This window comes from Uranotaenia lowii, chromosome 1 (assembly GCF_029784155.1).
Source record: "Uranotaenia lowii strain MFRU-FL chromosome 1, ASM2978415v1, whole genome shotgun sequence".
Taxonomy (NCBI): domain Eukaryota; kingdom Metazoa; phylum Arthropoda; class Insecta; order Diptera; family Culicidae; genus Uranotaenia; species Uranotaenia lowii.
Genome location: NC_073691.1, coordinates 42252457 through 42317696, shown reverse-complemented (window position 1 = coordinate 42317696; position 65240 = coordinate 42252457). Strand labels below are relative to the sequence as shown.

Sequence of the window (65240 nt, the reverse complement as noted above, 5' to 3'; positions counted from 1 at the left end):
AGCAAATTTAAAATTAGTTTTGTGTCTATTAGTTTAGGACAGGATTGTAATAACCCTATTTGCGACAAAGGTACTCGGTGAAGGTACTGATTTGTGATAAAAAATAGATTTTCATAGTTTTACAGATAGAGTAATCTAGACACTACATTCAGTAATAATTCTAGTATTATAGGTACTCAGCAATGTATTCCAAGGACTGCCCAATGTAAAATTATCACCAAATTGGTGATACGAATGATATGATTTGTTAATTAAGCAAAAAACTAATGTAAATAATCGAAACCCATATTAGAATTAAATATATTATTTTAAACGATTTTAAACATGAATAATTTTCTTCTTTATTATTTATCGTAAAATGATCCTTTGAAGATACGCGTTATCATCCGTAATGATTCAAGTCGACGATAAGATAACGATTACATCTATCGTTTTACTTCATTTAGGATCTATAGAAAAAAGCAAAAAAATGAATCGTTCATTTACTTAACAACCCGTTCCCTGTATCGTTTTTTGTGTCTAAACGATTCCATTTGATGAAAAAACGATTTGTTCAATCGTTCATTAATAATCCGGAAACTATAAAGGTAATCTTTTGGGTGTCTTGGGTAGAAGATAATGGGAATAGTTACTGTATGATACGGCTTCATGCGGGAAGAGCCATGCAAATTTGATTAATAAATTATGTAATCCCGAATAGGATTGCACCGTGAAAAAACCATAAATTCCTTATTCACAGACTATAAATTGCACAATGATGATTATCGTCTTCGATACCGTGAATTCACATTGGAATTCATAGTTTTCGACCATACATTTCAGCGTTTTGACGAAAATAACCATGAAAAAGGGATTTTGTTATTAACATTTTTTTATGTTTCTTTAATTTTTGTACAGTTTTTTACATTTTTGTCCCTTATGTCAATATTTGTAATTTTTTTGTTATTTTCTTTAAATTGCAAATTGCAATTTTTGTATAAACTCAATACTAAAAGTTTTTTAAATTTTGTATAGTCAATTTTATTCATTGTTATTTGGACATCCAAAATTCAATTTGAAATCATAAAAATAAAAGAAAATTACAAAAATTACAAAAATCAAAAAAACTACAAAAATTACAGAAATAATTACAAAAATGACAAAAATTACCAAAATTAAAAAAAATTACATATTGCAATAATAAAAAAAAAATTTACAAAAATTACAAAATTAAAAAAATTACAAAATTAAAAAAATTACAAAAATTACAAAATTACAAAAATAACAAAATTACAAAAATAACAAAATTACAAAAATTACAAAAATTACAAAAATTACAAAAATTACAAAAAATAACAAAAATTACAAAAATTACAAGCATTACAAAATTAAAAAAAAAAACAAAATAACAAAAAATTACAAAAAATAAAAAAAAAATTACAACAAAAAAACAAAAAGAAATTACAAAAAATATCTACAAAAATAACAAAAATGACAAAATAAAAAAAATAACACAAATTTAAAAAATAATTACGAAAATGTTTACAAAAATGACAAAATATAACTAAACTGTCAAAAACTACTAAAATGACAAAATGACAAAGAAATTTAAAAAAATTGATAAAAATAATAAAAAGTTTAAAAGTTAAATTAAATAATTTCAAAAATGACAAAACTACAAAAATGACATAAATTGCAAAAATCACAAAAAAATGACAAATTTAAAAAAAAAATAATTTTGTTATACTGATTTTATCTGCCTTTTTTTAAATTTAAATCTAATTATAAAAATAAAAATTATAAAAATTACAAAATTACAAAAATTAAAAAAAATTACAAAAATTACAAAAATTACAAAAATTACAAAAATTACAAAAAATACAAAAATTACAAAAATTACAAAAAATACAAAAATTACAAAAAATTACAAAAATTACAAAAATTACAAAAATTACAAAAATTACAAAAATTAAAAAAAATTACAAAAATTCAAAAATTACTAAAATTAAAGAAATTACAAAAATTGCAAAAAAATAAAAAATTCAAAAATTACAAAAAATACAAAAAATACAAAAAATACTAAAATTTAAAAAAATGACAAAAAAAAACAAAAATTACAAAAAATACAAAAAATACAAAAATTACAAAAATAACAAAAATTACAAAAATTACAAAAATTACAAAAATTACAAAAATTACAAAAATTACAAAAATTACAAAAATTACAAAAATTACAAAAATTACAAAAATTACAAAAAATACAAAAATTACAAAAATTACAAAAATTACAAAAATTACAAAAATTACAAAAAATTCAAAAATTACAAAAATTACAAAAAATTACAAAAATAACAAAAATTACAAAAATTATAAAATAACAAAAATTACAAAAAATATAAAAAATAAAAATTACAAAAACAAAACAAAAAGCAATTACAAAAATTATCTACAAAAATAACAAAAATGATAAAATGACAAAATTAAAAAAATAACATAAATTTCAAAAATAACAAAAATTAAAAAAAATTACAAAAATTACAAACATTACAAAAATTACAAAAAATAAAAAAATTACAAAAATTACAAAAATTACAAAAATTACAAAAATTACAAAAATTACAAAAATTACAAAAATTACAAAAATTACAAAAATTACAAAAATTACAAAAATTACAAAAATAACAAAAATTACAAAAATTAAAAATTACAAAAATTAAAAAAAATTACAAAAATTCAAAAATTACAAAAATTACTAAAATTATAGAAATTACAAGATTTACAAAATTCAAAAAATTTACAAAATTTACAAAATTAACAAAAATTACAAAAAATACAAAAATTACAAAAAAATACAAAAATTACAAAAATTTCAAAAAATTACAAAAATCACAAAATTTACAGAAATTACAAAACTTTCAGAAATTATAAAAATTATTAAATTTACAAAAATTACAAAAATTAAAAAATTAAAAAAATTACAAAAATTACGAAAATACAAAAATTACAAAATCTACAAAAAATGACCAAAATTTACAAAAACTACAAAAAAAATACAAAAATTACAAATATTACAAAAATTTCAAAAACTTTAAAAAACTACAAAACTTTCAGAATTTACAAAAGTAACAAAAATTACAAAACTTACAAAAATTACAAAAATTACAAAATTTACAAAAATAACACGAATTTCAAAACGAATAAAAAATGACAAAAAATAACAAAAAACACAAAAATTTCGAATTTTACAAAATTACAACAACAACAAAAAATAAATAAAATTACAAAAATTACAAAAACGACAACAATGAAAAAAAACTACAAAAATTACTGAATAACAAAAACTTTCTAAAATTTCAAAAATTACAAAATTTACAAAATTACAAAAATTACAAAAATTACAAAAATTACAAAAATTACAAAAATTACAAAAATTACAAAAATTTCAAAAATTACAAAAATTACAAAAATTACAAAAATTACAAAAATTACAAAAATTACAAAAATTACAAAAATTACAAAAATTACAAAAATTACAAAAATTACAAAAGTTACAAAATTTACAAAAATTACAAAAATTTCAATAATAACAAAAAATATAAAAAATAAAAATTACAAAAACAAAACAAAAAGCAATTACAAAAATCATCTACAAAAATAACAAAAATGATAAAATGACAAAATTAAAAAAATAACATAAATTTCAAAAATAACAAAAATTAAAAAAAAATTACAAAAATTACAAACATTACAAAAATTACAAAAAATAAAAAAATTACAAAAATTACAAAAATTACAAAAATTACAAAAATTACAAAAATTACAAAAATTACAAAAATTACAAAAATTACAAAAATTACAAAAATAACAAAAATTACAAAAATTAAAAATTACAAAAATTAAAAAAAAATTACAAAAATTCAAAAATTACAAAAATTACTAAAATTATAGAAATTACAAAAATTGCAAAAAATAAAAAATTCAAAAATTACAAAAAATACAAAAACTACTAAAATTTACAAAAATGACAAAAAAAAAACAAAAATTACAAAAAATACATTACTAAAATTTACAAAAATGACAAAAAAAAACAAAAATTACAAAAAAAAACAAAAATAACAAAAATTGCAATAATTAAAAAATTACAAAAATTACAAAAATTACAAAAATTACAAAAATTACAAAAATTACAAAAATTACAAAAATTACAAAAATTACAAAAATTACAAAAATTACAAAAATTACAAAAATTACAAAAATTACAAAAATTACAAAAATTACAAAAATTACAAAAATTACAAAAATTACAAAAATTACAAAAATCACAAAAATTACAAAAGTTGCAAAAATTACAAAAACTACAAAAATAACAAGAAATTACAAATAACTAGAAGTTACAAAATTATAGAAATTGCAAAAACTTGCAAAAAATTACAAAAATTACAAAATTTACAAAAATTACAAAAATCACAAAAAATAAAAAAAAAATCAAAAACGTCAAAAGTTACAAAAATTACTTAAATTACACAAATAACACAACTTACAAAAATTACAAATATAACAAAAATTACGAAAAATTCAAAAAAATGACTAAAAAAATTACAAGAATTATCAACAAAAATTGATTAAACGAAAAAAATGAGAAAATTACAAAAATAACACAAATTTAAAATTTAATTACATAAATGACAAAAAATAACTGAATTGTCAAAAATTTAAAAAAAGACAAAGAAATTAATGAAAATTGAATAAAATAATAAAAAGTTTCTAAAATTAAATAATTTCAAAAATGACAAATGACAAAACCACAAGAATGACAAAAATGATATAGATTGCAAAAATTACAAAAAAAAATTGCAAATTTGAAAACAAAGTTTTGTCATTCTGATCTCATTTGCCTTTTTTGACATTTTCGTTAATTTTAATGTTTTTGTAAAATTTTTGTTTTTTTAAATGTTTTTAATTTTTGTAATTTTTGTCACTTTTTTCATTTTTGAATTTTTTGGTTATTTGTCTTAAATTGCCATTTTATTCAACACAAAAGTTTTTTTTTATTACGTATAGTCAATTTTATTCATTTTAAGAACTTCTTGTTATTTGGACATCCGAAATTCAACTTGAAATGATACAAATTAAGAAAAAAAAAGATTGTGTTACCACATAATTTTGGTTCCTTTCTTAAGATGAAATAGAATTTTAGGGATGGGCATTTGTGATTAAATTAATCACGCGAGCAATCACGTTGCCATTTTTTAGCAGCCAAAATGTTTGCCGTTTAAGAACCCGTCAATTTGTCTGTGAAAGATCTAAAAAGTTCATTCGAAGATGTCATCATGAATTGCGAAGCGCATAACAAAACAAACCCGCGAAAAACGAAAAGCGAATGAACTTTCTGGATGTTTTGATTCGTATGGTCGCGTAGGTTAAAGCGAGATAGCGATTGTCAATAACAACGCACCCGCCTTAAGCCCGGTACGTTAGAGCGAAAGGGAAGAGGCAGGAGCAGCAAAAAGTTGCACTCTGAAGCACAGTGGCAGCGGTCTGTTATGTGTTGATGGGTGTCCCCCGATTTTTTTTTCCCACAATCAGTCAGTGAACGACGGGTTTATTTGAAATTTCCGATCTGAACTGGTGGTGCCTGGCTTTTGGGTGCAGAAGAAATCTGTGTATTTGTTTTGAATTTCGCGGGATTTGTGACTTCCGGTGGCTGCTGACGGGTACGGGACATCCGGAACTTGTCGGTAAGTACCAGAACTGGTTAGTGGTAGAGTAAAAAATCGCTGGGAAAAGTACTCGAGAATTTTCTGTTCCGTGGCGAGCTCCGCCATTTTTGTGAAAAATTCAGGTCATAAATTTTCCAGTTTTTAAAGTCGGAAATCTACCTTTAAAAGGAATTTTAAACATGTGCAACTCTTCAGAAGGCTTCTTCTGGGCCAAGCCGATTTTCAGACGGTCTTAATTTGATTCTCAGCGTTAAATCTTCAGTTAAAACCAGTCATCGAATTCCTATACAACAAAACGAAATCGCAATACTGCTGGCGAGGCTCGTTAATTATCGAAGATATTTTAAATTAAAATATTACTTTAATGAACAGTTGTTTCGAGAAACCACGAAGAATTAGTGTCAAAAACAACCTAGACGAACAATTTGGGCCGATTACCCTTTAAAATATTGTAAATTTACACCATAAGGCTTTCCTCGAACTACGTCATTAATTTTTCGAATCATGAGCGATACTCACTTGGACATCGCCCTTTTTCCCCATTAACAATATTGTCTATATTTGGAAGTTTTAAATTTGTTTGAATGTTAGGGCCACTTTACATTCTATTTGACTTATTTAGACATAAATTTCTGTAACAATTACTTGATTAAGGATTATTTTACTTGCAGTGTTGTAGAGATAAGTACACATCGGTTTAGCATATCTCTCAATAATCAATCTCATTCAACGCTTCTTAAAACTTTATCGATCGCTTGAAAGGTATTTTCAATTGTATTAACTTTGAATACAAGTTGATTAAATTTCTATTGAAAAAAAAAATGGCTGATTATATAACATTAAAAAGATATAATAAACGATCAATATTTATTGATTGCTATATAGCTAACACCTTATGAATTGACTTCTCATTCTAACCATTTTTTTCTAAAAAGGAATTCTAACTCAACATAATTTTTTTTTGGTAAAAGCAGGTAATAATGATTATGCAAAATTTAAATAGAAAAAAAGAACGCATCTGTTAATTCTTCTGCATTCCTGCACTTGTAGCGGAACGCGCAGGTAATTAGGTCGATTGGTACAAAGCTTCTAGGTGCTTCTAGTTACTGCACAGATTTATGCAGCTTGTTTGCATTTGTTTATTTATGTTGGGGGGCCTTTGTGTGCTCGATCGATGCTCAGTTTATTATCTTTCAGTAATGATGCCTTTTGATAATTATTAGGGTGTGGGTATAAGTTCGTAAGTCAGTATATGCTTTTGTTTGTAACGGGGTTGCAAACAAAAGCAAACCTTTGTTCTAATTTGAAATTACTTAAATGAAAAAAAAAAAAAAAAATGATTTCTCTATTCATCGAGTAGGTTTAGCAATGTGTAAAGTTTTACTCGTCATTCGTATTTTGCAAACAGTCCTTTAATTTTGGCATTTTCGTATACCGTGAAAAATAAATTAAATTTATGTTGTGTCTACTAGGGATAAAAAGAGAACAACTAGAGTAAGATAAGGTGAATGCACGATCTCAGTGCTTCTTTGTTTTTTTTTCTTTCAAAATTTGGCAGCTAGTTTCGTTTGTATTGCACTTTTTTACCACTAACCATTTATCAAGAATACAATATGAACTGTTTTTTTTTAATGTAAAATCAACTGTGTCGAATTTGATTACAATACAATAATATTGAGAAATAGGGAATGAATGAGCCTTTGATGCTGAAAATATCGGACAAAGATATTGAGAAAGTGGTCATACTTAACTAGAAGTGGTTCTTTTTCTGGAATATTGATGAAAACAATCATTTAAAAGTCCCTCCACCATCGACTCAGATTTGAAGTTGTCTCCACTATAAATTATAACTTTCTTCAGTTATTTCAAATTTTCTAAAAACTTTCGATTTTCACCCTACTCAGAAAAAGGGGTAACATGCAACAAACTTTGCTTCTCATGGAAAAAATCTTATGATGCCGTATGAAAGTTTATAGTTTTTGATAGATTTGTGATGCCATAATGACCATAACGCATAAAAACACCAGTAGTTTTTGGTTTTGTTTGAAATGAATTTTACTTTTTTTTTCTGTCAATAAAAAGCTGTTATAAGAAAAGAGTTCTGCATACATTTAGGGGTAAAATTTACTAAAAATAATTCTACTAGCTGAACTGTAAAAATAAATGTTTGGACGGATGAAATTTTAATGTTGACAAACGCGTGCTGTAAATTAATCATATTTCAGCATATGGAAACGAGATTTGAAAGGTGTCTCTTTAAAGACTTGGGAGCGGCCAGAAGAATGAAAAGCTTCAAGTGAGTTTGACAAAGTTTATTAAATTCTCAGCAGGTTTAATCGCCCCGATTCTCAGCAAATTAGCAGTATTTTGACCTCTATTGACGTGATGTTCTCCAGGAACTGGTTGGTCTCTCATAACGACCTGTCTCTCATAACGCACAATCTGGTCATCCTGGTGCTGCTTCGTTGAAAATTAGATGGGCGATCAACAGGAAACCGTACGTTATTGGCTCTCAATGAATTCGGCCTATCCTCAAAAGTCACAATCCTTCATGCAGCGGAAAAAGATTTTTTTTGCCGTAAGTGCCGTAAAAACTAAGGAAAATTGCCTCAGATTTTGGGATAAATTTAAATTTCTTTGGTTCAAATGCATTTTCCTTTGTTTCGAAGAAGTTATCTTTTGAAAAATCTCTCATTCAAAATCTTTATGCTTAGATACAAAAACCAGTTTCAGTTGATTAAGTTGTTTTCTTTTACTCCAATGTTATGTCTGTTCAATCAACTCTAGTCGAAACGGGTCGAAACAAGTGGAAATGGATTGACAGTTGATCACCTGTCTCTTTCCAATTGATTTCGACCGATTTCTACCAAGTCGAAACTAATCCTGCTGCCGAGCTGGATTGGTTTCGACTAGTTTCAACTTGCTCCATTGAACAACGACCCGACTTGTTTCGACCAAAACATTGGCTCGTTGAACATCTATCAATTGACAGAAACTAGTTGAAACCGATTTTTACCAACGGTTGAACGAAGCTGTTATTTAGTTTTAGATTTAGTCCATGTTTGTTCGAGCCAAACACGAAGAATTGGCAACGTCGCATTGCGCCACCAACGACAAAAGTAATCACCGATCATCGCCTGCTACTTTTGTGTGTTGTTTGTCCATTCCAGGACATGCATTCATATGTGTACATAAAAATCGCCGGTAAACGCCGGCCGGCGTACAACAACAATTGCATACTGTTGCTTCAGCCAGCGAACAGTGGAAATTTCCATTGCGCACACAGATGTTTGTGTGCGTGTGAATGAATCAATCATTCAAGCAACCGGCGTGTTTGCCAATCAATTGAGATCCATTCCATCCGTCGACAAGTTAAGACGTCGATTTGAAGTTTAGCAAGTGTTCCTCCTTTCCTTCCAACGAGTTAAAGTTAAGTTCCTGATAATTTAAGTTTCCTTCTTCCTTTAATTCCAAGTTAAGCCATTTCAAGATCCTTGAGGTTATGTTTCCTCCTAATAAGTTAAGTAAGTGTAAAAAGTGTAAATAAAACTGTATATAGAGAACATTTAAGTGCCAAGTTATTTTAGTTAAATTTCCTTCCAATTGTCATCCGGTAAATTGTGTCTTCGGACTTTTTGAACGGTCCCCAAATCGAGCAAAGAATACAGTCCACGGCTTTTTCAATGTTGATAAGATGAATGGGAGTTGAAACACTTGCCCTCCCTTCCGTTGAACAATGGGAAAATTTTGTAGTGAAAATATCACATTTTGCCGTCATAAAGTGATACTTTTCAATAGGGCATAATCTGTTTGGTAAGGTAGTTAGCTAGCTTAGTTTCATAGAATTAGGATGTTTCAAGTATTGCTAGGTTAGGTATAGGTAATGGTATTCGCCTCCCCAATGCTCTAGAAAGTGTGCATTTGCGGTTTATGAATTTCGTTGGCTTATTCTTAAATCAAGCATTTTACAAGAACTAGGGGCTCATTGGACGGGAATGCTGTTTTGACAAATATGATATTTCAGTTTGTCATGATATTCATGTTTGTTGACATTTGTTTTTATTTATTTATTTACTTTTGGTAGATCTATACATTTTTCGTGTATTAACAACCGTACAACACATCCTGACTGACTGCCGCGAATTTAAAGAGGCCCGAGAGGAACACAACATCAAAGGAACTGTTTTTGAAATTTTGAAAAATGAAGACTCGCAGGAAAAATCACTATTACAATTTTTGAAAAAATGTAAAATTTATGAGACATTGTAAAACTTAAACTACATTGACACGAATGCCAAAGCGTTGGTAAAGTGTCACAAATAAACAAAAAAAAAAATACATTTTTCGGTTAGGATTGAAATTCATAAATCGAAGTTTAAAATAGAAAATATGATTTCGATAAGCAAGAATGAGTAGATAGTTCAGATCATTTATTTCGAGCATTTAAAAACAGGCACACGGTTTATTTGAATTGAACCGCTATCGTGTAGATTGAGTATTAAAGTTTGTTTGAGAAGTTGACACCAATTAGTGATAAGGTTTTAAAGAACAGCACTGTTATTTTCCTGTTCCGTTGATAAGTTGACGATATTAATAAAGCTATTGCTATTTAAGCTTATAGTTCATTGTTGATGAGTTTAAAAGACACCTTTTCTACACGCAGAGAAAACTTGGATTTTGAAACAAAACAAAACTGACTTTAATTCAAAAAATTCATTTTTTGGATTCAATCTCCTGTTTACTTTGAATCGATGAATTATGGTTTTGTTTCAAATGAATAATTTTTGAAAGAAAGAATTAGTTTTTTGAATCGAAAAATTTTGGACTTTGGTTTTAAACAAATTCTTTGATTCAAAAAACATTTTTTCAATTGCAAATTTATTTGGAAACAAAGTAAATTTTCTTTCAACCAAAGAAAATTGTATTCAATGCAACGGAATAATTTCTTAAAATAAAAACTTCAAACTTAGAAGGTTTTTTTGCATTGAGCAAGAAGAATTTAAAACGAAAATCGGTTCAAGTTTGGCTGGTCGTGTTAAAATGTGGATCAGAATTAGCTTGGTTAGCAGGATTCCGGATAAAGTATGGTAATTGAATGTTAATTAAAGAATAAATATTGAAGAATTTCAATAAGTGCTTGCAATTTTACAGGACCACGGCCGATGAATGGTTTTCCAAGTCCATGGATGCCTCATCCGAGGTGACACCGCTCCAATCCAACGATCAGGTCCACGAAAATTGAAACCAGATGATTCGATTAAAGCAGGGAGATGGCATCCCTATCCTTTGTCATTGAATTTGACAACCATCAAAATTACGGGCCCACGATTTTGTGGGCCCATAACAAACCTGACATTTTGCTGTCAAGGACCTGAACTTAATGTCAAATGCTAGAGAAGTGTGGTTGATAGCACACTAACACTTCAATCATTCTGATTCCTCATTGGTTGAAATTTTGACTTTTGAGTCTTCGTCTGCTTTGAGAGGAAAAGACTATAAACGTCTCTCCCGATGGATAGAAAAAAAGAAAAAGATTCTTGTTCGAAAGAAGAACTAGATTGCCACCTCCCTGGATTAAAGTAAACCAGTTTGTGACCTAGTGTTTAATTTATTTGTGAATGAAAATAAATTTTATTTTTAAAATCGTTTCTTTTTATTATTTGAAATTCCTAATAGGAATTTCAAAAAACATAAAATATTTCTTCCAATTGGAATAATAGAAAATGGTCCAATGAATTAATGCTTTTAAATCTAAATTAAATTACCTTGTGGCAAAACAAAGCAACTTTAAATCAAAAGAAACTGTTTTTTGTATCAAAGTACTAGTATTTTGAATCAAAGATTTTTCAAAAGATAAATTCTTTGAAACAAACGAAAATTCATTTGACACAAAGAAATTTTTATTTATCCCAAAATCAAAGGAAAAAATCCTTTGTTTTTGCGGCACTTTCCTTTGAAATAAAAAATCTTTTCGCTGCGTGTAGATTCTGTTTTTATGATATCCTAATTGAGTTATCGAATAACCATGTAGTCGCGTAGAATCAATCACTTGAATATATTTTTTTACTTAGCAAATCTAGGAGTATTTCTAAATCAAACTATAAAAATTATGGAAATGAGTAAGGTACACACAAAAAAAAAAGCATAGTAAAATTACTAAATCCGTGGTTTAAATGAACAACAGGCAACCATATTTTTGAGTCAAATATGTTTTGTTGTTTATAATACCTTACGCATAGCAATTTTACTATGTGTTCAATTGGGCTGCGCATAGTAAATTCGACTGCATTTTAGTAAAATTGTCAATGAAATGATGCATTGTTCTACTTCGTCCCTAGTAAAATTAATATGTTTCATGATGAAACTAGTATGTGTTATGATAAAAATTAGGAGGAGCGAGGAGCTTGATTTAAATAGTAAAATTACTATGTATGTTTGTTTGTTTATTTGCATGCATGTATTATGACATTATTTGATACATTAAAATTCACACTTCCGACAAACGCCGGTCAATGTTAGTGTGTTCTCCCGATGCTCTGGAAAGATTTTCAAAGTTATGAAACTTTAAAGTAGCTGAAAATTAGTTTTTTTACTCACGGGTTTGATGATTAATGATCCTGAATTAGTGTAAACAACAAGAATGTTTTGCATGGTAAAATTATCATACGCACTGATGTTTTTGAGTCAATAATGTTTTGTTCTCAAAAGTACCATGTGCGTAGTATTTTGTTGATATGAATTGGTGCCACAATGTCTAAATTACTATGCGGACGCTAGTTGTAATAGAAATTATGATGAAATTATCATGACCATAGTATTTTTGACAACAAACATTGAGAGTTATCGAAAATTACCAGGTACATAGTAATTTCAATATTGTTTCACGCGCACTTTTACAAAATCGATGTTAAACTTTTCATGGTTGAAAATACTATAGCGCTGAAGTGGTAAAATTATCATGACAGCGTCTTTGGGATAACCACTCATTTTTTTTTCCGTGTAGATGACAGGTAGGGAAAATTCAACTACGGTAAGATAGTGAACCTTTCTGACAATTAGTGGTATGAATAAGGTTTAGCAATTGCTTCGGTAGCTTTGACTTAGCTCGAAATTAATCAAAGCAAAAGTCCAAAGCATTTGCTTAGTTTGGTATGAATAAACATTTGCTTAGCGGATGTGTACTAAAGTCTTAGAACATAGCTTTTGCTTCGAAAAATAGAGCTATCCAACCAGCAGAATCTGAAGTTTTCTAAAGTAAAATGAAAGATGACAATCAGAAAATTGAAAAGTACGGCTAAAGTAGCCTTGAAGTCGACGAATCGGGTGGTGGGTGTAAGAACGACCGGATTTTTTTGGTAAATTTGTGCTCGTATGTTGATGTTTAAAGAAAAATGAATACATATTCAAATATTGTCAAACAAAAATGGTCTAACTTTAATATCTATCATAAGTTCTCCCCCCCTTTGTATACAAAATAGGCAATAGGCGCGCATTTTAATTTAGATATTTTTTCTTAAATCTTAGAATTATATAAAAATGAGAGATCTGTATAATGTTTTAAATTATTACAATTTATTTCCTACTTTGAGCCAATTGGGACTTCATCCACTATAGCCGGATTTTTTTTTAATTTGAAATATTTACTAATTGATTTGTTTAATTTCATCTTAGACGAATGATTTTATACAACGACAAGAATATGAAAAAAGTTGGGTTATCACTTCGACTTTTCTTTATCCATGTTGAAAATGCCTTTTTGAATTGTTTTGAAGTGAAATATTGCTAATTTGATAAATTCATAACGTTATTAAAGATTTTTTTTATTGGAAAAGTCTGCTACCGAGCATGCTTAGAAAATAGAGCAATTGCTTGGAGATTTGCCGAGCAATTGCTTTAGATTCGAGCTTTATTCATACCAAACTAGCTTGTTCTAAAAGTAAAAGCTCCTGACTGAGAAAACAGCTGTCAAAAAAACTTTATTCATAACAACCGAAGCAATTGCTTTAAGCGACTGCTCGACTGCTCGATTTAGTTTAGCAAAAGCAATTACTAGGTTTTTTTCATACCACCCAATAATATCGAGGCGTTAGCATATGATATCATATTATTTGATACCATACTGCTATTGCTCGGTTGAATTGAAGGTTGGGTTAACTCGAAGTTCATATGGGGCCCACCAACCGTCCTAGTCCGTCGAGCACTATCTTAACGCTTCCCCTAAACTGGTGCTTCAGAACCCTCAGGCTCTGTTGCCGCTATCCTTTTCTAAGCTATACTACTCTCATTTAAAATTTCCCTCTTCTGTCCCCCGTTCTGTTTTTCCTTTCCGGGTCAGCCAGGCGCTCATAAACCCATAAACAACAAAAAAAAAAAAAAGATTTAGTGGTAAAATGTGTACATCTATTGCTCGATTTTTCAGTTTTGTATGAGAATAAAGAACTAAAAACAAACTTGCTTAAGATGTAGAAACCAATTTATTAGATTGGAACTAGTCAGGTTTCCGGAATTGAAAGAAGGGTTGTATAAAGTTGTTCACAAAAGTTATTATAAGTAGTAAAAGTTTTGATCTTTCTCGTATCCCGTCGCTTAAATAACTAACTTCAATAGTTCTTCTGTGACTCGATTACTTCGATCGATATCACCTTCCCCCCTTACTTAGACAAAGTTTGTCTTATGATGGAAACATAGTTTTTTAGGTATTCCGGTCGTTTAGTTTCGCGTAAACTTCGACGCACTCACCTTCGTTTACGTCCTCAAGGCTGGCTTCCAGTGCTATTTCCTTATTTCCTACACAGTAAACGAAAATTACCGAGTTCGGTATTTTTTTTTACCGAAATCCTAACATGTGTAAATCGTTAAACTGTTCGGTAATTTTTTCGGTAAAAAATAAACAAACATTGGTAAATGAAGAGTCGATTTACCGATTTTCGTTTGTTTTTTACATAAAAAATTACCGAACAGTTTAACGATTTACACATCTAGCGTAACATTTCAAAAGGGCGAAACTGCCAAATGTAAACAAATCGAGTTAACGGTCATTTCGGATGCACGCGGTTGCACTTTACCTATCAAACGCGGTTTCATCTTAAAATTACTTAAAACTTTCAAAAAATTGATAAAATTCAATTGGGCGAAACTTCCTGTTGATGCATTTTCGTTGGAACGTGAAGTTACGCCTATTCAAAATGGAGGGAATTTTTCTATTCGTGTAGAGCCAAAAGGCGTAACTGAGTTGACCGTGTGTGACAAAACGGCCTAATTAGTTTTTGCGTGTAGGATGAATGGGCGTAACTTCAAAACCAAAACAAAAACGGCCGATCAATTGGGCGAAACTTGCAGGCGTAACTGAAATCGAAAACAATAAAAAGGCGAAACTCGGAAATCTCAGAAATTACGCGAAAAAAGTTAAAGTTCTTGATAACCATCGAACAATAAGTGAATATAATGCACATTTTTTTTATTTTGTTGAACAAAAAGTGGTCGATTTTTTAAATAGGATTTGAAAAGGTGTTCCGAATTTTCAAACGCGTTTTTCTCGTTTCGAGCTAACTGCTAGTTTCCCCCTTTTTAAATGTTACGCTAGACATGTTAGGATTTCGGTAAAAAAATTACCGAACTCGGTAATTTTCGTTTACTGTGTATCTGTGATTCCAATTGATCCCCACCATTTTTGGTCTGAGAATCATTGTTTGATTCGTTGCACCCTTGATCAATGCGTTACAGGTGTGAAACATTCTTCTGGAATGTTTTTTCCGTTTCTAACGATCCTAGTCCTTGTTCTTGATACAATCTTGAATTTTTCGGGTTCAAAATTATCCGTTTCGCCACCACTACGTCATCTTCTTTTAAATCATTCTGCTTAGCATGCCTTTTGTTATTAAAAGCTTGACTTGCCTCTAACTTCTTTTTTCAGTCCCGATCTCTGGTTTCCTCCTATAAGATTCCTGTTGAAAACAGTTCCTCCGAACTTGGAATTTTATCCCGCATTACTCTTCCAAATATGACCGTTGACGGGTCGATTTCTGCATGTATCTGAATCAGGAGTTGTACATCAACGGAAAATTTCTGAAATCCCATTTCCAGTCACTAGAGGTTTTTTGTTGGCTGATACGTAAACGTTTTAAAATGGAACTATTCATACGTTTAACCTAATGATTCGCATGTGGCCAATACGGTACGTTGTTTGTTGATGAGAGATTCCGAACTTGTCACAAAAATGCTTGAAACATCACTGGTAAACTGCGGGCCGTTGTCTGATCTCAATGACTCCGGAAATCAAATCTTGTATACGTTTCGAAAGGGGATTTAATAGTTAGTTGAATCGTGATTTGTTTCATAACTATAACTTCAGAAAATCGGCTTTAATAATCAATGATAACTAGAATATAATGACCTGACGGCAGCTGTCCCAAAAAATCAATAGCAACTTCTGCCCACGACCTTTCTGGCATTTTGAAACGTAACATTGGCTCAGGTGGTCCCACTGCGGATACTACGGTACATGACTAGCATTTTCGTACAAAATTTTCGACCTGTGCCTCCATATGAGGCCACCAAACTTTTTGGCGAAGTCTCCGCTTCATCAAACTGATTGCCGGATGGCCATCATGAGCACACACCAGTATTTTCTCTTCAAGTCTTTGAGGAATAACTAATCGTTTTTCAGCTCTTCCTCAATTTCTGATATTGTTACTGTCTTGGTATTCAATTATCCATCAAAAACCCTTTGAATTTTTCTGTAGTCTGATCGAACATCTTGTCATTAGAAACGGAAAGTCTTGATAATGCGTCAGCCAAATTTGAAGCTCCAGATTGATAAACGATCTCATACGTAAACGATTGAAGTCGTTTTACCCATCGTTCGATCCTTGGGCAAGGGCGAGATCTGGGATTAAAAAGGAATTTTAAAGCTTTACAATCCGTGATCAGGGTAAATTTAGTGCCCAAAAGGTATAAATACAATTTTTCAACCCTCCACACGATTGTCAACGCTTCACGTTTGGTTTAAAAATAATACTATTTCCTTTCTGATTCAGAAAGCGTTTTACTGGCGAATGAAATTATTCTGTTTTCTCCTTGCGAATTCTCTTGAAGTAATACCACTGACCATATTGACTGGACACTCGATTTCGTTTTCTGGATAATTTTTCCAACAGTACTCAATGTCGATTCCAGAGTGCGCATCGATCGATTTGAAGAAATGCTATCCCAGTTAGGCAATGCCACCCAGCTTTAAAAATAAAACACGCAATTTCTACGATAAAATCGGGCTAAACAGGACCATTTTTCCTACAAGGCATTTTTGTCAAATTTTTCAGGTTCGCCACCTGCCGTCGGTATTGCGAACCTACAAAATATGACATCAAAAAATTAGACAGAAAATGGTTGAATTTTTGTTCTAAGTGTCATGTCAGTGTGGTCAGTGGTAATACCACGCCTAAACCTTCCGGACTTGCATCGACGATCAATTTATTATTAATAGCAAGGTGTAAGATTATTACTTCCGGATCACTGTAACAATGAAAGCTCTTTTTCAAATTCGTAACGTTCCCTTTTATTCATTCGTTCGAAGCTCTACCGGGACATGTTTTAAATTCTTACGGTATTAATTACAATTAGATACAATAGAAAATTTTAAATTATAATTTGTTTTCTTACGTTTAGTGAACATTCTACCGTTTTCTTCTGCCTTGATTTCAGCTATTCGCTTCCGCTACACCTTAAAAGAACTAGGTTAGAGTTATAATTCAACTTTCTCCATCGATTTCATACTTTCGTTGAAGTTTGGTTTAATATGGCGATTCCGAATTAAAAACGCTTCTCTGCGTGGTGTTGTGACCTAAATTGAACGGTCGCACATTAGGAATAATCACTTTTCATATCTAAGCAAAGCCTACCTTGGTTCAACTTTCCTGCGCAATTTAACTTCGCACCCTTCCGTACTAATAAGTACTTGCAATTGCCTAGATAGAGATAGATTGTAAGTTAGAACTTATGTTGCACAATTCCAATATAATTCCAGGTCTCCCTTAGCACGTAAATTTAGGGTAAGTATTTGAATTTCACAATAACCACTGTGCACTAATAAGCTTCGGATCACCAAACTACAATACTTGAATTCCACAATCTTTGTTTTGTTTACATGCTAACTCGATTTTATTTTTCCCGCCTAGACTCCTAAGCTCACTTCTCACCTACATTCGAACTCATCTTCGAATCCTACAGCTGTCATTTCAGCGGGAGTGCGCACATTTGGTTTCGAAGGTCAGTTCAGTGACACTCCCCCTAGTTTGCTGACTCAGAGGCGTTCCACGTCGCTCCTGTTTCCACGTCTATCACTGCAACCTTAACAGCCGGTTTTTCGTAGACGCCTTTCACCGTCTTAATTGTCACGGTACGCACCTGCCCGTCTCGGTTTACCGTTCCGATAACTCGTCCCTTGGGCCAGCAATTCCTTGGCAGCTCCGAGTCGATGATGGCCACGATGTCACCTTCTTTGATCGGTGGTACGTTCTGATGCTACTTGGAACGCCTGGTGATCTCTGGCAGGTACTTCCGCAGCCATCTTTTGCAGAAGTGGTTCGCGATCTGCTGTGATAAATGCCAACCCCGACTCAAAGCGATGGAGTTGACTTCGAGTTCGATCCATGGTTTGAAACCGTCGGAACTGCCCAACAACCAGTGGTTCGGTGTGAGCGCTGGTGCAGCTTCGTCTTCGATGGGTGCATGGGTAAGCGGCCGTGCGTTGATAATGCCTTCGATCTCGACTAGAGCACTCCTCAGTTCTTCCTCCTTCGGGCGATTGGGTAGCTGCAGTTCATCTAAGGTGCGCTTGACGGACTGCACGAGTCGTTCCCAGCTCCCCCCCCCATTATGGGGAGCTGCCGGTGGAATGAAACACCAGGTGGTGGTCGCCGAAACAAACTCCTGAGCCAACTTGTGCCTGTCAACGTCCTGCAGGGCCTGCTTCAACTACCGATCGGCTCCGATGAAGTTAGTTCCCCTGTCGCTTTAGAAAACGGAAGGTGTTCCTCGTCGCACAATGAAGTTGCGGATCACCATTATGCACGAGCTTGTTGTTAAAGAGCTAGCTAAATCAAGGTAGACCCCGCGAATAGTGAGACAAGTCAATAGAACCACCCACCTTTTTTCAACCCTTCTTCCTATAGCCACTTCCTTTGGTCCAAAATAGTCCAAGCCGGTATGTGTAAACGGTCGTACGAAAGCTGCTAGTCGACACTTCGGTAGGTCAGCCATAGTTGGATGACGCGGACGAGCTTCCCGCAGCTTGCAGCGTTGGTAGTTGGACCTGACCTTGGCGTATACTCTGCGTAGACAACTGATGCAGTACTTTTGTTGAACTTCGTTGATGACTGACTTGTGGTTTTGATGATGGAACTTCTGGTGGTAGCTTTCAATGATGAGATTTGTTATCGGATGGTCGCGCGGAAGGATGAAAGAGTTGGCGATTTCCACTGCTAGGAACTTGCACGCTCCAGTTCTCCCGTGCATGCGCAGCAATCCTCTTTCATCGATAAACGGGTTGAGTTAGTACAGCTGACTTTGCTTGGGAATCGTTGCGTTGCGGTCTTCGCGTCGGAGAATGCTTAGCTCGGTTCGGAAGACGTCTTGCTGTGCGGTGCGGGGAAGGTAGTCTTCAGCTTGGTGTATCTCCTCGCTCGAAAGGATTTCGATGGTGCGGGTGAATTTCTTTGGCCGAAGCTGGCGTAAATATCGAAAAACGTAGGCGGTAGTGTTGACCAATGGTCTCCAGGTTGAGAAATCTTTAACAGGGATGATCTCGCTTTCCGTTTGAAAGTGCGCGTTGACGCACGCTCGCAGCTCTTCCACCGGTTCCGTCAGTTTTTCCGGGGTATCTGGCCATTCTTTTTCTACTTGCCACAGGAATACTGGTGCTTTGAACCATCTGCTGTCGTTCGTAAGGGAGGGTTGACACTGCCACTTCATGCCTGCGTCCTCCACATTACAATTCGTTGGGACCCACTTCCAGCTCGATACGCTCGTGAGATCTAGGATTTTGCTGACTCTCGCGGCGACGAATGCGTCGGCACGTATCCAATGTTTCCAATGAAAAGAATTACCCGATCGAAGAAGAATTCTCAAAGGATCCGTTTTAGCTGCCAGGTTCCGTATAAATCGTCCTACATATGTAACTAAACCCAGAAAACTTCTAGGCTCTACTACATTCTTCGGTTCTCTGAATTTTTCCACCGCCGATACACGACTTTCCGTTGGTTTATACCCTTTTCGTTCACTATGTGTCTCAAAAACTCCAACTCTGTAACTTCAAATAAACATTTCTTCTGATTGAGGAACACATCGTGCTCATTTAGTCGTTTTAAAAGTAATTCAAGTCTGTGATCGTGTATTGCTTTCGATGGTCCGTGCACAATCACATCATCAAGATTCCATTGTTGTTTGAAAAATTTAAGGTGCGCAACAAATACCAAACATAAGCCTCTTGTATCTATAATACACATTTTTTTGAATTGAAAAAAGAAACTCTGAAATGTAATTCACATATTAACTAAATTTTTTAATCACTTTGTTTATCTGAAGAGTCCATTCTTTGTGATGAAAGTAATTATTGGTCGAGAACTTTCGGAGATTTCCAATTGATGGTATGCATCTTTAATGTCGACCTTGGAGAATATTTCGCTCCATTAACGGAACCCAACGACTCACCAAACAACGTTAAAAGGTGACTCTCTCGGAAAACAGCTTGATGATTTGCACGACGCATATTTATACAAAGACGTATGTCTCCAGAATCTTTCAATACAACGACCCAAGGTGAATATCCAGAAACTCGTTCTATTCTACCTTGATCTTGCAAAGCCCTTGATTTTCGTCGATGGGAATTTTAAACACAATATCTCTGAACTTCAGGAAATTCGAGTAAAGACTCCGATATTTTTCCGATGTCAACACCTATTTTGAGAACCTCAAGGTTTTTGGAAGTTTGATCACCCAATTAAAATTGTTGACCGTGCTTAGCTATACATAAAACTTAGCTTCAGTTTGTCTGTTTCCCTCTTCAATTTTTGCCTCGAAACTGACAAGTATAGCCATGAATTTATTGGATGCGTACCCCATGAATGTTCTATCTACGTGAGTCGTACAGCTCCTTACTTGTACCTTGAGCCGTTTCATTTCATTCCAAATCTCCTCAGCTATACGCCTCATAGGCCCACTCTGTCGCTGTTCCGTATTTGCTCGCTTTCGTCATTGTTTAGCCCAATGATCGAATCCCAACGGTCATTATCCCCATAAAGGAAAATGCCATTTTTAGTATGAGGGCACGCTTTTAAGGGTCCCCAGCCTTGAATTACCTAGTGACTCCCTTCTCCTTTTAGAGCTCTTTTTGCTTATGGAGCTCTTGGAAATTATAAACTCGTTCCCCACCGTCAGTTGAAAGTGAAGGCCTTGAACAATTCTCTCAGCTAGCTCAAGGCAATTGCATCAACTGTCAGTCGGCGGCAGACTCCAAATGGGACAACAGCGGCAAGAACATTCAATACTCTCTTTGTCCAGTGAACCCAGAAGTCTAACTATGGTCTTGTTGGTCAAGATAAATAGCGCCCCTTTCGAAGCTTGCCCCTAACCTTCATGTGGATGTCGGACTTACTCTTCCCTAAAACCTTCATCTCGCTCCTAGCGCCTTCCCAATCGTCGGGAATTGGAAATCCTCGCAACCTTGAAGAGGTCAGAGCTCCAGCCAACATCTTGATAGAAGAAGTCTTAAAAGTAAAACTAAAATAAAATTTTTCAATTTTCCAAGTGACTTTTAGTTATTTGGAGATGTTAACAGGACTTAGGAAAAGATCTAACATAAACTCGTCAGTAATTCTGAAGGCTTTTGCTTTTAATGTACATCGTGCAGTATTTCGGTATTTAAGAGCATTTCGTTGAATTCTGGTATCAGTTATAAATGCGAATATTACGTTATTTAGGAAAATGTTTGTGGGATCTACAAAGGCAAGTAATGGAATTTTTATTTTCCAATACTTTCAGAATAATGCATTCGAATCAGTCGGATCCCAGCACCAAAACTAACAGTACAATCGTAGTGAAAACAGAAAAGCCCGATGAAAAACCTGTCCACGACCAGCACTCCGCATCGGTCAACCCGGATTCCCATCCGGGTGCGGCCCTGAAATCTGCACCTGTAAACTCACACGTGCTACCGCCAATACTCACGGCTTCGGGAAAACCCATCCCCAAGAAGCTGACCGATCCCAGTGTGCAGCAGATTCCCACCGAGGAACTGCTTGGCTCGGTGACCACCTTCTACCCGAGTGGAGATGCCGAGTGTGGCCATGCGCTCCGAACAAGCGCCCGGGTCATCCAGAAGATGCGAATGGACTCGATTCGCGGGGGAACTCCGCCTCCATCGGAAGGCAAGGCCGGAGGTGCCGGGGTGCATGCCTCCGGTGGGAAGGGAAGTAGTGGGCCCGGTTGCGGTACCAAGACTCCCAATCAGCAGAAACAGGCCCGTATGGTTTGGACCAACCAGGATAAGAGTATGTTCTTCGAAGCACTCAACGAGTGCGGTAAGGATTTCGAAGGAATCGTGAACTACTTGAATACGAAGAAACGACGGAAGGACAGCGGAAGCGATGTGGTGTTCAAGGTGAAAGACGTTCGTCATCTGTACTACCAGTTCAATCAGAAAGTGTCCAAGTATCTGCACTTTTCTGAGGAGGTGAAGAAAGAGGCACAAGAGCTGTACGCACTGATCAATTACGGGGAAATGAGGAAGAAAGTTCCCTTTCACAATAAGAAATACTTCCACAAGCTGAAAGATCTAGTTTACAAGGGGGTCACGATGATCCGAGAGAAGGGCAAGAATATACGGATCAAGACGCCGTCATGCAGAGCGTTGAGAAAGCTGAACCAGTTGGAGGAGTGGCAGGAGGAAATCAAGTTGCCTCCAAGGGTGGATGTAGTTTTGAAACCGGCAACGGTTGGGGCCTGGGGAAGGGTTCAAACCTTGGCTCAAAACCCGCGCTGTAGAACTTCGGTAACGCTGCAGAAACGACTCTCGACGTTATTAGTTATTTTGCAGCAAAAGTGGCGCCATCAAGATGTCAAACTGATGGACAGGATCACGAATCTACGGGCTGCCAGTGGGGCGTTGACTTCCAAGGTTTCGCGCCAGAAGATGCTACATGAGTTGGAGCTGTGCACCAAAATGGCGGAAGAGTCGAAAGATAGCGAAAGCCAGAAGCTGCTGTGGTTTACTCCGGCCCGAGAGGCGGTGATCCACAGGCCGATGGTGAATTTGTCGGAGTTTCTTAGCAGCTACAGTATTTGTATGAACTCGTACGAGCAACGGATCGGTGCGAAGATTCGCGGGGAGGTATTGTGTTTGGAAAAGTTGAACAGCATGAAAGAGCGTCTGAGCTCGAATTCCAAACGGCAGCGGCATGATAGCGGTTCCGAGAAACACAGTCCGGACGGGAAGAAAGTGAAATCTGAACTCAAAGATATTAAGGAGGAGAAGTCCGGCGAAGCCATGGTTGGGTCAAGCTTTGCCGAAGTTTTCAAATCACCCAACGCTTCGAATGAGTCGCTAGATGTACAACGTGATGGAAGCGATACCGAATGTCATGGCGTGGCTAGGAATATTTTAACCAATGGAGGCATCAGTTGTGAAGATCCTGATTTAAAAAATGCAGATTCCAATGACTCTGCCAAGTTGCCCCTCTTTTCGCTGATTAAAATTGAATGCGACTCTGGTGTGAGCTTCACAAATCAGGGAGAAAACTCGAACGATGCGGTGCCTTCGTTGGAAAGCGAAAATTTGAAACCTATCCCGATTGAAGAAAGCAATAACGGTGGGCTAGCAGAAGAAGTGACTACTCCTCCAACGGAAGACCTTATCAAGACCACAGTCAAGCGGAAAGAACCGAAGGAAAAGTATGGTAAAAGAAAGGACTCCAAGACGGGAATGAGTAATCTACATTTTAGACCACTGATTTCGGAGGAAACGATTCAGAAAATACGCGAAGGTTGGACCCTGCAGAACGTTGGAGATCTCACCATCGGAGATTTGTATGTTATGTTTGGGGAAGAGGGTAAACTTTGTCTGGAGTACGATTGGGTGATGCCGAAAGAATTGGTGACACTGACAGAACCTCTGGCTTCAATTGTTGAAGAAAGTGTTGAGCAAAAACCGGATATCTCTATGGTGGCTCCCATGAGTCCTTCAACATCTCAAAAAGTTCCACCACAGGGACTCAACGGAGAGCCAACAGCAGCAGCAGTGGGAATAGATCCGAAATGTGCCAAACTGAGCGGTCGATTGAAGCAGTTGCTGCAGCTTGTAGCTTTACAGGAGAAAACTGGTAAAAGGCGATGTCCTTGTGGTCATGTTTGCGATCGTAAAAATAAGGTAAAGGTTGGATTAGTTTTCCTTCAGAATTTTTGAAATTGATAAAATTTATTCCAATTTCAGAGTGCTATCGATTCGCTGACTGCCGCTTCCAGCTATAACGATAACTTGGTCTTCAAGCAGCCTTTGCTGCCGATTCGAACCAGTAATCACCCGGTGATAAACACCACCCTAGCTAACTGTAATGTGAGTGTATCGTTAGAGTTTTTCTTGTCAAAATATGTTAATCAATATTTTCTTTGAATTGTAGGGCCTTCCCCCGCCGCACATGCGCTACAAACAATCTCGTTGGTGGAGAATGCGAGTCAATAGGCATCATCTTCCAACTCAACAGAGGCTAGCCCAAGCCCAATTGAACGGCACTTCGAATCAGCACCTTCCCATTCGGAACAATAATAATAACTACCAAAGACCCAGCACAGCAACTGCTGCTGCCCCCCTCAAAAATCCGATAGCAGCTGGAAAAGTGTTGCCACAAATTCCATCGACCAATGGAAATGAAAGCAACGGCAACAAAGCGATAATGACTGCCTCCTCAAATTCTCCTCCGAAAGACTCAGAAGATGACCAGCTATCCCAGCTTCTAGAGGAAAAGATCACCAGCTACAGCAATCGTTCGACGACGGGCTGCTCCTCCAACGGTTCCAAGAAGAGATCTTCCACAGAGATATCGGCCATCGCGGGCGAGGACAGCAACAGCTGCCTGAGTCTGTTCGACATCTCGCTTCCCTCGCCCTCCTCGACTATGATTGCCGAGCTGATGGGCGGTGGCGACGACGACGACGACGATGACGACCACACCCACGGCGGGGACGAAGTAGACGGGCAGGGATTTTGTCGAAGCGATCTGACTCTAAACGGTATCGATCGGTTGACGACGGATTCCTGTGACGGTACAAAAATACTCCGCGATGCGGCGCCCATCGATTCGGACATCAACGATATTTCTTTGAGCAGCTTTCTCGGTCATTTGGACGCGGTATACGAGAATAATGTTGCGACGTCGAGGCGAAGGGAGTCCGATGTAAGTTTCATTATTTTTTTTTAAAGTGTTTTGCACCTGTATGACAGACAAGCTCTTAACATCAGCGATAGCAATCACTAGCCCAAACTGACTTTTCCAGTATCTCAGTATCCAGAATTGCAAATAAGGGGCAGTTCTGACTCTTTTATTTACGATCCTATCAGATAGTTTTGGCGTTCCTCTTTTTGGTGGGTGGGAAGAACGGGGTCTTGTGGTAACTCCAAGCCCTAGCTGTATTAAGCCGAATCGACACAGGTATTTGGAAACCTAGAATGGGTTAGAGGGGTTTGAAAGCCCGCAAAAGGCAAGAGTGATCTCTCTATCTAGCTATCGGAAAGGTTAGTTGAGGGCAGCCTAGAGTAAACCCGAAGAAGTTCTGGACTCTCACTGATGTGTACATCCAAATAACTCGAACGAAGTTGACGTAACTACACAGTTATGAGAAATGAATACTGGCATAAAATATAAGAAGCTACTATGGAAATTAATAAAACGATTGATTAGTTCAAATGGTTGAAAAGCTGACTCGATTTCGTTTAATGGAGTTGAAATCAAAGATGATTCAGAATTTGTAGAGATGTTTAATGACTTCTTGATCGACAGCGTTATGGACATTCATAAAAGTATTCCGGCAAACTCTAAAGGTAGCTTGAATGATTCAAGTTGGATCAGGTCATTTATAACGGCGGATATTTCGCACGTTCGCGGCAATAAGTGATCAAGAGTTTGATCGAATAGTAATCAACATGAAACCCTTGCCTCGGGTTCGTTCTATAAACAAGATGAAAATTCCAGAAAAAGTGCTAAAATTAGCAGCGAAAAATCATTTTTTACGTTTTATTGAGACAGAAGAAATACTAATTGCCTAACAGACTGGATTCAGGAAGCTGCATTCAACAGAATCTGCATTGAATTTGGGTGTAATTTATAAGATTAACATCGAAAATGGCTAGCTACTACTGATAGATGTGTTGATAAAAATTGGTATCAGGGGCACAGTTTTTAGCTGGTTCAAGAATTATTTAGGTAACAGAATGCAAAGGACAAAATTCTGTATATCTTACTCGCGATACCGAGAAAATAACTGAAGTGTCCCACAAGGAAGTGTATTGAGCGCATTGTTATTAAGTTGCAAATAATTCAGGCGACCATACAGTAAATAGTTTTTCATGCCATTCTGTACATCAATTACATGAAAAAATTAACAGTATGATCGTCTGCAATTATTTGAGAATGATTCTCGTAGCGAATCGTACAAGAAGCAAAAGTTTATTTGGAAAATGTATAGCCAATTTCCCGAAACATCGAAAATAGTGTCTGAATCTTCTTAATAAAACCAGCTAAATGATTATTGAAAGTCCTTAAATCGGAGAGTGTACAAATCTATCTATTGATGGTTATGCAATCGAAAGAGTACGTGAAGTCAAATATCTGGGAGAACAAATCGATGGAAAGCTAAATTTTGTAGCTCACATAACTGAAAAATGAAACTGGTAGCAATCAATCAGCATTACAGTGATATTCAATGTTTTTTAATGATTTCAAACTAAATTCAACTCATTTTTTCGCCTAAAATTTGTCATTACCTTTTTGCAGCAAATGAACATCAGTATTATCAGCGAATCCAGCGTAGACTACATAGCCCGCTTCGAGGATATTGCTGCCGAGTTGCGAGCTCAGCAGGAACAAAACAGCACCTGAGTACTGCGCACACCTAAATCGGACCGGCAACTGGACCAACACCAACAGTCAGGCAAAGTTAAAACAATTCATAAACAGGGATTTTCTTACGATCCGTACGACAAATTACTGATATTCAGGCAACCAACCACACATTTAGTCATTTAAGAACAGTTGAACTTTTTTTCTAAGCTTTAGATTTACACTGTGTAGGCGTTACAAAAACAAAACAAAACAGAAACCGGTATGGTAATTGAAAGTTATATTTTGTTAATGTCTAAAAATATGACGTATGTATATTACGTAGAGATTCCATTTCGCTTATAGCGGAACCCAAAACATTGTGAACGTGTTAAACTGTAACTAAACATATATATTGACTCTCGAAAACATAAACTGACAAGAAGACAACCCAGTTACTCTCTCCATTCATCACCACCCCGCCAAGCACCTTAACTATTATGCTATAGGCTTAGCAGTGTTTCTGTTTTCGACTACAGAGATTAGTTCGCTAGGGCAAAAGTTTGCACGTGTCCGTTTATTAGGTATCTTATTATCAAATTATACCCTTTACCTAGCAGTTACATATATGAATCACACACTTTTTACCGTTTTAATGTTGCCACCCTAACCTTTAACCGGGAGGATTATTTTTCTCTCGCTCGGACTGAACGATAAGTTTTTGAACTGATTTAAAAAGCTTATATCTACTTTAGTTAAAATCTTTTCTCGAACACTCTTATATTTAGGCAGCGTGGTTTTGGAGATAATCCTTCAAAGCACGCACATATCTAACCATACATATTAGGTACATATGATTATAATGTTTATATGCAAATATCGAAGCTTTATTGAAATCGTTAGAAATTGGTTTGTTTAATTGGCTGAAATTTAACCGCAAAAACACAAAATGTATACCTAAGTTAACAACTTTTTTGACATACCTAGTTTGAGTCTGCTAATACTTGGTCTTTACTAGAAGCGTTTGAAGTGAACAGTTTGATGGAGCGCGATATTATCAGTAGGACCGGCTCTCGTTGATAGTTTCACTCACACATGTATTCAGTAATTATTTAGCTCATTAGGTCTCTGAAACTGTGGAACAAATATATACTGTGTTTATTATTATAGAGAAAACAAATCGATTTGAACGTTTATTCGTAAAGATATCACAAATCTAAAGGGCGAACACAAAATTATTGCGACACATTCAACAGGGCACAACTTTTTAACCTTTGGTCACAAATTAACCAAATTGTGCACACTTTCACATACTCGAGCCAAGGCGAGTCGAGAGAACAAATTCTTTCCGAACACCTGGAATTTCCTGACCTGTCGCACCGGCAGTTGGGAAAAATGTTTAACATTCACCATACAACCGTCTCCAGAACCGTCTTAAGAAAACCGGGACCGGAGAACGAAAAACGGAAGGAAAAGTGAAGCGGATGATTGAAGCAAATTCCGACGTCTCAAGCCGTGATTTGGCTTGAAAGATCGGCATGACGCAGAGTTACGTCCAGAATGCAAAGAAGAGAGCTGAACTACATACACTGTATCAAAAAATTGTCCGTACAGCACGTACCTTGAAATCCAAACAATCAAAAAGTGCACTTTTTCAGTTAATAAAAATACTACAAATACATCATTCGCTGCAGAAACTAGTCCTTTTTGTAGATCAGTATTAAAAATGCGTATGAATTAAACCTTAAAAATAATCCAATTCATTTTGTATAGAAAGTCCCAAAAACGACGTCAAAAAATTGTCCGTACACTGAGGCCTTTGTAAAATATTTGTCAAGTAAACAGTTATGTGTCAGTCTGTCAAACGCAGAAACGTCAGTTGAATCTCAGCAAAGACAATTTCCAGTGGTCTGAGCGATAAATACGGTAAAATGAACTTTATTTAGCATAAATCAGTAGATTTCAACAATTTGTGGATTAAATCAACAGGAAAATGTCTGTTCCTCACAAAAAATACCCGTTGACATCTGGAAACTGATTATTGACCTGAAGAATGACGGTAAAAGCTTGTCTGAAATTACAAGTATAGTAAAACGGCCACGATCGTCGGTTTAGTATGTCCTTCAGAACTTTAAGAAGACTATCTCCCTGGAGACTACTCGTATAAGCTGATGGTTGGTTTGATCGTATTTTCGGGTCAGAACCAAACAATCATAACAATATATTCCTGTAGACGCGTAATATGACTGATAAATCCACTTATTTTTCTCCGTGAATGAATGTCAAGTTTCCGGTGCCATTTGCGCTGAAAGCACCCCACCATGGCCACCACCGTTCTTAACTGTCGGTCGCAAATTTTTCGGATCTTATTCAGTATTTGGATTACGCCGTACTCTTACATATCCGTCAGATCCAAAAAATATTAAATTTGCTTTCGTCAGTGAATATGACGTTCTGCCAGAACTCTTCCGTTTCCAGGACATACTTTTGAGCGTATTCCAGCCGCTTTTTCTTATTCATAGCAGATACAGACGGCTTCCTACGAGCAACACGACCTCGGTATTTTTTCTCATGAAGTATGTTCCGTACCGTTTGAGGATTAACCTGTAAGTATACAAAATTCTTCAGGCTGTCAGCTAGTTTCGGGGCACTCATTTAAGGATTCTGACTGATTTTCCTGACAATGATGCGATGGTGACGATCTGTAAGCTTCATTTTGCGGCCTTTTCCTGGAGTAGTCTCCAGGGAGTTAGTCTTCTTAAAGTTCTGAATGACATACTGAACCGACGATCGTGGCCGTTTTACTATACCTGCAATTTCGGACAAGCTTTTAACCGTCATTCTTCAGGTCAACAATCAGTTACCGGATGTCAACGGGTATTTTTTGTGAGGAGCAGACATTTTCTTGTTAATTTTTGTGGATTTAATCAACAGGAAAATGTCTGCTTCTCAGAAAAAAAATACCCGTTGACATCCGGAAACAGGAAAATCTACTGATTTATGCTAAATAAAGTTCAGTTTACCGTATTTATCGCTCAGACAACTGGAAATTGTCTTTGCTGAGATTCAACTGACGTTTCAGCGTTTGACAGACTGACACATAACTGTTTACTTGACAAATATTTGACAAAGGCCTCAGTGTACGGACAATTTTTTGACGTCGTTTTTGGGACTTTCTATACAAAATGAATTGGATTATTTTTAAAGTTTAATTCATACGCATTTTTAATACTGATCTACAAAAGGGACTAGTTTCTGCAGCGAATGATGTATTTGTAGTATTTTTATTAACTGAAAAAGTGCACTTTTTGATTTTTTGGATTTCAAGGTACGTGCTGTACGGACAATTTTTTGATACACTGTACATACAAGGCACAGAACTTCCCAAACCTCGATGAGCGGCAACAATCGACGACTAAAACTCGGGCACGGAAGCTCTACGAGAAGATGCTGACAAAATAGGGCTGCTGTGTGATGGACGACGAAACGTATATCAAAGCCGATCTTAAGCAAATTCCGGGGTTCGAGTCTTTCACCGGCAAGAGCAAGTTCGATGTGGATGGCAAAATAATGTCGAAGTTCGCCTTCAAATATCTCGTTTGGCAGCCCATCTGCTCTTGCGGACTGAGGGTCGAGCCTTTCTTGACAAAGGGCACAGTAAATGGTGAGATTTACAAATCTGAGTGCCTCGAGAAGCGCCTTTTGCCGTTCTTGCAGCAGCACGACGAAGCTCCACTATTTTGGCCAGATTTGGCATCATGCCACTATTCTAAAAGTGTCCTGGAGTGGTATGAGGCCAATTCTATCCATTTTGTTCCAAAAGACATGAACCCGCCAAACAGTCCGGAGCTGCGCCTGGTGGAGCAGTACTGGGCAATAATGAAGCGGGAACTTCGGAAGAGCAAGATGACAGGCAAAGACGAGAAGGACATGTTAAGAAAATGAAAAAAAAGAAACTGTAAAACTGGTACCGGATGACACTGTAAAGACTTTTATGGAGGGCATCAAGCGAAAATACGTTCAATTTTACACTCAAGGCTCCATGGATTAATTTCTCTTTTGATTTTTAAAGTAATTATATGTATACCCTAAAATTTTTGGTTTGAATCTAAACATTATAAGAAAATTGGCATGCTTTTTTCGGTTTCGCAATAATTTCGTGTTCGCCCTCTAAAATCTAACATCCGTAATTAAGTTCGACCCCTTAAAACTTTCTAAGGGGTGAATCATCCGCGAGGATGAAAATTTCGGAATAAGAAAAACAAAAACAACTTACAAATTTATCAACTTATGGTGTTGTCCTGTAAATTTGATTAGAGTAAAACACAATTATTTTTTTCGTTTCCAACGCTCATTTTAAACTCAAGATAGGAACACCAGGAACTTCCGGACTTATAATTGAAATGATCACACACATTCATCTGCTTCAGATTAATTGGTGGATTCACAACAAGAGTCAATGTGACTACCCGTGGTTTTCATTGTAATAGCATCACATCATGCGTAGAAGAAAATGCTCGTTGACATTGCCCGGTTTAAATTGTACGCAGTCTAGTTTCGATTCCACTAAGTTTGTCTGTGCCAGTTTCGGGTCGAATAAACTAGGAGCGTTCCGAGCCATGTATGCGTCGCTTAAATATTAGCATAATTTGACGGGGTTAGTAGTTCGTCATTTAGGAAAGAACTGACTTACTTATTTAGATTCCAAATCTAGATATGATTAATTCTAACCTGAATTTGATGTATCAAAGCTTTGATTTGTTTACATATTTTTTCGTCACTTTGCATGAAGGATTGAATATTGTATAGTTAACAATAATGATTTAATCCAAAAAACGGAAGAAGGAAGAAATCCTTTATAAAAAAATGCATTCAACGAAAAGTTTTGGAGGAACTGAATTTGTGGAATCAAAAAGTTGCATCAAGGTCAGTAAACTTATACCTACAAGATCTGTTTTCCAAAGATCCTTTTTCAGTTTTCAGGTTCCAGTTTTCTCGATTTCGATTCGGAATTCTCCAAACAGTTTGATAGTTCACTTCTGGTGACGAGTTGACTCGGTCAGATCAAATTATGCCTATAATATTTATGAGCCCACGCAGGTTTTTTCCAAAGCATGGTATGTACGTTCATCTCTTCGCTTTTTTCCGGGTTTTCATTCCTTAGGATGATTCATCCCTTTCCATTAAACTCATAGGAAACATATGGGTTGTTGGGAAGAATGACAGCTTGCTGTTAAATTCCTTAAAAAAAAAAAAAAAAAAAATAGGAAACATAAACTCGCGAAACTGGAACAGAAAAAAAACTAGTTTGAACGGCGCCTCATTTGCCAACTTCATCGAATGCGTGGTTGTGGTAATTTCAATGGAAATTTAATGGAGATTCCCACCGTTCGACGTTTTGGTCAAGCTTCATGATTGGAATACCTATGTTTGTGCGTGGGATAAATATATTCTGCACAACTTGAAAGTGAATCAGCTACTTTTCTGGGAATCCCGAATCTGGACCATTAAAAACCGAGCTAGATTTAGATTTTTTTTCGTCTTGTGGGTCACAGTCCGAGTCGTCTGGATTGTTTCGAATGCTTTTCTATTCTTTTTATCAAATTTGATCTTGTTTGAGCTATTTGCCAACTTGAACTTAGATTTCACAAATTGGTGATTCAAATTTTTATATTGAATTTTTTTTAAATTATAATTTCACAGTTCCAAAGAAATGGTAAGCAAAAATTGAGTAAAATTCGTTCATTTTTGACGCAGTTAAGCGTGTTGCCAAAACTGAAAGATATTCAAACGTTTATGGCATGCTCGCCCCCCCCTCCCCCCTGTGCGTCGACCGGCTACCCGTTTTTTGTACCGAGAGTTTTTGAGGTTAATTGTCCCGTCTCATCTGTACACGCTCAGCAAGTGTACGTAAGAAATGTCAAAAACAGCTCTATACATGGAAATTTGGTTTTTCATGCATAGTCCTATTTGCCGCTGGTAGTGTTCGTGATATTATGCTGGTTGTTTCACCAACACTTTTAAGTTTTGGGACAATCAACCTCAAAACAACCATGTGCGTCGGCCGGCTGCCCGTTTTTTGTACCGTGAGTTTTTGAGGTTAATTGTCCCGTCTCATCTGTACACGCTCAGCAAGTGTGCGTAAGAAATGTCAAAAACAACTCTATAGGTAGCTGGTATAGAGAAAAGGCGTTACAATTCATGAGAGCTTTTCATCAACATGCCCTCTAGCCTAAAATTTCAAAATCTATCAAGCTTTTTGTATTGGCGCACTAATGCCTGTCTATCTCCACCATTTTGTCAGTTTTATTCAAATTTGGGATCTTTTCGATTTTTTCTCAAATTAATTTCATTTTGTCTTTTTAGTCATGTTATGTTTTGATTTTGGATTTAGCTTGCACATGTAATTTCCAAACCAACATTTGGAACGAAAAATCTGTTTCATGTTTCTGATAAAAAAAAAACAATTAAAAAAAAGAATCACCCTTGTGGCAAATCAATGAACTACCTTAGAGAAAAATCAAGCTTATAAGATTCTTCATAAACATGGAATTGTTTAAAATGTGGATTGGAGCAAGGTGTGATTCATTTTCCGAAAAACGATGTCCTAGGAAGTCGATTTTTGGTCTCAACTTTTTTTCGAGTTAACACCAGATTTGGACGATTTATGCATTTTTAAGTCATTTGGTGTACCTAAACGTTAAAATTTCAATTCTTTCGATTTTCTTGGGGCCCCCTTTTTTGAGGGTAAACAAAATCGAAACGTTGATCGTTTTGACCCCTACATCAAGTCCGATTGAGCTGATTTTTTTTGTCTACACTGAAAATAATTTTCATTTAAAATGTAAGTGACGACTGGAGTGAATTTTGTCCATTTGTAATTTAATGGAAATTTTAAGTGACTGTCAAGTGAAATTCACTTGAGAGAGCGATCAAGTGAATTTAAAGTGATCGGCGTTGTGAGTTTTAAGTGAACTGCGAAGTGAATTCTAAGTATATGCTCAGGTCATTTTTTTAAGCAAAGGTCATTTTTAGGAGAAATTTCAATAATAAATCAACTTTATTCAAAACAATTTATTTATTGAAAAAATACCAGTATTTTGTACCAATTGGGTCCAAGTAAAACTTTAGACTTAAAACATCCGTTTTCTACTCAAACAGGACATTTCGATTACTTTTTTCTGCAAACAATAATAAAAATATTTCAGTTTCCAGTATTTATTTGTTTTTATGATACTTACTCATTTTTCTAGTGTTTCTACTGAATTCTAGTGTCTGTCATTCAAAACCCAAGTGCATATCGACATGCTCACTTAAAACTTTAGTGAGGGACAAATGAAATGTACATAAGCCACTTGAAATGAAGAAATTCACTGAATTATAACTTTAAATTGAATCTTCCAGTGTATTTAAAGAGAGATTTTAGGTATAGTGTACTTTAATAAAGTAACATTTGCAACGACGATGTTAGAAGCGCGCTCTACCTGAATATGTGGGTGAAGTTTTTCGAAAATTGTTAGTTTTCAATGCAAAAATAGAAATTTATTGTCATAATTTCTTTAATAACTCTTGAAAGTCGCAACATGAAAAAGACTACAAAATAGTTTGGAAAATATTTGGTAATGTAGACGGTGCTTTTGAACACTTTGCAATTTATTTTAGATTTTTCATTCAGAAGTTGATGAAGTCGATATTTGCTCCGGCCTAATTCGAGTTATTAATTATAGAAATTAAAAAAAAAACGAAAAAAGAAAATGTGACTTAAAGGTCTTTTTTCATCGTTTTCAAATGTTTCAAACATGAAAAGTTACAATAAAAATTATTTATTCCAATATATCAATCGTTGGAGGATAATATGAACTTCATTATATCATAATTTCAGAACTCTCAACTCTTAACTTTTTTTTCGAGAAAGTTTTCTAAAATTTTATCTATGGGTTCAATTGATACCTTGAGTTCAAAAACACAAGTTTATCATCTAAATGAATCGTGAATATTGTTTAGCACGATATAACATAAATTTATCCAATAGCTTATGTTTATCCGATAATTGCCTGGTAAGAAAGACACGAGACAAAGATTTTGTCTATAAAATAGAAATTTTCGTCATGAAGTATACAATGACTGTAGAGTTATAGACAAATTTTTTAGATTTTTCTTCTTCTAGGACTTTAACTGAGAAATAAAAAGTAATGATAATAATATTTAAGTCAATCTACCCTTTATCTATCGATTTTCCTTGATTTTTCGTTGAAGATAAGTAGTCTAGGATAATTGGATATCCTTGGCTACCATAGCCAAGTAGCCATAGATATAACCAAGGTTTTTAGAAACACGAGGTTCTCCGACTTTCACAGTGAGTAGACGAGGAATGAGCGGGGCTCTCAATGAGTTTGTTTACAAACATAACATTATTTGCTCAGGTTTTCTGTGGTTTGTTGGTAAACAAACTCCATGAGTTGTGCAGTTGCTAAGGCAAAAGGCCAAAACGGCTGAATCGGGAATTTTATATACGATAATACCTCCTATATATACACACCTTGGATATAAAAAAGTGAGAAAACAAATTTTCACTTGTCCTTCAGACTTCGATCAGATCAGATCAGACGTTTTTCATTGAACTCTCAAGCGGTTATGGACCCAGCGTAAAACGTGGTCAAAGCCTGACAAGTTTTTCAAATTTCCAAGTTAATTGATTCCTAGATGATATTCTTCAAGATTACCTGGTTTTATAATGAGTTTGAATGAGAATTATGAATAAAATGCTATTTTTAGGCAGGGTAATGTAGGTTTTTTAACCATGATTTATGTGGAATTTTATGAAACTTGGCTTCCCTTAACCAAACCCTCCGTGTTGATTAATGCCTGCACCTTACTGTTCACTTTTGAGGATATTCCCTGTTTTTGACGTAAAGCCCAAATCGGTCGGTCATGATGATAAGCCGGGGGCGGGCAACTGGAGTAATTTGAGGAGGTAGGCCTTAGGTGTAGTAGATATGAAGACGGCAGCCAGCGCAGCACACCTCCATCAACTAATTTGGCGATCCATTCATCGTCGACCGAAGCTCTCTTTACTCAGCTGAGTCGGTACGCCGCGCCGCGACGCCAGGCCGTTGAATCGCAAAATTTGAAAAATTCTCGTTCATTCAGTGTTTCACTGGAGCTATAGCTGAACGGGGTTTCATACAATTCAGACCAGATAGCTTAACAGATTCTCGGATTGTTATCAACCCCTTGTCCGTGTCGGTGTCCTCGAGGCCGAATTTAATCAAGCGCGAGCGCGGTGTACGCGAGAATTTGATGGAGAAACGTTGATTAATGAGTAAAGTACCTCGGCAAAACTGTCAACCTAGTGTGTGTGTTTTATCGTGAAACCCGATTGATAAGATTATTTTTCGCCAAAAGGGTTTGGCGGTCGCTTTTTTTACCGAACGTTACCAATTTGCGTCAAATCGATGAAGATCCAATGTGGATGACTTCATACAGGAGGAAGCCGGTAGAAGAATGACGAGTTATATAAAATTCGTTCTAAATTAGTTTAAATTACCGATAAAGTGTGTTAACAAACGATAAAGAAAAGTTCACAGAAAAAGCTTCACAATGGTCAAGGATCGGCTGAACGAGCTCAAAAGTGTAAGTGATCAGCGTCGTCGTCAGTCTCAATCAATTCTTAAGGGTTCTCGAACAAACCGTCAAACAAAAGTGTATGGGCAAACTATCTCCTGCTCCTCTCTATTAAAAGGTATTATTGGTGTGGCCAATTAGAGTCAATTATTCGGAATCAACAGCAGCAAGTCAGTCAGTGGCAGTTCAACGGACCAATTCTTTTTGCTGCACTTCATTGAATTGGAACTTCCCCGGTGAGCCGTTGTTGGGATTACTGTAGCTCCTACATATAAATGTGTCCGATTGAAGTTGAATTGCAGCCCAGCAATGTCATTCATTTCGCGCGGTGGAAAAGTGAAATAGCGAAAAATTAGTGTGGTGTTACCCCCTGTCCGTTAGTGTGAAGTACCTACCTACATTTGTTGTTGAATTACTCGGAAACATTTTATTGCCGCAACGGAAGATGATGCTGAAGGGGGATGTACCGTTAAACTGGAGGCTGAACTTAGAATACAAATGTTACAAAGTTGCTGAAGATCTGAAGTTTCGATTATTAATCTAGGAACATAACAGCATTCATTTTTGAAAATTGGAAGACAATTTACGAGTTTTGAGTTTTGAATTCTTAACTGTGATTCTTGAATTCCGAATATCGAACCCGAATACAAATAAATGTGACTGTATTTATTCCTGGGTTCTAACATCTTAATCTGAGTTCATAAATTTGAATTCGGAATCCTTGTTAAAAGCTCTGAATGATACATACGTAGTCCAGCAGTAGAAAATACAGACTTGGATCAACAGGTTTCTACATCAATCGTAATCTAATTTAAACAAGCGAGCTCATTTTGCTACCTTGTAGTTTGAAGCCTTCTACCTCCTCAACCTACTGTTTGGATGCCGGCCGCTAGACTAGGAGTTTGTCTTTATATCTGTCATCTTAGCTTTTGGTATGATTAAATTGATTAATTAAATTAAAACCAAAACATTTAAGTCTCACCAAGGGGTTCTCAAAGGCCTTTATCACTTTTTTGTTGTTGGAAGCACTTTGGGCTTGTTCTGGTTGGTGGTAGAACTTGGAATACTTTATCTTCTATCTTAACTTCCTTTTCATAGTAAAACCATCTCTATGGTTACATATCTAATTGTTTATTAATTATGTGTAGGTATGTTGTCATTTATCCCATCGATTACTACGATGAGACAAATCTCAACACTCCTCCTTAACATACACATTCGCAGCCTCCTTACTGCCATCGGCGACTCCTCCTGAAGATGGGGCTGCTCTTCAACGCACGTACCGGACCTCTTTCGTCGCCTTCATTGCACGACGCTCTCACCCTTGTTGTAGCTCGACGACCTTACTTCTGGTCTCCGGCACGACGATCTACCAGTGCAGTGGCTCCAGCCCGTCGATCTTCCATGATTCCTGGCTCGACGACCTCCAACAGGCCTCCAGGTACGGCGACCTTCCAATTGCCTCTTGTTCCTTCCCTTTAATGAGCCCTGATCCGACGACCTCCATCTGCATGGTCTCGACTCCCTTGCTGCGGCTCGAAGCTTTGCTTTTCGGTCCGATCCATGGCACCGGCTTGGTGACTTCCGTAGTACCCCGCTCGCAAGTCCACCAGTGATTCCTGGTTCGACGACCACCACCTGGATCCTGACTTAACGACGTTCCATGATACCGGCCCGCCAATCTTCCATGGCTTTGGTACGACGACCTAACAGTGAATCTGGCCCGACGACTTCTTTGTTGTCTCAGCCCAGCGAAATTCCACGGCACCTTCCATGGCACTTGTCCGACGATCTCCCGAGTTTCCTAGCTTGTCGACCACCACCTGGCTTCCCGATTCGATGATCTTTCAGTTGGGTCCTGGTCCGACAACCTTCCACGGTCTCTGGCTCGCCGACCTTCCAGTGACCCCGGCTCAACGACCTCCATATGGCTCTGCACCTACGATCTTCCAGTGGCTCTGGTTCCTGCCTCGATGACCTTCCAATGGTTCCTGGTTCGTTGTCCTTCCGGGCTTCGGCTCGTTGTCTTTCCTTCGGCGCTGGCTCTTCTTGCCACTTTTAATTCCTAGCGATTCACTAGTGCTGGGCCCATAACCTGTTGTTGGAAGCACTTTGGGCAGTGGAGAGGAGAGAGGTTGGTGATAGAACTAGGAATATTTTATTTTCTATCTTAACATCCTTTTTATAGAAAAACCATCCCTATGGTTACATATCTAATTGTTTATTAATTCTGTGTAGGTATGTTGATATTTATCCCATCGATTACTACGATGAGACAAATCTCAACATTTTCCTCGGAAAACGTCCCTCGAAAAGTCGAAGTTAAAATGTTCGGAAAACCGGTTGAACGATTTCATTGCACGGGGTCGTACACTAAGTAGAATAGCATCCAGCCTAGCGTGGGACTGTCGATTCACGATGTTAGGAGATCGGCGACGCATAAGCGGTAAAGCTAGCGGGCTTGAAGGATATAAATGTCTAACGATTTTCGTAGCTGGCAAGCGAATGGGGTCTTGCCAGTTCAAGTGTCAACAAGGGGCGTATTGCAAGGAAAACCGCTGGATAGCTTTGAGCCGATCGACACCGTTCTGGTAGCAGGGGCACTAGACAGCTGATGCGTATTCAAGGATGGAATGAACAATGCTGCAATATAGGCTTTTCACACAATACACTTCCTCGAAGTCCTTCGCAATTCTTAAAATTAAACCGAGACTCCTGGATGCTTTGTCAATTATACGTAAATATTTGGTGTGTGCCCTGAATTCCAGGCGCTGATCTAGGATAACGCAAAGATCGTTAAGGCGGCATCCATAAATTACGTAACGCAAAAATGCACTTTTTTACCCCCTCCCCCCCGTATGTCACAAATCGTAACGCTTAGACGTACCCCCCTATGAAAATTACGTAACGCTGATAATTACTCCCCGCCGTCGTCGAAATAATCAAAATTGCATTTTATAAACCAATTGAGAAAAAATAGTAAAATTTCCGTCTTAAGGTTGAATTGAGTTCATGGGGGTAAATGTACCTAATTATCGGTTTTCAAACGGTTATTTTACGGATATTCAATACACATTTTAAGGATTTCCCTCCCCCCTCTAGGAGCGTTACGTAATTTATGGATGCCCCCTAATGTGGTTCACACGTGCACTGGGCTCGTCTCCAAGGAAGTACTTCACAATTATCGGCTACCGCTTACGAGAAAAGCTAATGACTACACATTTACTGCGGTTTAATGGCAGGCAGGTTATTTCGCGCCAATTAGCGATGAGCTTGAACTGACATTGCCGAAAATTTAGTTCGTCGTGGTCGTTTATGGTGTAAAACAGTTTAAAGTCATCAGCATAGCAAAGTTAAGGGTTTAGGGGGTTTCGAGGAATGAAAACACGTCGTTGAAATAAATTAGGAAAATAATCGGTCCTAGATGGCTGCCTTGGGGCACACCGGAGGAGGCAGAGAACTGTCTAGAAAAGGTGTTGGAGATGTAATGTTTGCAAGACGTGAAAATAGGATCCAAGGCTACTAATTCAAACAGTTTTATTAAACCTCGGACTCTGTTGGCCGAGCAATCTGACGGGTTTTACCTGCCGGTGGGAAGGACCAAATATTAAACCTCGGGCTCTACTGGCCGAGCAATCTAACGGGGTTTTTTTATGGTATCTTGAGGAATAATTGTAAACGTGTCTAGTTTCAATGAAGTTTATTGGTAGAATGAACAAAAACGCTGACAGTCTTAAAAAAGATTCCTTTGATAACACCGATCGCTCTTAATAGGCTTCTTCGATTACACCCTCTCTCAATCGGTGAGACCTAATCTTCGACTCAGGAAATGGAAACGTGTTATATCCAACGCCTTGGTAAGGAGATCTGCCAATTGATCATGAGTAGTTGTTGATTCAATTTTCAGAGTACCATTCGCAACGTGATCCCGCAGAAAATGATGGCGGATATCAATATGCTTAGTCCGCTTCGTGTCTAGGTTCTTCGCCATACCAATGCATCCTTTATTGTCCTCGTAGATAGTTACCGGTAGTTTCAATTCCTTGACTTCCAAATCAGCCAGGAGTCCGGCCAACCAAATCGCATCAAAAGCAGCAGAACTTAGAGCAACGTATTCGGATTCACTGGAGGATAATGCCACAGTAGCTTGCTTTTTGATTGACCAAGAAACTGTGGAGCCAAAAGCTTTGAAAATAAATCCGCTTACCGACTTCCGGGCTTCAACATCAGACGCCCAGTCCGCATCGGCGAAACCCACCAGAGGTTGAGCGTTTTCATTTCGACGAAATATCAAGCTTGTTTTCGTTGTGCCTTTCAGGAACCTGGTGAGCCTCTTCAAGCAGCTCCAATGTTCCTCACAGGGTGCCTGTTGGAAACGACCTAGATATCCAACAGGGTAGCAAATATCTGGACGAATACAAAGCATAGTGTACATTATGCTTCCGAGTAGTTGTCGATACGGCTTCTTGGTAGGTAAACCCTTGCGCTGGAGCTGCAAACCTTTTTCCATCGGTGTTTTAACTGGATTGCACTCACTCATGCCGAAGCGATCCAAAAATTTTTCGACGTTTCGATCGTAGACCAGCTTGATCCCAAGGAAATGATCCACTTCGCCGCAATCCGTCTTGCTGAATGCATCTGATAGCTGTCTCTTGAAAATCACGAGCGTTTCAATTTTCCTTGCCATGAGTAGCAGATCATCAACGTACAGAATGTCATACATTTCATCTCCTTCAGTGTATCGTGTGTAAAGGCAGGAATCGTGTTTCGACCTACGGAAATCCATCTTCAGCATTTAATTGTTGAACCTGTCGTTCCAACAGCTTGGCGACTGCTTGAGACCATACAACGACTTTCGTAATTTGCACACAGCATTCGGTTTCGTCTTGAAACCTTGGGGAACTTCTATGTAGATATCTTCAACTATATCTCCATACAGAAAGGCCGTCTTCACGTCCATCTGGTGGACATGGAACTGGTACTGCACAGCCACAGCAAGTACTGTACGGATCGTCGACAACCTGGCCACCGGAGCATACGTGTCTTCATAGTCAATACCTGCGCGCTGCAGATACCCCTTCACGACCAACCTCGCCTTGTGTTTGACATCTCGACCATGTTCGTCCTGTTTGATACAGAACACAACCACTTCGACTTCAAAGGCCTTATCGCTGTAGGACACAGTACGAGGTCCCACACTCGATTCGCACGCATGGGAATGATTGGCATGACAAAGACTTTTTCTAGAAGTATAAAAATAAAACAAAAAATTTCAAATCCCCAATCCTTAACCCTTAAAACTGATTTTATACCATTGAAAAAAAGTTTGATCTGACGTGATGAGCACTTCCGTTGGAATTTTCAATTTGGAACCACTTGAAAAGTGTGAATAGCGAGGCGTGATGTAGACTTACACATAATTTAATTGGATGATTGATATATGACTTCTACCAGTTAGTTGGCGCGATGCAGACTTCCGTTTAGAAAAAACGACGTGATTTAGACTTCCGTCGAATATGTGGCTCAAAGAATAATAGTGAGGCGCGATGTAGACTTCCACCTGGTTTAATTGGATGATTGAATTCTGACTTCTACCAGTCAGTTGGCGCGATGCAGACTTCCGCCTAGAAAGAACGACGTGATGAAGACTTCCGTCCTGTTGTTGAAAATGTGTGACTTGATGAATATAGGCGCGATGCAGACTTCCACATAGAAAGAATGACGCGATGCAGAATTCCGTCACATGTTTGAAATAGCGCTGCTCAACGAACATAAACTGCGAGGCGTGATGCAGACTTTCGGCTAAAGGGTGATACGGTCAAAATTTGGTCAAGGGAAAACGCGTGTAAAGAAGTGAAATCGTTTATTTAAAAAATCATATTAAATTTCTTTTTTAAGTTTAATTAGTATAAAATTCAGGAAAAATATTCAGTTAGGCTTCCGCTTTTCCAAATCCGAATTGCCGGGCCTTACGCTTAACCCCTGCCATCAGATTTTGTACAGCCCCCTTGTCCACCTTCTTCGCCGCAGAAAGCCAGTTTGCCTTGAACTGCTGCTCGTCCTTAGCAGTTTTTTTGGTCTTCTTTTGGATCCGCTTTACAATAGCCCAGTATTTCTCAATTGGGCGGAGCTCTGAAGTGTTGGGAGGGTTCTTGTCCTTGGGAACCACCTGCACGTTGTTGGCGGCGTACCACTCCATGGCCTTTTTACCGTAATGGCAAGAGGCCAAATCCGGGAAAAACAGTACGGAACAACCGTGTTTCTTCAGGAAAGGCAGCAGACGTTTATTCAAACACTCTTTCACGTAAATTTCTTGGCTGACAGTCCCGGAAGCTATGAAAATGCTGCCTTTCAAGCCACAGGTTCAGATGGCTTGCCAAACCAGATATTTCTTCGCGAACTTTGACAGTTTCATGTGCTTGAAAATATCTGCTACCTTTACCCTTCCTTTTGCCGTATAAAACTCCTGTCCTGGAAGCTGCTTGTAGTCGGCTTTGACGTAGGTTTCGTCGTCCATTTACCACGCAGTCAAACTTCGTCAGCATCGTCGTGTACAGCCTCCGGGATCGCGCTTTGGCCGTCGTATTTTGTTTATCATCGCGGTTTTGAGTCACTACCTTCTTATAAGTTGATAGTCCGGCTCGTTTTTTGGCTCGATGCACGATTGTAGACGATCACCCAGCTCATTTGCGACATCTCGGAGAGAGAGGTTAGGGTTTCGCTTGAAACTACCGGCAACTCTCTTTGCCGTTTCAGCGGCTTCCGGTTTTCGATTTCCCCCCGATCCAGACTTCCTGGCGGTCGACAAACGTTCCCCAAACACTTTTATTACATTTGTAACGGTTGATTTGGCAACTTTTAGCGATTTTGCCAGCTTTGCGTGCGAGTAGCTCGGATTTTCGCGATGCGCGAGCAAAATTTTGATACGCTGCTCTTCTTCCTTGAACGGCATTTTGACAACTGAAGAGTGAATTCCAAAATTAAAAAAGGAGCAACATTCTACACACAAACACCTTCAAAATGAGGGGTGTTCAGGTTTTTTAAATGCAAAATTGAAAGAAATACGTCATGTTGATATTGACCAAATTTTTACCGTATCTCCCTTTATACATATAACACAAATTTTCTTTTGAATTTATGCCTTTATTCTTGAGCTTTAGCACGCAAAAAATTGATTTTGGATGAATGGCGGTGAATCCGTGCACACATGGTAAATGGCTCTACTTATAGAAAAACTATGCTTTGAAACCTACAAAATCAGGTATAACTCATAAGCAACGTGTTGAAAAACTTCAGAGGAATGGATGCTAGAATATATATACTACGACAAAATTTAAGAGGTACCGTGCACCCATATTCAATACCCATAGCCATTTAACATGATTTTCTAATAAGATTGATAATGTGTTTTAATTTTTGGATAATTATTTGAAATAATCATTTTATGACATACACGCATTCGTCATCTATACCAAAATAAGTAACAAAATAATATCGAAAGAAAAAAGTTCAAAATAATATGTAATAAAAAATTTCCCCTTTACCAGTCATTTTGAAGCTTTATCGACGACGTAGTTCGTAAGTGTTTTGAACTCCAGCTTACGGTCAAGTATTATTTACGCCAGTTTATTGATGTGGTCCACCCGCGCAATGGACTCATCTCCTTAGAAGTACTCCGCGCAAAAAGGCTGTCGTCTTCGTAAAAAATTGCGATTCAAAGGCAGGTAGTTGTTGTCGCACCACTGTGTGAATAGATTGAACTAGTTTTGCAAGAAATCAATATCGTCCTTACCGTTTATGGTGTAGAACAGTTGAAGATCATCAACATAACAAAGTTTCGGGCCGTCAAGGAGTGAGAGCACATCGTTAAAATAGTTTAAGACGATAATCGGTCCTAGGTGACTACCTTGGGGTACACCGGAGGAGGCAGAAAACTGGCTGGAGAGAGAGTCTGTTTAGCGAATTGTCAATTTACGTCCAGTTAAGTAACTACGGAACCAGCCAAGTAAAGGCCTACAGAATCCTAAGCTTCAAAGCTTACCAATGGCAATATCGTGTTTCACCTGATGAAATGCTGCAGACAAATCGGTATAAATCGCGTCAATTTGAGACTTAGCGGCAAAACTTTCGTGCATATAGAAGGTGAAGGTCAACAGGTTAGTTGTCGTGGAGCGTTTGGACACAAATCGGTGCTGATCAATTAAAACATTTTGCTTACAATACGAGAAAATCGGATCCATGACGACTAATTCGAACAGTTTGAAGACTACACGTAAAGCGAAGATTCCTCTATAGTTGTTGCTATCTCTCCGATCCCCTTTTTTATGAACCGGAAACATGTAAGCTTCCTTCCACAGTGAATGGTAGGTGGCTCTGTCAAGAGAACCTTGAAAGATGAGTCTCACAGCAGTCAGTAAAACAGGCACTATTCATTTTAGAAAGGTAGATGGTATGCCGTCCGGGCTTGTAGAGAGGGAGTTCTTGAGCTTTGCCGCTGCTTTAGATATGACCGCTTCCTCTATAACAATCGTGCTTATGCAGAAGCCGAGTGGCGAAACATTCCTGACAGCACTCTCCACATGTTCTGGGCATGTTGAAGCAGTAGCAAAGGTACTCTAAAATTTTTGAGCAAAGAGATCACTGATTCCGCAATCAGAGTTCACAGTGTTGCCATCAAGAAACATTTGAGTTGGAATACCAGGTTCATTCCGCTGACCGTTGACATGCTTCCAGAACGATCTTTGGTTGGACTTGAAGTTTCGTTGTAATCGGAAAAGATAATTTTGGTAACAACGTTTACTGGCTTTTTAATAAGTGAAGTTCAGTCTACGATATACATCCTTAGTTTGGGAGGATTTGAGAGTGATTTCTAAGGGCACATCACTTCGCCGTCTTTAGTTCTGCGACGCAGGTCTTTCGTAATCCAGGGAGTCCGTTAATTCTCGGAAGTGGTGCGCTAGTCGATCAGGCAGCAGTTTAAACCCCCGACATTCTGGTAGGAATCTAGATTAGTTGACATTTTTGTTCTTTTTGTCATGTTTGTTATCTTCTCGTATTTTCAATTTTTTTCATTTTTCTATCTTGCTATTTTTATCATTTTTGTTCTTTCTATTTTTGTAATTGTGTAATTTTTGTCCGTATAATTTTTTTTGATTTTTTTTTTGTCATGTGTGTCTTTTTGTCATTTTTGGTTTTTTTTAAATTATTTTTGTCACTTTTGTCATTTTTTTAATTCTTGTTCTATTTCTCATTTTGTTCTATTTTTTGTATCACTTTTGTTCTAATTTTATAATTTTTATCACTTTTGTCACGTTCTGCAATTTTTGTACTCTGGTTTTTTTTTGTTATTTGGTTCTTTTTATCTTTTTTGTTCTTTTTTTGCAATTTTGTTTATTTTTTCCATTTTTGGTTTTTTTTTTGTTATTTGTGTTCCTCTGGTATTCTTTTTTGCATTTTGTCATCTGTGTCATTTTAGCAGTTTGAATATTTTTCTAATTTTTTCGTTTTATGTTCTTATTTTGTTTAATTTTTTTTTCATTTTAATCATGTAGGTTGTTTTGGCCATTGTTGTCACTTTGTTATTTATATTATTTTTGTCATATTTGTTTGTTTTGTCATTTTTTCACTTTGATAATTTTTGTTTTTTATCACTTTCGCCAATTTTTATAATTCTGTTGTTTTGCCATTTTCTTTCTTTTTGTTATTTTTGACATTTTATGTACTTTTATCATTTTTCTCTGTAATTTTTGTCACTTTTGATATTTTGGTATTTTCTTTTTAATTGTAGTTATTTCTGTCATGTTTTTTTTTCTCTGTTATTTCTGCCATTTTTGTGTGATTTTTTTTTTATTTTGCAATCTGAATAATTTTTGTCATTTTTTTGTCTCTTTTGATTCAAAACTTGTTTAATGTATTGTTTTGCATTGTTTTGTTTTTCTTTTATGTGATTTTTGAGGATCAAAAATCGAAACCTTGAGCGGTTTATTTCTGCTGAAATTTTGTCCAATGTCCAAAAACTGACCAATAAACAAAATGTTTTTGAAATCCGATGATAAAATTTTTCCCATACATCTTTTGCCACCCCAGTGTGCAATTCTTGAATACTAGGGAATAATTTCAAAAATTTTAGCTATTATTCAAAATGTGAAGATTTTTCTTATCGAGATGATCGCAAGTTTCAAATTCTCTGGTACACCACTGGCTTAGTTGAAGTCGATCGAGATCGTCACAAACGTGCAAAAAGTACATCAAGGCTACTTAGTTAAGCCAGTCAACTAGCTCGCCAGCCAGCCAAAGCCAACTTGTTCGCACGATCTTGTGATGGAAAACACGTCAAGTCTTCTAAATAAGTTCAGACTTACTTACATTCGTCCGAACGACTTAGTTAGTAGCAGGTACTTAGCTGGTTACATACATAGTTAGTATATTGTGGCTGTAACCGGAGGCTGCAAAATGACGCTGACATCCGAAAGGGAAACCGCAAATCGACCGATTTAAACTAACGGATAACGATTTGTGTGACTTGTAGCATTATCTAGTACCTTATTAGGTATGGTAGATCTTCTTTGAGCTTCACGTTTGCGCGGGTACAATTCGAAGTGATTCGTAATTATCTCAACGAATAGCTAAAAGGTTAATCATTAGTTTCGAGCGGAAATATTTATTTGCTGAAGCGTGAACAGCACTCGATTATCGAGAAAACGACGAATCATGTTAATGGTTTTTCCCTCTCTGTTTACTTTCTTCCTACTATTCCAGAAACGGAAATATGCCAGCGAAGTCAGTTTGGATGTGGTTACGTCAAAGTCACAGGAGGAGATCTTCTGTAACCTTGAACAGGTGAGTTCGGGCGTTTCGAATTCTTGGCAGGTCTGAATGACAGACTGACAGTCCGGTTATGGCTTGAGTAAAGGCGCGTGGGACAGGTCGACTTTACTTAAGATATTATTCATAACTAGTACTGGACGACGTAAATGGAACGAAAGTACGTACCACTTCTCCGTGAACAATTATAATTAACGATAGTTTTCTCGAGGGATCACACATACTAGAGATGCGAAGCAAAAAAAACAAAAAAAAAATTAATGAAAAAAAAAAAATGTAAGAAAATTTGAAAAAATAATAAAATTATAATCATTAATTTATGAGGTAGAATTTGAAATAACTATCTGAAAGTTTTGGAATATGGAAGAATAGGTTAAAATTTAAAATAACAGGAAAAAAAAACCTCAAAAAACCATTCACCTTTGAACTCAACCCCAGACAAAATGTTAAAGATGGAGAAAGATAAAAAATAAAATGAGAAAAAAAAATTAAAAAGTCGGATAAACAAAACAAATTAAATTATCAGAAATCGTTTTTTTTGTTTGTTTATTTTTCTAGAATTTTAATTGGGAAAATCGGGCACTGATAGAAAAGGAATGAACTATTTTGTATATAGTTGCAAATAAAATACGTTCCCTAAATAACACATCTGCTAATGCAATCAGTTTTCAGAGCTCACCTCATGGATCCGGAACATTCGGAAAAACATCGAAGAAATGCAGCAATCCGTGGGCACACCTTCCTTTCACTACAATGATAAAGGTATTTTTATGTTTTTTTTTTAAACTTCCGAAATTATTTTTAGAATGATTTTTATTCTTCATAAATTGCAGCCATCCGGGAGAAGGTCGAAAAGAAGATGGACCAAAGTTTGGACCTGTGCCGGCAGATCTACGCCTCGATCAAGCGGCTGCAGGATGAGCTGGAACAGGAAACGGACAAACGGGGCACGGTTCTGTTCCGGATAAAGCACACCCAGTTCCTGGTGATCAAGGATGACTATCTGAGTGCGTACCGGGAGCACGAGGAGTTTGTCAACTATTATGAGGAAAAAATCAAAAAGCTGATGAAGATGGAAGCGATGGCTAGTGAGAATTTTTAGAAGCCGAATATTGAAAACTGAGAACTTTAATTGTTAACCAATTTTAGTGAATTGCAATATCACGGACGATGAGGCGTCTCAGATGTTGGCCAACAATCAGGTCTCACCTTTTGTGGGAAATGTAAGTTTAAAGTGGCTCGGTATATGCACATTAGACTGCTCAGAATCGGGCCAAAAGAGGATGAAACGGCTTTGGTTTCTTTCTGGAACCAGTAACAACTGTTTAAATTTTGGTGACTCTAAGAGGCTGTAGCAAAAAATCAATGTTTTTATGGAAATTAGTATGGAAGAATGACATTTTTAATTCAAAAAATCCTACAGCCTCACTTTTGCACTGAGCTCAAATTCTCCAAGCTATATCTTATTGCTGGAAATTCAAAGAACAACTTTGTCCAATACCACGAACCTCTAAGATACGCCAATCAAAAGTTATAACGATTTCAAAATTGAATTATTTAATTTGATATTTTTCATATCTTTTCAAATGGCATCCCTGCATTGAATGTGGGTTAGGAGCCATCATACGTTGGAAGCTAGCTGGCGTGTTTTCGTGTCATCGGTTGTTTCGATTGTTGTGAAAATTGGTTATAACGGATTTTTCCGTTGTGAAAATTGGTATAACCCATTTCTCCGTTATACCAATTTTCACAACAACCATTATACCAACTTTCACATCAATCGAGCCAACCGATGACGAAAAAAATACTACAAATGGAAAAAATACGCCGGCTAGCTTCTAACGTATAATGGCTCCTCTCCCACAGTCAGTGCAGAGGTGCCATTTGAAAAAAATATGAATTAAATTATTCAATTTTTAAATCATCTTAACTTTTGATTGACGTACCTCAGAGATTCTCGTTCTCTAGCAAAGTTGTTCGTTGAATCTTCAGTAATAAGATGCAGCTTGAAGAATGTAAGGTAAGCGAAGCAGTAAAGCTTTAGTAATTTTTGAACAAAAATGTTCACTCTATTGTGTTGTGAGCCTACTTGGTTGAATGGTGCAACTGAATCAAAGCAATCAAAATATTTCTTTGATTCACAAAAATGTTAGTTTTTCCAAACAAATTTCCATACAAACTTTGAATTTTTTTTTGCTACAGTCCATTTCAAATCATAGAGCCACCAAAATTTGTACAGTTGCTACTGCGCCCAAAAGGAACCCAAACCCATTTGATACATTTTTGATCCGATTCTGACCAGTCTAAATTTTACATACATATATTTTCGTAGTTGACGTTTCAGTTTTGAACAACGTCATTTTCAAGGATTAAAATTGTTTTTAAAATTAAACTTACTTTCTGATTTTTTTCAGATCCTAGAGGAAACGGAACGGGAACGGCAAAAGCTGCGGGACATTATGGCCCGCCATTCGCAGCTTGTTCAGCTGGAGAAGTCCCTGGTCGAGATTCGGGACCTATTTGTGCGGATATCGACGCTGGTTATGGAGCAGGGAAGTTTGGTTCAGGTCATCGAATATCATGCGCAACAAGCGCTTCTGAATGCCGATCACGGGGCCCATCAGCTTGAGAAGGCGCGGGAATACAAAATAAAGGCGATGAAGAAGAAAACCTGGCTGCTCATTTGGGTTATCGTTGCCCTGGTGGTTTTGATACTGCTGATGATCGTTTTTTAGTTTAAAAAAAAGTGTTTCATAGCTGCATTTTACTAGCGGTTTTTAGGCATTTCCAAGAGAGTGTTCAAGTCTGGTCCAATAAAGTGATTATGGAAGTATTTATTTCACGAAATCCTTTTTATTACCTCGATACTGATTTTCCCGTGTCTGGTGGAGCTATTTGAATGATATTTTCGCTTCTGTAAAATAATTTTACCTCCCATAGACACTTGAGCCCCTCAATAATCTACATAGCTCGATAATATTTACGGTTTAGAAAAAAGTTGAGGGAAAACCCCCTTTCCTTAATTTGTTGATCTCAACTTGATGTTTGTATTTTACCTCAACTTATAGATACATCACGGTCGAATCTTATCTCTTTGGTGCCCAAAAACAAGCCGCTTCCTGTTCTATGGCCCACAGATTGCATTATATCTCAATAGAAAGACCCGAGTTATAAGAGGAAAAACAGAAAATTTTCGAAGCCAGAATTGCAAATAAATACGACTATGACCTCGTTCAGAAGATCCTTCGCAAACACGCTCGAAAAAAAAATGCATACACCCGAAATATTCTTGAAATTAATTTAACGGTATTTTTCGCGTAAACTAGGCTTTTGATGCATCACATCAGTTTTACGTGTGTCTTGTAGTAATTCCTTCTTTTCTACGTACATAGCTCATGAATTTCACGAAAAGTCTAAGTGAAAACGTTTATTGCATTTTTCTCGAGCGTCTGGTGGTAAATTCTTGTTAGAAAAAGGAATTTTCGTTAGTAAGCCATTACTTGTGTGAAAATTTCAGAGAACGTCTTATCCGTTTTTAATAACTTTGTGATTATTCCGTGTACCTGGAGTCAATTCGTGGGCTGATGACGAAAGTTTTGAGATTTTTAAATAATATTATAAATTATTTTTTGAAGCACGGAACTTATCGATTAACGAATTTCTTTTATTGTATCAAGGTGATGTCGATATGTTGCTGATCATTTAAGGGCTGCAGAAATGTGTGCTGGTCGTGCCGAAAAGGCTGGTACGGGTCACGATAAACCTTCCTTTGATGGCACTTTCTTTACAGAATTCCGTGAATCAATCCGCTGGCAAGATCTCCCGGAATTGAGGATTTTTTTCACAGCAAAATAATTATTGTGTGTTTGGTGAAAGAAAAGATAAATAAAAATTATTTGCGATGAAATTTGATTTAATCAGCATTATTTTGAACAAAAATTGAGAAGAAAAAACGAAAATATCATTACAATACTAATCACATTTGATGTAGCATTCATCATCATAGAGCGTTGAAGTACCTAAAAATGAACGTAAGTTGTAGGTGGTAAGTAATTCTTATAGGGGCGCGTTCAATATCCTTTTCGTAGCATCTACGTGGACGTCCATTGGATACAAATTATGTAGTTTTTCACGTAGCCACGACGTGCAGATTATTTTGCGTGTACGCATAACCGCAATTCTAAACGCTTGGGAGTCGAGACCAGAAATCAGATGGAAGGTCGTCGGATGGAGCCAGATGGAGGTCTTCAGATCAGGGTTATAAAAGGTCGTTGGACCACGAGCCAATTGGAAGGTCGTCATACCTGGAGGCCAGTTGGAGGTCGTCGAGCCAAGAGTCATGGAAGATCGACAGGCTGAATCCACTGGCAGATCGTCGTGCCGGAAGCCAAAAGTAAGGTCATCGATCTCTCTTTTCCACTGCCTAAGTTCTTCCACCAACATGTTGTTGAAAGCACTTTGGGCAGTGGTAAGGAGAGACTTGTTCTGGTTGGAGGTAGAACGTGGAATACATTTATTTATAACTTTACGTTCTATTTATACTAGCCTGGTCTCTAAACATTCATAGGGAATAGTTACAATAATTTGTTTGTTTGTTAATTATGTGTATGTTGTTATTCGTCTCATCGATTACTACGATGAGACAAATCTCAACACTCCTCCTCAACATACACACTGCCTATGGCGGCTCCTCTTGAAGATGGGGCTGCTCTACTTTTACGCACGCACCGGACTTCATTCGTCGCCTTCATTGCACGACGCTCTCGCCCCTGTTGCAGTTCGACGACCTTACTTCTGACTTGCGGCTCGAAAAACTTCCAGTGGTTCCAGCCCGTCGATACCAGTGAATCTGGACCGACGACTGCTTCGTTGTCTTAGCCCAGCGACCTTTCATGGCACCGGTCCGATGTCCTCTCAGTGGCTCCGGTTCGACGACTTTGTTTGGTTCCAGCTCGAATTTTATTGGCCCGACTCCTCACGCATGGCACGACGACCGTCCTATGGATTCTGGTCCGCTTCCAATGGATCTGACCCAATAACCTTCCAAAACACCTGTCCGATGACCTCCCGTGTTTCCTGGCTTGTCGACCTCCACCTGGTTTCCCGATCCGATGATCTTCTGGTTGGGTCCTGGCCCGACAACCTTTCACGGTCTCCGGCTCGCCGACCTCCGAGTGGCCCCAGCTCAACGACCTCCATCTGTCTCTGCACCGACGACCTTCCAGTGGCTCTGGTTGCTGCCTCGATGACCTTCCGATCGTGCCTGATTCGATGTCCTTCCTGGTTTCGGCTCGTAGTCCTTCCTTCGGTGCTGGCACTTCTTGCCACTATTGATTCCGCTTCCTCATCTTCCCACTAGTGCTGGGCTCAGAACCTGTTATTGGAAGCACTTTTGGCTTGGCAGTGGAATGGAGAGACTTGTTCTGGTTGGTTGTAAAACTTGGACTACTTTTATTTCTAACTTTACGTTCTATTTAGCCTGTTCCCTTGATATTCATAGGGAACCATAGTTACAATATTTTGGTTTGTTAATGATGTGTATGTTGTTATTCGTCTCATCGATTACTACGATGAGACAAATCACAACACTCCTCCTCAACATACACACTGCAGTCTCCTTACTGCCTCCGGCGGCTCCTCTTGAAGATGGGCTGCTTACTTTCACACACGCACCGAACTTCATTCGTCGCCTTCATTGCACGACGCTCTCGCCCCTGTTGCAACTCGACGACCTTACTTCTGGCTTGCGGCTCAACGATTTTCCAGTGGCTCCAGCCCGTCGATCTTTCATTATTCCTGGCACGACGACCTCCAACTGGCCTCCAGGTACAACGACCTTCCAATTGGCTCCTGGTCCGACGACCTTTCATTATCCTTGATCCGACGACCTCCATCTGACTTCTGGTCTCGACTGCTTACTGCGGCTCGAAGCTTCTCCTTCACCTCGACGCCTTTCCAGAGGCCTGCGCCTCCCAGTGGTTCCAGCCCGACGACCTCCACTTGGCTTACCGGTCCGACGACCATGGTACCTGCTTGGTGGTACCGCGCTCGCAAGTCCAATAGTGACTCCTGGTGTGACGACCAATACTTGATTCTTGACTTGACGACGTTCCATGATACCGGCCCTTCCATGCCTTTCGGTACGGTGACCTACCAGTGAATCTGGCCCGACGACTGCTTCGTTGTCTCAGCCCAGCGACCTTCCATGGCGCCGGTCCGACGACTTTGTTTGGTTTCGGCTCTACGCTCTTCTATCGGCCCGACGCCTCACCAATGGTACGACGACCATCTTTCTGTGGCTCTGGCTCGCCGACCTTCCTATGGATTTTGGTCCGCTTCCAATGGATCCGACCCAACGACCTTCCAAGGCACCTGTCCGACGACTTCCCGTGTTTTCTGGCTTGTCGACCTCCACCTGGCTTCCCGATCCGATGACCTTCCAGTTGAGTCCTGGTCCGACAACACTCTACGGTCTCCGGATCGTCGACTTTCCAGTGGCTCTGGTTGCTGCCTCGATGACCTTCCGATCGTGCCTGATTCGTTGTCCTCCCGGGTTTCGGCTCGTAGTCCTTCCTTCGGTGCTGGCACTTCTTGCCACTATTAATTCCGCTTCCTCCTCCTTTCCACTACTGCTGGGCCCATAATCTGTTGTTGGAAGCACTTTGGGCAGTGGAAAAGAGAGACTTGTTCTGGTTGAAGGTAGAACTTGACTGTTTTTTATTTCTAACTTTACGTTCTACTTCTACTAGCCTGTTCCCTAGATATTCATAGGGAACCATAGTTACAATAATTTGTTTGTTTGTTAATGATGTGTATGTTGTTATTCGTCTTATCGATTACTACGATGAGACAAATCTCAACAGATTCTGACTACCAATTCATGAAAATGTTTGTGATTGATCATGAGAATTGATTTTTTAAATGAAAATGGTAAAAATAGCAAAATTGATGGATGATGGAGATATATTGTCAATGATTTTTTTTAAAACACCATCACAGAAAATCGTTCAAGAATGTTGGGGTCAAATCACAGTATTTCTTCGGCAACCTTGCTTCAAAGACGTCGCGACACTCATATTCACTCGAGAATACCAAAAGTGGTTATATTGGATCCTTAATTTTGTAGTTATTTACAATATTGATAATATGTTTTCACTTGTTTTCCTTTCAAATTTGATGAACTAATTTCTTTTCTCTCATATGGTTACTTACTTTTGTCCCTTCCAATTTTTATGATCAGAAATAAAATTGGCTTAACTCATGGTTTAACTTAGTTTTTCAGAAAAAAAAAATTTCATGGTATTATTAAATAACTTAAGTACCTACTATCATTCTGTACAATTTTTTTCACAAAACTTTCATTTTATAAGCCAAATAAGCAAAAAAAAAATTTAAGGTTTTATTAATGACATTTTACCATCCTTGTGGCATTTGTGTTTTGAATAAGCAAAATGATGATGGAAAATGCTTCTGGTTACTTACTTTTGTTACTGGCTGTGTGGATAAAGTAAAAGCAATGAATCTGGATTGGATATCCGATCTTCCAAGTAGATCGTTAATAAATAACAGAAAATAAGCTTAACATTAGCTCAATGAGGGGTCAAATGAATCGAGGATCCAAATGACAAATTTTCAACTCTAATGATTTGCATTTGAAAATGTACTTCATGACCATCAAAAGGCAATTTTTTTCACTTATCATTTTATTAAAAAAGGAACTTTTTCAGAGCCAAAACAACAGCCACTGCCACTAGTATACCGAGTAAAACTAACATTAAGGTTATTTTATTAAAGCACCAGCACCGATTCGCCGTGGCCCTCCAGGAGAACTCCCGAGCCGTTTGCAGATGCTGAACCGCCTTCGACACATGACCGGAAGCAAGCTGCACGTTTCCCTCGATCAGGTTCAGCAAACTCCCGTGTTCCATGACTAGGGTCGAAAAAAGTACAAACAAATCACGCATCTCGACCAGGGATTTCTCCAGGAGCATCAACTCGTGTTTGCGATCCTCCATCTGGTGCAGGGTGTTCTGGGCCGAGGCAAGTTCCGGATCCGAGTAGGTTTTGGGCGGTGCTCCATTGGCACTCGGATACGCCTCTCGGACCTGTTTCTGGAGCAGCAGCGCATCGGTTGGTTCCGTTTCCAGCGAGGCAACCGTTTCGCGGGATGATTCTGGAAGGGTTTAAAAAATAGGATAACATATTTTGTTGGCAATGATATAAACTTAACTTAACTGATATAAACTTAAAACTTAAAATAAAATCATTTGCCATGGGCGTTAAGCATTGGCATAGTTCATGTACCCCTATGAAAATAAAGATATTGCTGTTTTCCTGCGATTTTGCAGCTTTTTCCGATTATTTGACAGTGATGCGTGTTCAGATTGATACGAGATGAACAAAACAATGACTTGTTTTCTCGAAAAAAAAAACCAATAATGGCTGTTAGTTATGGTGGTTTTCTCCAAATTTTCTTCTTTTCTTTTTTTTTTTTTTCAAATAATTCACTCATAAGCATATTTGGGCGGAAATGAAACGAACAAAATCTTGCCAAAAAATAATGCTCGTTTTTTAAAACAAAATATTGAATTTTACTCATGTAAACGTAACGTTAAAATTCTTCAAAAATCATGGATGAGTTTGGAACTTAAACGAAGCTTTTTAGACCTCAGGGTTTGTGAAATTCTAAAATGACCCTAAATCGATTCAGTCTATTAGTATTACAATGAGGACTTATCATACCAGTTCTAAGAACAATAAATTAAAGACTCTAGCATTTTGTAGCACTCCATGGTTGCTGATGTAACTCAGTAGAACAAATTTCACATCGCTAATGATTGATGTTCCGTGACCGACGAAGGCCATCAATTTTGTGCTCATTCTCAATGCACAAATCTGACGTTCTCTCTTTAAGCCATCAACATTGGTGCCGGCCACGTCCTAGTAGTTAATAGATTAAATAGATAAAAGGTAAAAAAAAGCTTTAGGACTGAGATCGCCTATGCATCCTGGCAAAAGAAAAATATTTGGGTGTTTGAGCTCATCGATATGATCTGGAAACACTTTTGACACTCCAATTTTTCGAAAATCAGTCAATAAAAATGTACGTCAATATCTGGTGAAAAAAAACTTTAATTTTGAAACAGTGAATGGAGGGGGGAGGTGCAGTTGCAAATGAATCTTGAATTTTTGCTGCATACTCTTCCTCTTCCTCCTCGATACATAATTTCATTGAACAAAATTAGAGGTATTTTGAAAAACATGACATTAAAGAAAAATAGTGAAAAAATTTAACAAATTTTCTCAATATAGTTATTTTATTATTTCATTTCATAAAACAATCTGCAAATCTATAAGAATATACACTGCGGGAAAATGTTGATAAAAAGAAAATTTTCGTAATTTGTAAATCTGGTAGTTTAAAAGTTATCACTTTATGAACTCTTTAAAGAATCTTCCGTTATAAATGTTTTTTTTTTACAAATGAAAATAATGCACACATTTTTGGAGAAGAAAATGTAGAAAATAATCTCCAGGTTAACTAGAATACTTTTCCTGAGCTTCTTCATATCAGCGCTAGGCTCACAACAATATTTTTATAATTCACATTTTGCAACAATACATTTAAAAACCATAAATTTAAGAAAAGTTTTTGTTATTAATTGCCAATAATTTAAAACTGATTGTCAAACACTTATACATTTTTCTGAAGTATTAAGCTGAATCGTGGTTTGAAAATTCCTTGATTTCTAAATATCAATTTTATTCTGAAATAACTCTAAATAAATTTGAATCTATCAATTATTTTCCATTCATTCAACTATACAGGTGATAGGGAAGAATTTCACAAAGTGGTAAATTCCCGGAAAAAAACGATACAGATTTTGCTTTGCTAATCTTCTTTCAGAGATGAAATAATTTAAAAAAATAATTTTACAATTTCTAAAAAATTAAATAGATGTCATTTTTACTATTTAGATAAACCAGCTGAAAGCTGAAAATCTCTATAATAAAGACATTGAAAAAAAATTTACTATTTCTGACAAAAAATGAGATTTATTCAGTTATCTATTTGATACTGAAAATACTAATCTATTTACCAAGACTGCAAGTCGACTTAAGCTATAAAAAATATCTAAAATTCATTTTGGTTCACAATGGTTTCAAAATTTCCGCGAAGGGAAAAAATAACAATATTATAACTTTTATAACTTTCACCCAGAAGTAAAGTTTACTCAAGGAAAATTAATGATTAAGTTAAAATTTTTATTTTCTATACCTTTGTAATATTTTACACTTTGGCCAAAAAGGTGCACAATTTTTTGTTGAATTTTTAACAAAAAACAAGAGCTCGGAAAAAGTTAAGGAAAAAGTTAAGGAATTAACCATGTGTTTTAATTGGTTATGTGTATTCTAGTTGGGCGTATGTGAACAGTTTTGGAGAAAATATTTTTTTAACTGCTGTTCGAAATGATAGCAACGCAAAAAAATCAAAAGAAACTATTTAATTTTTTTTGTGTATATCATATTGGAAATAAGAGCATAAATTGTTTTAATAAGCATTGACATAAAATTTGACATAAAAATTCTTAGTTTTTATAGAAATTCAGGCGTTTTCCAGTGATTTCAAACGGTTTTTTGCCACCCCCTCACAGGACCCCATAGGACATGGCTTGTACGTAGGGGAGAGTGGGGTATCGTGGGCCATGGGGAAACGTGGGCCACTTTGAATATTTCAAATGTGTGTTGAGATAAAAATCTCAAACCAACTGTCATCGTCGTCGCTTTGCGTGAGCATATATTTCTATATGTTGTTGACTTAAATACGCATCACATGTTTCTTTTATTTATGAAGCTAAAAAAAGTTAAAAAAATTCTCTTACATAATTAAATAAAACACCCGCTTATTGCATCGATGGGGAACCTAAAGTTCATAACAAAAATATGCTCATACGCTTATGGTCTTAGTTTTGTCATGATCTTTCACGTGGAAAAGGAATTTTTGATGAAACATCAATAAGTCACACAAACGCAACTAATTTGCAAATCATAGCTTGTGGGGAATCTTGGGCCACACATCTTGAAACCCCATATATTTTTATGTTTTTATACACATTCAGAACTTAAAATACGTTTTTCCTATCTGTAAAGTTTTCTTATGCCAAATGAAGAGTTATGAAAAATATTTTGTCCATCCTATATAAGAAGTTTTGCCAAAACGTCCGCGAGCCACGTTTTGGAATGTAATCGATCATGCACAGCTCTTTTTTTTATTTCACCATCTGAAATTGCTTTAAAATAACTAAATAAATTATGAAATCACAGTTTTGGGTCAACTCATAACTTTGCATGTTATTTGATTTAGTGGCCCACGATTCCCCACCATTTTTCAAAATCCAAAAAATATAGCTTTTTTTAAAACAGTCAAATTTTGGGGAAAATAACTTATTAAAAAATTTAAAAAAATAGTTTATGATACCCTGTAAATGTAGAAAGCCATACAATTTTTTATTTTCATTTTATCTTTTATAATAAAAAAGTTATGGAACAACGAAAAAAAAGTGGCCCATGATACCCCACTCTCCCATACAATTTAGAAAATTCCATTCAAATCTATAATCTCAGATACCAAAAATCATTTTTTGCTGAACAACAGCTGGGACAAAACCTAGTTATAGTTTTAAATCAGCAATCTGACTGAAAGAACGCAACCAATAGTCTTAGAGAAGCTGCTGTTCAGCCCTTAAACATCTAGATTTGGAGAAATTAATCAGCGAAGATGACATCAAACGTCAATTGACGGATCATAGAAAAAAAAACAAATAAAATGATTACCGGAATTTGTCCGATGTTCCCTCTCGTGTTATTTTTTTCTTCAATAAAACTTTTCTCGAACTTTGAACCTACGACTTATTGGTCTCATGCCGCAGAACGCAGAATCTTGTGAAGCATAGGAAAAGTGTCGTTCTTAAGCGACCGAAAAATCAACGACAAAATAAACAAATTTATTCCAGGCTGGGCCATTTTATTAAGCAAAGTGAAAAATTTCGAATATTTAAAATTGAAAAAAACCCTTATTCCGATCTATTCGCCATCATGCATTAATTGATCAATAACTGAACAACAGACAGTTTGATATAGCTGAAAAGCGCCTATAAAAACCCTTGTGTCAAGGGTGGAAAACAGAAAAAAAAATAAAAAGTGCTCAAACGTCTAATTGGTCAGATTGAATCACCAACCAGTGAGAAGGTAACAAATTTTGTTTCTTTAGAATGATGTTTATTGAAACTTTGTTTAAGTCCTTAAGGAAGTTTTGCTTTGAAAAGGTTTACAAATTTCAACAAACTGAGGATCTATAAAATAATAGGGTAGCTTATTTTGTTTAGTTCCGGCACGAGTTTTTATCTCAAACGATTAGGGAAAGTGTGGGTAAAATGGACAGGGGTGGTAAAATCTTACTTATTTCTTTACAAAGTAGTGCAAACTTTATGGCCACCCTATCACAGAATCACTAGAGACTATTAGAGACACCCTATGGAACACGGAGCTGTCAAACATTGAAAATAATAAACAAAAACAAAACACACGTGCACTTTCCAGGTGGTGATGTTGTTTTCGGCCTACAACAACTAACGTTTTTTAAAGTGTTAAACGCCTTTCCGCCGAGTTTTTTGTACAAATATCTATGCTCAGAGTACTTATCAACAGATATCATCTAAGGTATGTGTTTTTTTTCAATATTTTTTTTTGTTAAATTTAACTGTTTTCAACAAAACATATAGTGCGGGTAAAATGGACACCCCATGGAGGGTGGTAAAATGGACAGTGTTTATTTTCATTTTAACTTTCCAGATGCCACGAGCTTACATCAGGAAAACGAATTTAAGGTTATCTGGGACATGTCATTACGAATAAAGTTTACAGAACTTGATCCCTAGTTTTAGATTTCCGAGTATTTAGAGTGGTCGCATGATGTTTTTTTTTGTATTACTCAGAATCTGGTTACATTGGGTATACGGTACATGCACCGGGAATGTCTGGTCGTGACTAGTCTCTTGCTGTGCACTTGAAATGACCACACACAAAAAGATTTTTTCAATTCCGAGTTATTTGCGTGGACCATTTTACCCGCACATGTTTTTTTTCGCACAAAAATGGATATTAAAATAGTTTTGAAAAAACTTAAAAAATATGTACATTTTGGCTGTTTTTTTTAATTTTTTGTATCAATTATTATTAGTGACTCATTGAATTTGTGCAATCCACCCAGTGTTTTGACGTTTAACTGTGGAGAAATTGATGCAATGCCTTAGGGTATCCATTTTACTACCCCTATCCTACCCAACTCTTTTCAAAAAGTGCTCAATTTTTTGCCGAAAAGTAAAAAAATGCTGCAGAGAATTTCTATTTATCTGATCTAGCCCTTGTACAGCTAACGACTGTCAAATTGAAATGGTGTCAAAAGTTATTCTTCAGAAAATTTTCCCTACTATCGTCTGACTGAAATAAAACTTGCTTACACGCTGAAACAGCGCTGAAGTAGGTTTTTCCTTCTTCAGCCAGCAAGCTGAAACAGCAATCAACACCTTATCCAAGGTTCCCGAAATAAATTCTGTGTTTTTGAGAAAAATAATTCTGACTATCTGTGATTTTACCCAAAAATTCTGAGATGGATTTCTGTGATGCTATTTCCTTGAATTTCATAGAAAATTCATGAGATATTGGGTCTTTCACACATTTTAGTTGAGCAAAATCAATTACCATTACCAATATTATCATACTTTTCTAATTCAAAGCAAGAAATCTAAATTTCATGCTGTCCAAAAAAATTATAATTTCCGAAAACCATTCAAAATTTAAAAATTCTGTGAAATCTGTGAAAATTTCAAAATTCTGTGTTCTGTGACACAGATTCTGTGATGAAAATTTGCTCAAAATTCTGAGAAATTACAGATTTTTCTGTGATTTCGGCAACCTTGACCTTAACACAGTAGGATGTTCAAAGAATTGGCGTTTTTAATCAGCAAAAAACCTTTGTTGGGATTGTAGGGCAGGGGTGCCAGGTGGTTTTGATAAAACAGGACACCGCAATGATAAAAATCAGGATTTTTCAGGACACCATCAAATTGATGAAAATAACATGCAGCTCTGCTTAGATTGCATAACTAAAGGCGAAATACAGGTGCTGAAGACGCCTAAAGTTATGCAACTACAGCGAGAAAAACCTTGGATAACCTGAAAATAACATCGAAAAACACTATTTAAATATCATTTGAACCAAAGATTATCATCGATTAAACTAGTTTAACTATTTTGTAGAAGATTTGTTTGATTTTCTCACCATTTAAAAATAAATTTAGTTAAAGTTTAGGTATTTTTCAAAAATCAGGACAAATCAGGATATTTTAAACGTCATTTTTCAAAAATCAGGACAATTCAAGCGTTTTTGAAAAATCAGGACGGCCTCTCAAAAATCAGGACAAATCCTGAAAAATCAGGACACCTGACACCCCTGTTGTAGGGTAACATAAACAGTGTTTGGATCAAAATATCATAAAGTTGTGAACTTAGATTCGCCGTATTATTTCTAATCATTTATGTAATAACCCTGAACACCGCTCATTTTTGTAGGTGTGTATGTGTAGAATGATGTTTCTATTTGGATTTTGACATCAGATTTTTAGTTATCAAAGCAAGCGGAGGTACGAATCAAAATTTTGTACATGCGTGTCGTGAAAATCCAAACTACACCACGCAGAAATAGCAAAATCGTTGAATGTGGCCAGATCAACCGTCACTAAAGTAAAATAAGTGTTCGGGAACGTTTTTCGACAACTAGGAAGCCTGGATCTGGGGGAAATCGGAAACCGCAGTGACGGACAAAAGGTTGGCTACAACCGTGCATGAAGCTAAAACAACGATCCGGACTATCGACTTATAAGAAGAAAGTGACTCCAAATCGCAACGATAAGAAAAATTTTACGGCAAAAACAATATCACAGAAGCTGTTTACGACATTGTTGACAAAGTTTAATTGCGTGGTAATGGACGGCGAAACCTACGCCAAGGCCTACTTCAGACTTCCTGGACAAGAGATTATACAGGCTACTGGAAGGGGAAAGGTAGCAGATATTTTCAAGCATATTGAACTATCAAAGTTTGCCAGGAAATATCTCGTTTGGCGAACTATCTGTACCTGTAGCTTGAAATACGACATTTTCGTTTCAACCGGGTCCGTCAACCAGGAAATTTACGTAAAAGAGTGTCTTCAAAAGCTATTGCTGCCTTTCCTGAAGAAACATGATGTGTATGTGTTGTTTTGACCGGATTCGGCATCCTGTAATTATTGAAAAAAGGTCATGGAGTGGTATGCCGCTAACAACATTCAGGTTATGTCCCAAGATAAGAATTTCATCTACATACATATTTCCCGAACGGATGGATGCGTAAAGGCTTATCTAAAATAACAATACATACTTATTCATTACATCAAGGGTGACGAACCAAAAATACTGTAATAAAAGTTGTACTCAAAAATAACCTATTATCAGCTGCTCCCAGGTCTGCAATGCGATTACGTATCAACATTTTTCAATCATCAAACAGTGTTCAGTTGACAATTTTGGTAGCAGTTTTATCTGGCAGCCACTTCTGAAGTAGTTTTATTTGTTTCCGCCTTCAAGTAAAGTGTTTACCAGTTTATTTGAAGCACTTAAAATAGAATAGATTCAAATTTACTTTACGCAAATTATCTGTGTTTGAAAACAAACAATCCCCATAGTGAAATAACGGACAGTTATGTGTAGAGAAAACGTGTACTCACGTATCAGATGTGGTCGACTTACGAGATCCTCGTAACGTCTTATCACCGAATGGTACTTCCAGTACGCACTGATGTACTCCTTCTTGATGCCCTCGAACTGAACGCTTCGGACCCTGGCAACAAGATCGTCATCGTCATCAATCTTTGGGCGCACTCCCCCTCGCTCGAAGTCGGCCTGCATCTTCCGGACCGAGGTGTAAATTTTGTAACACAGGTTAGCATTTTCCTTCAGCTTGTGGCCGGCCTTCGAGAAGCCTTCGCAGAAGATGTTCACCTCGATGTCCAGAACGTTCCGTCGCAGCTTCCTGATCCATTCAGAAACCTCTGCAAACTACTGCGGTTAGGCAAGGTCAGTGAGCAAAAAGGTTTTCAAACGTGATTTAGAACCCTTTATCTTACCTTTTCCAGGTCTTCCAGGACCTTATCCTGGAGATACAGGGTCATAAACTCATGCTCCTGTACGAATTTGTACTCTTCTACGTTGCAGTTCTGAGGGTGAAGAAATAATTTATTATATCACATTATCAAATGAAAATTTGAAAATAAAAACCTCCAAGAGCTCCCTTAGACGATCTTTGACCATTCTGCTAACTTCTCTAAAGATCTAGCAATGAAAAACACTTTCAAATTTTCTCCACATATCTTACGACAGACTGATTAAGTAAAAAAAAACTGCAGATGCAATCGCGTAGCTCGTCTCGATCAAAAACTGAACATTTCAATATCACAGATCGGTCCAAAGAAAAAAAAAACGACCGTGCAGTCGAAAACTCTCGCGCAAACTGTCCACACAGCAGACATGTTTTGCTCAATTTCCTAATTGATGATAATAGAAACTGATAATATCGCTCACCGGGACCATCAGCAGAGTTATGATGTGCGCGCCCGCGGAATAAGAGCACACGTTGTCTGCTTACTCGCAGTCGGAGAACGGTTATCAAGCCGAAGATTCGGCTTGGAAGATAAATCAGCACGCTGCCGGTAGGCCTACGAATGTGATAAGCATAACATTGCGATTCAAGCTTTACGCGTCGGAAGTTACGGTATACTTTTAGGCGATTTTTCAATAGTCGATGCACTGTGAAAAAAAATCCCAATGTTTGAATTTTTATTTAAATTTGCTTATGTTTAGCGTTCCAAAGCTGTTCGCAAAATATCTGTTTCGAAGAAATTTGACTTGAAGTTTGTTGGCGAGATTTTCCTCAAGCACTTACGAAGGACATCAGATGGAGATGACTTGTCGCTTTTAGAGCGTTTCCGTTTATCAACAAAGATATTGGGTTTCAGTGAAAACTGGGACAAAACAAGTCAAAACAGGTACCAAGCAATTTTAAATTTCTTATTTGACATCGAATTGTATGATATTTGGATTTGAGCAAAACATCTTCAAAAAGTAGTTGATCTTTATACCTTAAGCCATACCTTCTACCACACGTATCAGCACCTCCGGGCAATTTTGGACGATTTGTTAAAAAATCTGGCAAAAATCGATCAAATCTGAACAAAATACATACAAAAACAAACAAGTGAAAAAAGAAAAAAAATATTGAAGCACATCAGATGCAAATCGTATCTAAGAATGCAAAAAAAATTTTGCATTTGTAATTTAACTCTAAACAACACACAAACTTGCATATGACCTACTCGCATATGATGGATGTACATTAGAGTGCCCCAAATGACCCGACTTTTGAAAAAGTTATGCGCTGCAGGCTTAAATTGATCCTAGGCCTAGTACAAGATCTCATGCCAAATTTGGGCCAAATCGGATCACGGGAAGGGGTCGCTCAACGAGCCTGAAGTTTGTATGCGATTTTGAGACATTTTGTTCGGGAGAAACATGAAAAACCAGTTTTTCATCAATAACTTTGGTTCTCGTCGGCCGATTTCTTTCAAAAACGGGTTTTCTTAAAGCCTAAATTATGGAAAACATTTCATCCGAAGACTGCATATCGATAAGAGTTAAGACAAAAAAGTTATTGGACTTCCAAAATGGGCTAACTTTTTTTACGGTGGTATTCATCACTGCTAATGAGGCGTCAATAAGTTCGACCGCCCCGACTCATTTACAGTGATGAATACCATCCTTAAAAAAGTTAGCCCATTTTGGAAGCCTAATAACTTTTTTGTCTTAACTCTTATCGATATGCAGTCTTCGGATGAAATGTTTTTCATAATTTAGGCTTT

At 36.9% G+C, this 65240-nt stretch overlaps 4 protein-coding genes and 1 long non-coding RNA gene across 6 annotated transcripts in view; 3 read left to right on the top strand and 2 right to left on the bottom strand.

Annotated features, from left to right (window-relative positions):
* LOC129739248 (uncharacterized) overlaps nt 1–280 on the top strand; it is a 2821-nt gene extending 2541 nt beyond the window's left edge. Inside the window, exon 6 of the long non-coding RNA XR_008735777.1 lies at nt 1–280. This exon is cut by the window's left edge and continues 763 nt beyond it. This is a non-coding gene — a long non-coding RNA (uncharacterized LOC129739248).
* A 5230-nt stretch (nt 281–5510) lies between these two features.
* On the top strand, nt 5511–27962 carry LOC129738677 (protein cramped). Its single transcript, XM_055729933.1, has 5 exons — nt 5511–5717; nt 21735–24117; nt 24181–24303; nt 24368–25141; nt 26738–27962. Exons 2-5 carry the CDS (start codon nt 21739–21741, stop codon nt 26840–26842), a joined length of 3381 nt encoding a protein of 1126 aa, XP_055585908.1. The 5' UTR covers nt 5511–5717; nt 21735–21738; the 3' UTR covers nt 26843–27962.
* On the bottom strand, nt 18219–19211 carry LOC129759548 (uncharacterized). The gene is made up of 2 exons (XM_055757017.1): nt 18921–19211; nt 18219–18671 (listed from the first exon to the last, which is right to left on the bottom strand). Exons 1-2 carry the CDS (start codon nt 19209–19211, stop codon nt 18219–18221), a joined length of 744 nt encoding a protein of 247 aa, XP_055612992.1.
* A 3914-nt stretch (nt 27963–31876) lies between the features above and the next one.
* On the top strand, nt 31877–49965 carry LOC129738776 (syntaxin-4). 2 transcript variants are annotated; one of them, XM_055730067.1, is made up of 6 exons: nt 31877–31899; nt 47165–47245; nt 47896–47992; nt 48064–48318; nt 48380–48453; nt 49645–49965. In XM_055730067.1, exons 1-6 carry the CDS (start codon nt 31897–31899, stop codon nt 49963–49965), a joined length of 831 nt encoding a protein of 276 aa, XP_055586042.1. In that variant the 5' UTR covers nt 31877–31896. The 2 variants fall into 2 exon arrangements, with proteins under 2 accessions (XP_055586042.1, XP_055586041.1); XM_055730066.1 differs by lacking the exon at nt 31877–31899 and adding an exon at nt 35945–36415.
* A 4963-nt stretch (nt 49966–54928) lies between these two features.
* Nucleotides 54929–63799, bottom strand: LOC129739444 (syntaxin-4-like). The gene is made up of 4 exons (XM_055730896.1): nt 63604–63799; nt 63453–63542; nt 63054–63384; nt 54929–55403 (listed from the first exon to the last, which is right to left on the bottom strand). The coding sequence occupies exons 1-4, from the start codon at nt 63634–63636 to the stop codon at nt 54937–54939; spliced, it is 921 nt and encodes a 306-aa protein (XP_055586871.1). The 5' UTR covers nt 63637–63799; the 3' UTR covers nt 54929–54936.
* Between the last annotated feature and the right edge of the window lie 1441 nt (nt 63800–65240).

What these genes read in the sequence shown, in the direction of transcription:
- LOC129759548 (XM_055757017.1), bottom strand. Translation starts at nt 19,211, where the DNA reads ATGCACGGGAGAACTGGAGCGTGCAAGTTCCTAGCAGTGGAAATCGCC. An exon ending in AGTGTCGACTAGCAGCTTTC is followed by an intron (nt 18,672 to 18,920) that starts GTACGACCGTTT and finishes GCCGATCGGTAG; the next exon opens with TTGAAGCAGGCCCTGCAGGA.
- LOC129738677 (XM_055729933.1), top strand. Translation starts at nt 21,739, where the DNA reads ATGCATTCGAATCAGTCGGATCCCAGCACCAAAACTAACAGTACAATC. An exon ending in CCACCCTAGCTAACTGTAAT is followed by an intron (nt 24,304 to 24,367) that starts GTGAGTGTATCG and finishes TTTGAATTGTAG; the next exon opens with GGCCTTCCCCCGCCGCACAT. An exon ending in CGAGGCGAAGGGAGTCCGAT is followed by an intron (nt 25,142 to 26,737) that starts GTAAGTTTCATT and finishes ACCTTTTTGCAG; the next exon opens with CAAATGAACATCAGTATTAT.
- LOC129738776 (XM_055730066.1), top strand. Translation starts at nt 36,383, where the DNA reads ATGGTCAAGGATCGGCTGAACGAGCTCAAAAGT. An exon ending in TCTTCTGTAACCTTGAACAG is followed by an intron (nt 47,246 to 47,895) that starts GTGAGTTCGGGC and finishes TAATGCAATCAG; the next exon opens with TTTTCAGAGCTCACCTCATG. An exon ending in CTTTCACTACAATGATAAAG is followed by an intron (nt 47,993 to 48,063) that starts GTATTTTTATGT and finishes CATAAATTGCAG; the next exon opens with CCATCCGGGAGAAGGTCGAA.
- LOC129739444 (XM_055730896.1), bottom strand. Translation starts at nt 63,636, where the DNA reads ATGGTCAAAGATCGTCTAAGGGAGCTCTTGGAG. An exon ending in GTCTAAGGGAGCTCTTGGAG is followed by an intron (nt 63,543 to 63,603) that starts GTTTTTATTTTC and finishes CTTCACCCTCAG; the next exon opens with AACTGCAACGTAGAAGAGTA. An exon ending in AAGTCGACCACATCTGATAC is followed by an intron (nt 55,404 to 63,053) that starts GTGAGTACACGT and finishes AAACCCTTCCAG; the next exon opens with AATCATCCCGCGAAACGGTT.